We start from the raw sequence: 70640 nt of genomic DNA on the forward strand, positions 1-70640 counted from the left end.
GATACGGGACTTGATCCCGGGACTCCAGGATCATGACCTGAGCCGAAGGCAGTCGCTTAACCAACTGAGCCACCCAGGCGCCCAGGTCTTTTCCAATTTGTAGAGCTCTTACCCTACAAGCCAAGGAGTTAATTTGACTTGCCAACTACGAGTACATTTACTCCAATTACATCTTCAATGCTTCGAGAAACTATTGCTGGATGGGACAGTGAATCTTGTGGACCTGCTATGAGGCAGTCCTCCATTTATTACCTGGCTCCCATATTCCTCCATTCTAACACAGAGCTCATCATGATGCTCCAGGTCCCTAAATCTAGCCTTGAAACTTGTGGGAACTCCCCTTTTCCCAGTGCACCTGAGTAAATAACCATAGGTCCCTTTGGGAGGAGGGCTGGAAAAATCATGACCAAGCCTCTTGGTCATCCATCCTTTATTTCATTTGATCGTGTCGACTGAGCACCAGCCCCTCTTGTCTGCCCATAAGTCTCACGCCTGTAGAGAAACCACATCCTGTCGTCTCCATAGCCTCTCGGAAGATAAAGCACGCCCTCCACTCCCCACCCTTCCTCCATCCACTTTGCTCTTACTGCTTATTAAGTTCATTGAGCTCACCGTGTTTCCGAAGGTCAAGTGCTACCCTCAGGAAGCCCAGTTCTATAACAGATCCCCTACTGTCAGCCTCAGCCTGCACGGACAGCCACCACTGAGCCTCTCAATGATACTGCTGCTCCCCTCCCCCAGCACATTCTTTATCTCAACAGAGGGTCTTCCAGGCCTTTCAATGAAGCAGTCAGCTGGTACATTTTCCAGCCTTTCATAAACCCTTCTTTCACCTTTTGCCAAAGCGATTCCAGCATTTCTGCTCAGTGTGGAGCCGTCTACTTCTCCTGCCCTCCAAAAGTCCTTCCAACATGTGAGCACCATCTCCTTGCATCTGTGCCAGCATATTTAAACCCTGTACCACAGGAGTGTGCTCCTTTTCTTTTTCTTTTTTTTAAATAACAAAGCATTTTACTTTTATTTTTTTAAGATTTATTTATTTATTTATTCATGAGAGACAGAGAGAGAGAGGCAGAGGCAGAGGGAGAAGCAGGCTCCCCGCAGAGCAGGGAGCCCGATGTGGGGCTCCATCCCAGGACCCTGGGATCATGACCTGAGCCGAAGGCAGATGCTTAACCGACTGAGCTACCCAGGCGTCCCGGGCATTTTATTATTTTTTTTAACTGAGATAAATCTGCTTGAGATTCTCTCTCCCTCTGCCCCTCCCAGCCCCTGGGTGTGTTTGCTGTCTCTCTAAAAATAAATCTTTAAAAAAAAAAAGTTGCTAAGAGAGTAGATCTTAAAATTTCTCATCACAAGAGAAAAGGTTGTAATTATGTGGTGGTGGATATTAACTAAGTTATTGTGAAATGATTTCACAATGTATACAAATATCAAATCACTGTGTTTACCCCTGAAACTAATATATCATTTTTAAAATTTATTTTAGAGAGAGAGAGCATTCGCAGGGGCTGGAAGGGGCAGAGGGAGAGAGAATCTCAAGCAGACTCCCCGCTGAGCTGGGAGCCTGACGTGGGGCTTGATCCCAGGACCTTGAGATCATGACCTGAAATCAAGAGTCGGATGCTTAACCGACTGAGCCACTCAGGCGCCCCTCTCTTAGCAACTTTCAAATATACAACACAGTATTGTTAACCCCAGCCACCATGCTGTACTCACATCCCCAGGACTTATTTTATAACTGGAAGTTTGTGCCTTTTGACCACCTTCACCCATTTTGCCCATCCCCACCCCCACCCCCTGCCCCTGGCCACCACCAGTCTGTTCTCTACCTATGAGTTCAGATTTTTGTTTTTGTTTTTTCGGAGTCCAAATATAAGTGAAATTGTTCAGTATTTGTCTTTCCCTGTCTGACTTAGCATAATGCCCTCAAGGTCCATTCATCTTGTTGCAAATGGCAAGATTTCACTCTTTGGGTTTTTTTTTTTTTTCACTCTTTTTAATGGCTGAAAAATACTCCATTGTTTTCTGTGTATAGAATAGATATACACACATATATGGATACACCACAAATTCTCAATCCATTCATCCACTGATGGACACTTCGGGTGCTCCCATGTCTTGGCTATTGTAATGAATGCTGCAGTGAACATGGGTGTGTATATATCTTTTTGAGTTAGTGTTTTCATTTCTGTTGGGTAAATACCCAGAAGTGAAATTGCTGGATCATGTGGTAGTTCTGTTTTTAACTTTTTGAGGAATGGTTTTCCATAGTGACTACATGAGTTCATATTCCCGCCAACAGGGCACAAGGGTTCTCTTCATATCCCCTGCCAATGCTTATTTCTTGTCTTTTTGATAATAGCCCTTCTAACAGGTATGATGTGATATCTCACTGTGGGTTTGATTTGCATTTCCCTAATGATGAGTGATGGTGAGCATCTGTTTGTATACCTGTTGGCCATCTGGATGTCTTCTTGGGGAAAATGTCTGTTCAGGTCCTCTGCCCATTAATTTTAACTGGATTGTTTGTTTCTTTGCCATTGCGTTGTATGAATTCCTCATATATTTTGGCTATCAATCCCTTATCGGATATATGATTTGCCAGTGTTTTCTCCCATTCACTACATTGACTTTTCATTTTGCTGATGGTTTCCTTTGCTGGTGCAGAAGCTTCTTAGATTGACGTCATTCTACTTGTTCATTTTTGTTTTTGTTGCCTTTATTTTGGTATCAAATCCAAAAAAAATCTCTGCCAAGACCGATGTCAAAGGACTTAACTGTCTATGTTTTCTCCTAGGAGTTTTGTGGTTTCAGGTCTTATGTTCAAGTCTTTAATCCATTTTGAGTTAATTTTTGTGTATGGTGTAGAATAGTGGTCCACTTTTATTCTTTTGATTGTGGCTGTCCATTTGTCCCAACACCATTTATTAAAGAGACTGTTCTGTCCCCGCTGTACATTCTTGGCTCCTTTGTTGAAAATTAATTGACCATACATGCCTGTGCTTCTTTTCAAGAAGTTCTCCAGTACTTGCTATATGTCCTGTCTTCCTGGATCCAGCATCCTCAGGATCCAGACCCATACACTCCTGTTCCCCCGCAGATACAGGTGGGCGAGGGCCTGCAGCAAATGCAGGGAATATTCCTTATTCTACCCTATCAGGACCAGCATTTCTCCTGTTGGGTTTTGTGGTGACTTGACCCTATTAATTGATCTAATGATCAGGAGGGAAGGAAAGAATAGCTCCTCAGAGGGGCACAGGTCTTATTGCAAAGAAGAAGCTTCTATGTGCATCATCTTCAAGCAAGACTGGAAGGAGTGGGCCACTTTTGCAGGCTCGGAGAACTCAGAGGGATTAGTGTTTCAAGGTTTTTGCCTGTGTCAATCCAAATGTCCCGTCCTGAGTGTTGGAGTTCTAAAGGGGTATTGTTAGGTAGTATTCTCTAGAAAAATACCTGTAAAGGAGTGACGTAAGGAGGATTGGGCCCCAGGAAAAAGCTGAAATGCTGCACGATTGCAACAGAGGCCTCATCTGATCCTACAGGGAACTCAAGCCAGGACAGCCCTTTAGAGATGCTGCAAGCTGAAGCAAGAGGTCCAAGGTCTTTGAATCCCTGCAGTGACACCATTGAATGTGGACTGCCCTGGGGAGGAGAAGATATCTGTGAGAGGCAGCTCCCTTCAGCCAGGACAATTCCCAGGGACATAATCACGAGCTGTCAGCTGTGAAACACACTAGCCCCCAAGGGAACAGGTGCCCCAGCCCTGAAAGGGGATCCTGGCAGCCCAGCACAGTGTGTTGTAGAGGGCGTGTTCAAGTTTCCAGCTTCAGTTATTAATTTATGTTTTACTCCCTGCAGTAATCAGTTATTGCTTAATATCTCCGGAGGCCTTATTGTTAGGGACATAGAGTGATGGTGGATATATAGTCTTTGTCAATTTTTCTTTTTATAAGTGGATACCATACTTATTTATTCCCTTGTGATTGTTTAAAGTTCCATTTTGTCAGTTATTAGGATTATTACCTGTATGAGTCAGGGTGCAGCCAGAGAAGCAGAACATACGTACTAGATTTTTACAAGGAATTGGCTTAATTGTGGGGGCTGGGCAAGATCAAAATCCATAGGGCAATCTGTCAGGAAGGGCAGGCTAGAAGCTTTGTTCACAGAGTTTCTTCTTCATCAGAGAAGCCTCAATTCTGCTTTTAATGACTTTCAACTGATCGAATCAGGACCACCCAAGTTATCTAGGATAATCTTCCTAACTTAATTCAACTGAGTTTGTGGACTTTAACGATATCTACAAAATACCTTCACAGCAACACCTAAATTTGTGTTTCACTGAATGGCAGGAGACTGTAGCTTAGCCAAGTGGACACATCAAAGACCATCACACTGCCCAGTTTCTTTTTGTTCAAATTTGCCTATTGTAGTAGTATTAAGACCCTCTGACACTCCCATCAAGAGATGGAGTCTACTTTTGCCTCTACTTGATTCTGCACAACTTGTGACTGCTTTGATCAGGTGGGTGATGGTGTGATGCTATGTGACTTCCAAAGCTATGTTGTCATCAGCCACGAAGCTTCTTTCTTTCTCAGTAGAATATCTGCTCTTGAAGCCCAGAGATGCCATGTAAGAAGTCCAGCCAGCCTGAGTCCTTCACGTAGAAGAGGCTCTCTGATCAAATCCAAGCCGAGCTCACCCTTAAGCCATCTCAGCTCACCCATTAAGACATGGGAGTGAGGAGGCCATCTTGGAAATGGACCCTCCCTGCCATTAAGTCATCTCGGCGGGGCCCCCAGACACGGTGGAGCAGGGAAGCGCCATGCCCGCTGTTCCCCCTTCCACATTCCTGACCCACAAAATCCGTGAGCATAGTACAGTGGTTGTTCTTCAAGACCATTGAGTCTTGGGTGGTTTGCCAACACAGCAGTAAATAACAGGAGCGCCTGGAATGGTTTTCTATCCTTTTATTTTCAAGCATTTTATGTCGGTTTGTTGTGTCTCTGTAAACAACATGCTGTTGGGTGTTATCCCTTTTCCCAGTCAGAATCAGATCCCGGAGGAGGGACTTAGAAAATTTAATCGTAGATGTGTATGCGTAGTGAAGCCCGAAAGCGCACTTTGGGCTGTTCTGCCTTTGGACCCACATCTTCCCTGCCCCTCCTTCCTCTAGAACTCTGGCACCGGGTTTTGTCTGGTTAATTGGGGCGGAGCTTTAACCGCCGCCCATCCGCATCCCCCTCCCCGAGATGCTAGTAGCTCCCCCACCTCCCAGGCGTCTACCAGACCTGCTTCTGGCCGGGGAAACTTTAAAGTTCCCTTAGAACCTTGCAGGCTAACGAGCAAGTCGCAGTGATGGGTGGAGGAGGTTACCATGGAGACGGGTCCAAGGAATGAGGCTCGGGCGGGAGGGAGGGCCGGGACGCGCCTTCCGATTGGCTCGGCGGGCGCGCAGCGTTCCTCTCGCGCACATGCGCAGTGGCGCTGAGGCGAGGTCGCGGTGGAGCCGAAGCGCGGTGTGATCCGGCCCAGGCTTCTCGGGACCGGGCTGGAAGGGGCGGCTTCTGGCCGAGACGCGTCGCGCTCTCCGCGTTAGGGACGTGGCGGAGCCGGAGGCCCCTCTGCAGCGCGGGGCCGAGCTCGCCACGCAGGCGCCCGCGCCCCCGCCGCCATTGTTGCCCCGGGCCTCTCCGGCCGCTCCGGCTGCGCGTCCGCCGGCTCCCGGCGACAGGTAATGATGTCGAGGGCGCCGGGGGCGAGTGTCCGCGCGGTCAGGCCGGGGCCCCAGCGCGTCCCCGGGCGGCGTCCGCGCTCGCGGCCTGCGGAGAAGGCGAGCACGGGGTGGGGGCTGCTGCGGCGGGCCGGGTCCCCGCTACCCGCGACCCTCCGGCCGAAGGGGAGTTAGGGAGACGCGCCCGGGAAGGGGAGGCGGCGGGCGAGGCTGGCGCATATCCTCTGCAGGGCGTGTAAACAGTTGGCTTTGGTTACACGACTGAGCCCGAGGAGGGCTCAGAGCTGGAGCCCGCGGTCAGGCGGTGTCAGGTCGCGGGGTCGGGCCTGTTCTGAGGTTTTCTTCGGGAATCCTGGTTTCAAGTTTACTCGTGAGGGATTGTCTCCTGTAGAAGCATTTAAAAGGGCTTCAGCTCACACCAGCCTCTTGTACTTTTTTCCAGGCCAACAGACTTGTCTCTCCAGCCCTTAGGTAGTGAAAAGCTAGAATAGGCTGGCATTAATATGCAAAGCAGGTAAATGTCCGCCCTTTTTTCCTTGACAGTTTCCTTGGGAACCTTGAGCACTTTATTAGGAAGGATTCTCCTCCCGGTTTGTTCTAAGTACCTATGGATAAGCTCTGTTATTGAGAGCCTCTTCAGTCCTTTTTAGCTTCTGTAACATCCGAAAAACACGGAAGCTTTTCCCCCCGCTCTGTAAAAGTTTAATTTCTGTTTCAACAAGTTAGAAGTTTGATCTGTTGTTTTGCTCATGGGTCTTTGCTTCTATTACCACCTTTTGAGAGCAGTCCCAACCCCTGTCCCCAACAGATTGCATTTATCTCACAAGTCTGAGGATGTAGGGGAGGAAGACCAAGGTCGAGTCGGTGGGTGTTTATCTATGCACACCGAATAGACTGTTTCTGTTTGTGAGTGTGTATGGCAGAGAGCACCAGAATTCTTGACTTTATGGTCTGTTGTTTTGTTTCAGGGTCTCTTAACCATCCCTGCAAGTTCTGGGCTCAGAATTTGTAACTAAGGCTGCTAACTCTACCTTGACCCTGTTCTGCCCTTGGCTGCAAGCAGCCCTTGATATAATGTCTTTGTGGCTCTAGCATGAGACTTCAAGCAGCTGGCTCACTGCTGGAGATATAAAGGATATTGCCAGATTCTCTCTCCTGTCTGTAGCAATGTTAGCCTCGTGCAAGAGGATGACCAGTTCTTCACGCTCCCAAGTCCTTCTCATGTGGAAGCCGGACAAGGCTCAGAGTGGACCCCACAGTGTTGAGAAGGAAACCTTTGCTTCAAGAATCTTGCGTGACACTGAGACCTGTCGACAGAATTTTAGGAATTTTCCATATCCAGACCTAGCTGGTCCTCGAAAGGCATTGAATCAACTCCGAGAACTCTGCCTTAAATGGCTGAGACCTGAGATTCACTCAAAGGAACAAATCCTGGAGCTGCTGGTGCTGGAGCAATTCCTGACCATCCTGCCTGGGGAGCTTAGGACTTGGGTGAAGTCCCAGTACCCAGAGAGCAGTGAGGAAGTGGTGACTCTGGTGGAGGATTTGACTCAGATTCTAGAAGAAGAAGGTGAGAATTGTAGGGCAGAAAGGGGAGGAATCCTGGGTGGTTAGAGAAGTCAGCCAGCATATCACAGAGGAGCCCCTTAAAGAAATTGGGGAGAGCAAAGGGCCCCACAGTGAGTGAGAACAGGCTTTAACATGAACCCCGTCCTGCAGGGCGTGCCCCTTCCAGACTGGGACCAAACACACATTACCTAGTGTCCTAAAACAATGACCAGACAACCCAGTTACCCCGTGCGAGCCCTCAGGAATTTTACCTGCAGAGGTTTGAGCCATTCTGTCAATAAGTCATTGGCTTTGTCAATTGGATTTTACAATAACATGCTTCCTAAAAGGTAGAAAAGGGTCCAGAGCACATTTCCTTATTAAGAGACAGCATACGCAATTTACATCACACGAAGATCTAGTAGAAAATTGGGAATTTGATGCATATCCTTAGCAGTCCCAGAACAGACTTGTTTTTGAAACCTGCATTGATATCTTAGGACAAGTCATTGGTCCTTCCCTCTGATTCTTTAAAGTAGGGGTGCTGTTTTTCTCACTTTAGGAAAGTATAGGCATCTGTTTGGTGAGGTTTCCTAGGCTGTTCAAACAGGACTAATCTCCATCATGGTCTCCCTTCCCTAGCTGCTCCTCAGAACTCTGTCCTTGCCCAAGAGACCCCAGAGGAAGACCCCAAAGGAAGACCTGCTTTCCAGGCAGGGTGGTTAAATGACTTGGTGACCAAAGTAAGTGTTAGTTTTTTCTGTGATTTTAAAATGGCCTCTTGGAGGTGTTTGTGTGAGGACGTTTTATGTCCTGGCCCTGTAACTTCTGTCCCCCCAAAAGCCCAATCTAGGACTTAAGCATCAGTTTTTGTCTTTAAGTCCATCTTGGCCTGTTAAGATAAGTGACTGCCCTTTTAAGAAATAGGCTCCTTTTACCTTCCCCTGATGGGGAAGCCTTTCTTCACTGTTTGATTTTAAGGTAGCAACATTGCATAGAGGTTAAGGGATTGACCGCCACAGCCAGATGAATCAGGTTTGGTGCCTGATTCTGAACCTATGATTTGGGGGCAAGATACTTGACCACATTTAGCCTGAGTGATTAAACTCTAATAAAAATAGAATTTACCTCTTAGATTGTGAGGATTAAACATTATGAGACTTGTGGTTAGCCTGGATTACAGTAAACCATCAATAAACAATAGTTGCTAAAATTATTTTTCTCATTAACAAGTAATTAAAGGCCATGTGTTTTGTGGTGTTAACTGTTGATCGTGAGTCTATGTTCTGTCAGGCCACCTTAAGAGAAAATTTTACTATAAAATATGTATCTGAAATTGGTAGAGTAAAATTATTATTCATAGATAGTATGATTGTTTACCTGAAAACCCTAAAAAAATCAGGGGCAGGGGAAAAACTGGGAAACGTAGTAGAAAATTTGAGTAAGGTGATTACTACAGAAAATGGCATATGAAAATTTATCACTTTCAGGGGTAGCTGGCTCAGTTGGTAGAGCATGCAACTCTTGATCTCAGGGTCATGAGTTCAAGCCTCATGTTGGACATAGAGCTTACTTTAAAAAAGAGAAGAAAATTAATAACTTTCTTACATATTCGTTAAAATCAGGCAGATGATGAAATGAGATAAAAGATTCCATGTGTAGTTTTCCCCACCCCCAAAATTTAAAATATCTAGGACTAAACATAGTATAAATTTTATAGTACATCCATGTCCTGTATCATACTAGAAGACGTGCAAGAAGCTTTGAATGTTGTAAAATTGTCTGTTCTCCCTAAATTATAAGCAATGTAATTGTCAAAACCCAATACAATTTTTATAAGGAACTTAGAAAGTTTATTTGAAAAGCATGTAAAAAGAATCCTTTTTTTTTTTTTTAAGATTTTATTTATTTATTTGACAGAGAGACACAGCAAGAGAGGGAACACAAGCAGGGGGAGTGGGAGAGGGAGAAGCAGGCTTCCCGCGGAGCAGGGAGCCCAATGCGGGGCTCGATCCCGGGACCCTGGGATCATGACCCGAGCCGAAGGCAGACGCTTAACGACTGAGCCACCCAGGTGCCCCCCCCTTTTTTTTTAAACAAAAAGAAGGAAAAGAGCAAAGAGGGATACTAACCTTAACCAGATTATGAAATGTATTAAAAGTGTAACAGTTCAACAGTGTGGGTTTCAGTCCCAATTTTATTTTAAAAAGGAAGGAAGGGCTCTGCATTTCATCTTAGAGCACACAGATATATCTTAAAATTTCAAATTATAACACATAGAATTCTTAAGGCAGAGCTTGAAAAGCACAACCATTCAACTGTTTTCTGTGTATAACCTTCCTTTAAGATAGAGCCACCAGGGGCGCCTGGGTGGCTCAGTCGTTAAGCGTCTGCCTTCGGCTCGGGTCATGGTCCCCGGGTCCTGGGATCGAGCCCCGCATCGGGCTCCCTGCTCGGTGGGAAGCCTGCTTCTCCCTCTCCCACTCCCCCTGCTTGTGTTCCCTCTCTCACTGTATCTCTCTCTGTCAAATAAATAAATAAAATCTTTAAAAAAAAAAAAAAAGAGCCACCAGTGGGGCGCCTGGGTGGCTCAGTCGTTGAGCAACTGCCTTTGGCTCGGGTCATGATCCCAGGGTCCTGGGATCAAGCCCCACATCGGGCTCCCTGCTCGGCGGGAAGCCTGCTTCTCCCTCTCCCACTCCCCCTGCTTGTGTTCCATCTCTCGCTGTCTCTCTCTCTGTCAAGTAAATAAATAAAATCTTTAAAAAAAAAGATTGAGCCACCAATACATACACTTGTACCAGCTGAAAACGTAATTATAAATTCTATGTTTTCAGACTTCCCTGTAGGACCATTTGAGTATGCTCATCCATAACTTGGGTGAGGGTTTTAACTAGATAACCTTTAGGGTCCTACTAAAGGTCAAGATTCTGTGATTCCCCCCACCACACATGTCCCTGGTGTTACCACTCTGCTACCAATTCTTGAACCAAGTTATATTTGATTTTTCAGGAATCAATGACATTCAAAGATGTGGCTGTGGATATCACCCAGGAGGACTGGGAGATAATGCGTCCCGTACAGAAGGAATTGTACAAGACTGTGACATTACAGAACTACTGGAACATGGTTTCCCTGGGTAAGCATCCTCTGCACCCACTCCTGCCAGCATATCCACCATCTTTCTTTCCTCTGTTAAAAATGGGTTGGCCTCTGAAGCACTTTGCTAAGAATGGGACTTAGAGGTGAGTGTGCTCATCCCATTTGGGCTATGTTCTCCCTTTTCCCAAATAAAAGGTTTCTAAGTGAAGGATCATTGAAAACTATGACACACAGCTTCCCAGGACTTCCACACCACGCTGCACCTTGCCCACTCCCTGCTTTCCCCGTGATCTCCTCCTGCCATGAGCTCTATGCACATACCCTCCTGAGTAGCAGGACATTTTTATCCTAGCACTGAAAAGCACAGTGACCTATTTCTCCCACTAGATCACATCCATGAAACCATTGTTTTCCTGTAGAAGTCTGTCCTCACAGATAAATCGAAGTCAGGCAATAAAATTCTAACAGCTGTTTATCTCCAGGATAAAACTCCTTATATTCCTCCCAAACAGGACTTACAGTGTACCGACCAACTGTGATTCCCATACTGGAAGAACCATGGATGGTGATAAAAGAAATCTTGGAAGGCCCTAGTCCAGGTGAGAGAATTAAGTGTCATGAGATTGTTTGCATTTAAGAGCATAAGTGCAGTGAGATACCTTTTTTTAAAACATGGCCAGGTCACTCTCCACCAAGACATTCCGGCCTGTTGGGGACACTGAACTGTTTGGCATGGTCTCCTTGCAGAACCACCTTCAGGAAGAGAGTTCCAGACACCACTGTTCCACATTTCCCCGGTGTTTCTCATTTCATCCTTCCCTGTGGCCCCTGGGTACCCCCCCCAGCTTCGTCTGGTGCTTTGACTGTGCTGTGTCCCCCTCCCTCTTTTATAAGCTTGCGTGAATGTCCTGAAAATTTTAAGTTTCAGACCTTCTTCCATGTAAATTTTTTTTATTCTGTTTACCAACAAACCCCTGTAGCCTCCAACCTCCACTTCCCTAACTCATTCTTTTCTTTATTTTCTAATTTTGAAAGTGTTTTTTCAAATGTTCTCTTACTGTAGTGCATTCACCCAGTTCCTGCATCTCTCAGTCCAATCACTGGTGCCTGTTTCTAGTTGTTTCTGTTCAGGTATTTTGTTTTGTTCTGTTTGCATATAAAATCAATATAAAAATGTTTTGGGGGCGCCTGAGTGGCTCAGTCGGTTGTGTCTGCCTTCAGCTCAGGTCATGATCCCAGGGTCCTGAGCCCCGCATCAGGGCAGGGAGTCTGCTTCTCCCTCTCCCTCTGACCCTCCCCCTACTTGTGCTCTCTTACTCTCTCTCAAATAAACTCTTTAATGTGTGTGTTTGTGTGTGTGTGTGTGTGTGTGTTCTTAAAAAAATCCTGTTTTTGGGAGGCTTTCCTTATATCATTTGGGGAAAAAAATGTTTTTTCTCCTTTTTAGATTTTATTTTTTAAGTAATCTCTACCCCCAGTGTGGGGCTCAAACTCCTAACCCTGAGATCAAGAGTCACATGCCCTACTGACTGAGCTGGCCAGGTGCCCCTTTTCCTCCATTTTCTAACGGAAATGGTAGCAAACTGTACACACAGTTTTGTACTTTGCTTTTGTTTACTTAAAAGTGTATCTTGAGAAGTGTTCCAAATGAGGATATAAAGAACTTCCTTATTCTTTTTTTTTTTTTTACTATCTGCATCACATTTTGTTGTGTGTCTCATAATTTATTAAACCTGTTCCTTATTGATGGGCTTTTTAGTTGTTCCCATTCCTTCCTTCCTCCACAAGAACTTCAAACCTACAAAAAGTTGCAGAATCAGTACATTGAACACCTATGTAATTTTCACCTGGAACCACCAGCTACCATCATTTAGCCACTTCTGCTTTATCTCTTTTTGGGAGGGGGAGGGGCAGAGGCAGAGGGAGAGAATCTCAAGCAGACTCCCCACTGAGTGCGGAGCCCGACACGGGGCTCGACCCTGAGATCAGGACCTGAGCTGAAATCAAGAGTCAGGTGCTTAACCAACTGAGCCCCCCAGGCGCCCCTTTGCTTTATCTTTTTACACACACACACACTTTGCTTCTGTTCTTTCCCCTTACCTTCCCTTCTGCTTCCCTTCTGACATTTTCTGAAGGATCCAGGCCAGGTTTTTTTAGAATGACCCACAGTCTAGATTTCCCTGATTGTTTCCTTCTGTTTAGACTCAGATGAAATATGTTTACCAAAAAGACATCCTAGGTGTGTACTGTCCGTTGCCACTTGTCTTATCATTGGTGATACTCATTTTAAAAGTTAAGGTGCTGGTGACCAGATCTCTCTGTTTTAAAGGTGCATTTTTTTCTTTATAATCAGTAAGTAATCTGTGGAGTGATACTTAGAGGCCACATGACTATTCCATTCCCTGGTACTATTTTATTTAAGGATTTGTAGCATCCATTCTTTTTTTTATTATTATTTTATTGTTATGTTAATCCCCATACATTACATCATTAGTTTTAGATGTAGTGTTCCATGATTCATTGTTTGTGCATAACACCCAGTGCTCCATGCAGAATGTGCCCTCTTTAATACCCATCACCAGGCTAACCCATCCTCCCACCCTCCTCCCCTCCAGAACCCTCAGTTTGTTTTTCAGAGTCCATCGTCTCTCATGGTTCGTCTCCCCCTCCTATTTCCCCCCCTTCATTCTTCGCCTCCTGCTATCTTCTTCTTCTTCTTTTTTTTTAAACATATATTGCATTATTTGTTTCAGAGGTACAGATCTGAGATTCAACAGTCTTGCACAATTCACAGCGCTTACCAGAGCACATACCCTCCCCAGTGTCTATCACCCAGTCACCCCATCCCTCCCACCCCACCCCCCACTCCAGCAACCCTCAGTTTGTTTCCTGCGATTAAGAATTCCTTATATCAGTGAGGTCATATGATACATGTCTTTCTCTGTTTGACTTATTTCACTCAGCATAATACCCTCCAGTTCCATCCACGTCGTTGCAAATGGCAAGATCTCATTCCTTTTGATGGCTGCATAATATTCCGTTGTATATATACACACCACATCTTCTTTATCCATTCATCTGTCGATGGACATCTTGGCTCTTTCCACAGTTTGGCTATTGTGGACATTGCTGCTATAAACATCAGGTTGCACCTACCCCTTCGGATCCCTACATTTGTATTTTTGGGGTAAATACCCAGTAGTGCAATTGCTGGATCATACGGTAGCTCTGTTGTCACCTTTTTGAGGAACCTCCATACTGTTTTCCAGAGTGGCTGCACCAGCTTGCATTCCCACCAACAGTGTAGGAGGGTTCCCCTTTCTCCGCATCCCCTCCAACATCTGTCATTTCCTGACTTGTTAATTTTAGCCATTCTGACTGGTGTGAGGTGGTATCTCATTGAGGTTTTGATTTGGATTTCCCTGATGTAGCATCCATTCTTGATTCTTGCTTTATTATACTGCTGATTGCAAGCTAGTGATTTTCTAATTCAGTCATCTCTTCTAAAGGATTAACAGCAGTCTCCCGTAAAGAATAGTTCTCCCGTAAAGAATAGTTCTTCTTCCTCCCACCTCATTTTTTTATGTGAACATGTCACTATGGACTAAGGGGATTTTTCAAAATTCAGTGTATTAGTCCACTAATTTCAGGTTTGTTTTGTTTTGTTTGTTGTTTTTCATGCTCAGTTGTCCCAAACTTGGGTAATACTACTTGAAAAGCTAATTCTTTTTTTTTTTTTTTTTTTTAAAGATTTTATTTATTTGACAGAGAGAAACACAGTGAGAGAGGGAACACAAGCAAGGGGAGTGGGAGAGGGAGAAGTAGGCTTCCCGTGGAGCAGGGAGCCCGATGCGGGGCTCAATCCCAGGACCCTGGGATCATGACCTGAGCCGAAGGCAGAGGCTTAACGACTGAGCCACCCAGGCACCCCTTGAAAAGCTAATTCTTAATTCTTCTCATAATTTATAGCAGAATGACCTGTATGTACCTGTAGCGCAGGCTGTACCCATAGCACAGTAAATTCTTTGTGGAATGATTTTGGCACACTCTAGACACTGAAGAAACATGCGTGACATAATGGAAATGAGCCTGGACTAGAGTCAGGATAGTCTTCTGGAAGAACCGTAGATGGTGATAAAAGAAATCTTAGTCTGGGACCCCTTTAATTTGAGCCTGAGGAGCTTTTTAGATCATTCAGGCAGCGTGCATTGGGGCTGTAATCCACAAGAGGGGGCATTTTATGGTTATTTATTTTAGGGGGAGAATTTTCTCCCTCCAAAGAGCACCAAGACTGAGAAAGGCAAGTTTCTTTTTGCCTTCTGTAGAAGAGAGATTTTTTTTTTTTTTTAGGTTTTGTTTTATTTTTCTAGCCAGTCCTTAAGCAGGGTCTAATCCTCTATGCTCAGGATTCCTGTCAGCCTCCCTTCCTTGTTAGGGCCCCAAGCTTTGTTTTCTGGCCCCTGGACCCCTTGCACCCTCAAAATGGAAGTATAAGGTCATTAACCAGATTGACAAGCTATCTCAGTCAGCTCCTGCTGACTTCCTGTCTTCCTGCTTTTGCTTGATTTTTGGCCTCTGAGGGTTTTCCTTTCTTACCAGCTTAGAGGTACATAATGAGTTGAACCTTTGGTTAGGATATCTTTTTTTTTTTTTTAGATTTTATTTATTCATTTGAGACACAGAGAGAGAAAGAGCATGAGCAGTGGGAGAGGCAGAGGGAGAGGGAGAAGCAGACTCCCCGCTGAGCCAGGAGCCCGATGTGGGGCTCGATCCCAGGACCCTGGGATCATGACCTGAGCCGAAGGCAGACGCTTAACCATCTGAGCCACCCAGGCGCCCCTGGTTAGGATATCTAACCATATCCTGAAGTCATACTTCAGGAAATGGAAACTTTGATAATTCACAAATAGTAGCATTGGTCTTCAGTGGCCATTTGTTTCTCGGAACTTTTATGGTTCTTTATTTAACCTAGCCATTCTCTCAGGTTCAATTCAAATCATACCTCCCCCCCGAAGCTTTTTTTGATTATCTGAGTCAATACCGATTTCATCTACAAGAAGTATTGTGCCACTCTTTGGCCCTGTTCACCAGTAGACACTTAAACATTTCCAACCAGTCCTTTCTGGTTAAATACGTATATTTAAGCACTGCTTAATACTACTAATTTTTGAATTACCAATAAACTGATTGGTTTAAAATGTGTATTTATTGTAGCAATTTCTTCATCATCATGGTTCACACTTGTTATTTTAAGCTTGTCATACCTTTAGTACTTTTCCTTTTCAGGTATATAGTACACTCTGCCGTAGACTGATTCTGATTCCATAGAATCGGAATTAATGGGGCACCTGGGTGGCTCAGTCAGTTGAGCATCCAACTCTTGATTTCAGCTCAGGTCATGATCTCAGGGTCATGAGATTGAGCCCTGCATTGGGCTCCACAGCATGGAGCCTAATTAAGATTCTCTCTCTCTGGGCGCCTGGGTGGCTCAGTTGTTCAGCGTCTGCCTTCGGCTCAGGTCATGGTCCCAGGGTCCTGGGATTGAGCCCTGCGTCGGGCTCCCCGCTCAGCGGGAAGCCTGCTTCTCCCTCTCCCGCTCCCCCTGCTTGTGTTCCCTCTCTCGCTGTCTCTCTCTGTCAAATAAATAAATAAAATCTTAAAAAAAAAAAAATCTCTCTCCATCTCCCTCTGCCCCTCCCCCTCTCATACACTCGCTCTCATGCACTCTCTCTCAATAATTAAATCTTTAAAAAAGAGAGAATTAAACTCAGCTTCTGATACTCTCTCATCTTGTATATGTGACACAAACACCCCTAACTATACAATCCACTAACAGTCTCATTTTGTTCTTCTGGAGGGGAGAGTAACAAGTTCTGGTTTGAGAGAGTTGTTTTTAAATATTTTCCTTATGGGGCGCCTGGGTGGCTCAGTCGGTTGGGTGTCTGCCTTTGGCTCAGGTCATGGTCTTGGGGTCCTGGGATCAAGCCCCGAGTCGGGCTCCCTGCTCAGCAGGGAGTTTGCTTCTCCCTCTCACTCTGCCCCTCCACCTGCTTGTGCTCTCTCTGTTGAATAAATAAATAAAATAAAAAATAATTATTTTTGGGGGGCGCCTGGGTAGCTCAGTCGTTAAGCGTCTGCCTTCGGCTCAGGTCATGATCCCAGGGTCCTGGGATCGAGCCCCGCATCGGGCTCCCTGCTCCGTGGGAAGCCTGCTTCTCCCTCTCCCGCTCCCCCTGCTTGTGTTCCCTCTCTCGCTGTGTCTCTCTCTGTCAAATAAATAAATAAAAATCTTTAAAAAAAAAATAATAATAATAATTATTATTTTTCTTATATAGAAATAGCATAACAAAAAATTACAACTACATTTCTAGTACTAAATAGCAATAAGTTATATAGCCAATATATTGAAGATTAGAAAATAATTTTTTAAAAACCTACAATCAGGGCGCCTGGGTGGCTCAGTTGATTAAGCGTCTGCCTTCGGCTCAGGTCATGATCCCAGGGTCCTGGGATCCAGCCCCGCATTGGGCTCCCTGCTCGGCAGGAAGCCTGCTTCTCCCTCTGCCTGCAGCTCTCCCTGCTTGTGTTCTGTCAAATGAATTAATCTTATAAAAAAACAAAAACCTATAATCTTCTTAGGTCTTTGATAGTATTTGTCTAGTTCCGTGCATTTTCATACTAGCTGTGGGACTACTTTTTTTCATTTTGCATTACTCCCAAGCATTTTCTAATGTCAACTCTGATTTTTGTATCTGAATCAAAGTAATAAAAGTCAGTATACATAAACATACCTAGTTATTTTTATCAGTTATCAATATTCCATTATCCCTTACTCTAGTCCTTTATTGATGAATGGTAGAGTCACTTTTAATGACTGCATATGATTCTGTGGAATGGATAAATTTGTAAGGTTTTTATATTTTGATCTGCATCTTAGAAAATTTCTGAACCATCCAGTACCATTTTTCCTATATTATAAACTCCATATTTGATTATATTTCATTACATAATTCGTAATATTTGGAAGCCCTGTGTCTTTGACCTGATTTCAAGGGAGAAAGATAATTTAAATTTGTTTTAAACCATCATACTGGAAACATAATAGGCATGAATAAATACATATTTGATTGCTTTGCAGCGGGATTTGAGGTCAGGGATTTTTTTATTTGCTTCGCTTTTATGTGTATGTTTGTGCTTTCATTTGGTTCACCTTTTCACAACAAATTATTGTCATTTATTTTACCAATTCAGTTGTGTGGCCACCATATCCAGAGTCTCGGGCCATTTTCTGAAGGAAGTGTATAAGAAGCACAGGCTGTTCTCAGAGTTTGCATCTAAGTTGGAAATAAAAGAAACACACACAGGGGCGCCTGGGTGGCTCAGTCAGTTAAGCGGCTGCCTTCGGCTCAGGTCACGATCCCAGAGTCCTGGATCGAGCCCCTCATCGGTCTCCCTGCTCAGCGGAGAGCCTGCTTCTCCCTCTCCCTCTGCCTGCCACTCCCCCTGCTTGTGCTCTCTCTCTCTCTCTCTGTGTCAAATAAATAAAATTTAAAAAAAAAAAGAAAGAAAGAAACACACAGAGTTGTGAAGTAATAATACAAGGCCAAGTGTGGTCGTGGCCCCAACATCACATTAGGTTGAATCACATGAGACTGCCAATATTTGAGCCATATTGACCTACAAAAAGGCAAGTTCATATGATTCAACCTAATCTGTACTTTAGGATTCTAAGAAAGAGAAAAATGAGCTGGGCCATACTTTTTTTTTTTAATAGAGAAGTTTTCTTGAGAGAATGCCTAAGTCTGGGGGTGCCTGGGTGGCTCAGTCAGTTGAGCATTCAACTCTTGGTTTTGGTTCAGATAATGATCTCAGAGTCCTGGGATAGAGCCGCATGTCTCTCTCCGTGCTCAGCAGGGAATCTGCTTCTCCCTCTCTCTCTGCCCCGCCCCTGCTCATGCTCTCTCTCTGTCAAATAAATAAATGAAATCTTAAAAAAAGAGAATGCCTAAGTCTGGAATTTGCATGGCACCTATAGAAGGCTATGAGGAGTTAGCTTTAAGTTATATGGATAACTTTAGATTTTAAGCTAAATAAGAAGTTTGGCAGAAGAGATAGTAGAGGGGCGCCTGGGTGGCTCAGTTGGTTAAGCGACTGCCTTCGGCTCAGGTCATGATCCTGGAGTCCCGGGATCGAGTCCCACATTGGGCTCCCTGCTCGGCGGGGGGTCTGCTTCTCCCTCTGACCCTCTTCCCTCTTGTGCTCTCTGTCTCTCATTCTTTCTCTCAAATAAATAAATAAAATCTTAAAAAAAAAAAAAAGAAGAAGAAGAGATAGTAGAATAGGAAAGGCTGGATTATTTGGGGACTGAATATGTCAAGTGGAGGTATTTTGAACTTCTTTAACTTTTCTCCTTTAAGCCATTGGTACTCAAACTTTAGTGAACATCAAAAACCACCTGAAGGGCTTTGTAAAACAAATTGCTCAGCCCTATCTCCAAAGTTTCCTTTCATATATATATATATACATATATATATATATGTATATATATATATATATTTTATTTGAGAGAGCACAAGCATGAGCAGGGGTTGGAGGGGGGCAGAGGGAGAGGGAGAAGCAGACTCCCCGCTGAGCAGGGAACCGGACGTAGGGCTTAATCGCAGCACCCTGGGATCATGACCTGAGACAAAGTCAGACACTTGGGAGCACCTGGGTGGCTCAGTTGTTAAGCGTCTGTCTTCGGCTCAGGTCATGATCCCAGGGTCCTGGGATCGAGCCCCGCATCAGGCTCCCTGCTCAGTGGGAAGCCTGCTTCTCCCTCCCCGACTCCCCTTGCTTGTGTTCCCTCTCTCGCTGTCTCTATGTCGAATAAGTAAAATCTTTAAAAAAAACAAAAACAAAACAAAGTCGACACTTGACTGACTGAGCCACCCAGGAGCCCCCAAAGTTTCTTCTTTATTTTGTTTTGTTTTATTTTACTTTGTTTTGTTTTATTTAAATTCAATTAATTAACATATCTATAGTGTATTATAAGTTTCAGAGGTAGAGTTCAGTGATCCATCAGTTGCATATAACCCCCAGTGTTCATTACATCATGTGCCCTCCTTAATGGCCATCACCCAGCTACCCCGTCCGCCCACCAACCTCCCCTCCAGCAACCCTCAGTTTGTTTCCTATAGCTGAGAGTCTCTTATGGTTTGTCTCCCTGATTTCGTCTTATTTTATTTTTCCCTCCCTTCCCCTGTGATCCTGTTTTGTTTCTTAAATTCCACATATGAGTGAAATCATGTAATTGTCTTTCCCTGATTGACTTATTTTGCTTAGCATAATACCCTCTAGTTCCATGCACGTCATTGCAAGTGGTAAGATTTTTTTTTTTAAATGACTGAGTAATACTCCATTGTATATATAGACCACATCTTCTTCATCCATTCATCTGTCGATGGACATCTGGGCTCTTTCCATCATAGTTTGGCTGTTGTGGACATTGCTGCTATAAACATTGGGATGCAGGTGCCCTTTTGGATCACTACATCTGTATCCTTTGGGTAAATACCCAGTAGTGTAATTACTGAGTCATTTGAGGTCCCTCCATACTGTTTTCCAGAGTGGCTGCACCAGCTTGCATTCCCACCAACAGTGTAGGAGGGTTTCCCTTTCTCCGCATCCTCGCCAACATTTGTTGTTTCCTGACTTGATAATTTTAGCCATTCTGACTGGTGTGAGGTGGTATCTCTTTGTGATTTTGATTTGTATTTCCCTGATGCCGACTGATGTTGAGCATTTTTTCATGTGTCTGTCGGGCATTAAATGTCTTCTTTGCAGAAATGTCTGTTCATGTCTTCTACCCATTTCTTGACTGGATTATTTGGTTTTTTGGGTGTTGAGTTTGATACGTTCTTTAATAATCTTAAAGACTAGCCTTTTATCTGATATGTCATTTGCTAATATCTTCTCCCATTCTGTAGGTTGTCTTTTTTTTTTTTTAAGATTTTTATTTTATTTATTTGAGAGCGAGAATGAGAGAGGGAGAGAGAGCACATGAGAGGGGGGAGGGTCAGAGGGAGAAGCAAACACCCTGCTGAGCAGGGAGCCCGATGTGGGACTCGATCCCTGGACTCCAGGATCATGACCTGAGCCGAAGGCAGTTGCTTAACCAACTGAGCCACCCAGGCGCCCTGTAGGTTGTCTTTTGATTTTGTCGACTGTTTCCTTTGCTGTGCAAAAGCTTTTTATCTTGATGAAGTCCCAATAGTTCATTTTTGCTTTTGTTTCCCTTGCCTTTGGAGACATGTCTAGCAAGAAGTTGCTGCAGCCAAGGTCACAGAGATTGCTGTCTGTGTTCTCCTCTAGGATTTTGAGGGATTCTTGTCTCATATTTAGGTCTTTCATCCATTTTGACTTTGTGTATGGTATAAGAAAATGGTCCAGTTTCGTTCTTCTACATGTGGCTGTCCAGTTTTCCCAATACCACTTGTTGAAGAGACTGTCTTTTTCCCTTTGGATATTTTTTTCTGCTTTGTTAAAGATTAGTTGGCCATAGAGTTGAAGGTCCATTTCTGGGTTCTCTGTTCTGTTCCATTGACCTATGTGTCTGTTTTTTTGTGCCAGAACCATACTGTCTTGGTGACTACAGCTTTGTAATAGAGCTTGAAGTCCGGAATTGTGATGCCGCCAGCTTTGGTTTTCTTTTTCAACATTCCTTTGGGCTATTTGGGGTCTTTTCTGGTTCAGTAGCCCCCAGAGTTCCTGATTCAGCTTGTCTGTATGGGGACCAATAACTTAACACATTCCCAGGTCACCTGTCTGGGGACTGTACTTTGAGAACTCTTACTATGAGAGATTTACTAGAGTATTTAAGCATGGAGAGCACTCCTTGAAATTGCTTTTGGAATATTATGTGGGTTGTACAGAGTAGGTTGGAAGGAGTCAATGAGAGTGTCTGCTTTATACAAATTATCCTATGAAGTCATCCCACATGATCCCAGGGTCTTATCTGGTGTTTTCACATCTCTTAGTCTAGTCACCTGACCTATTTTATTAATCAACGCCCATGTTGAGTAGTGAGGAGCCTCTCCTTTTTCAGCAGTTTGGTCTTCTGGTTTTCTGCCCCTATATTTTCTTTTCCCAAGCTTTAAGTACCACGTTATGAGGTTGTCAGAGCCATAGTCTTTTTAGGCATTTTATTCATGTTCAGTATTTTCCTTCTGTTTTGGCAGTTTCCTTTCTCCAAATAGAGGAAAACTTTTTATATTCTATATTCTTTTTATCCCAGAATGGAAAACAGAAGCCCAAGAGTGTACTCCAGTTACAAATACTTCTAAACTCATAAAGACTGGAACTCAGACCGTCAAATTGGAAGAACCATATGACTACGATGAGAGATTAGAGAGGCAAGCAACAGATACCTACAGGAAGATTCCCACGAATGGAAGAAATTTCACTTTGAAGTCAGTCCTCTCAAAAGAAGAAGACCCTATGGAAGAGTGTCTTAGTAAATATGATATATATAGAAATAATTTTGAAAAGCATTCAAACCTAATTATTCAGTTTGGTACCCAATCAGATAATAAAACTATGTACGATGAAGGCAGGGCCACCTTCAATCATGTCTCATATGGTATTGTACATAGAAAGATATATCCTGGAGAGAAGCCTTATAAATGTAACGTGTGTGGGAAAAAGTTTAGGAAAAACCCATCCTTCGTGAAACACCAAAGTACCCATGCCAAAGAAAAATCTCATGAATGTGAAGAATGTGGGAAAGAGTTCAGGCATATCTCATCCCTTATTGCACATCAGAGAATGCACACTGGAGAAAAACCGTATGAATGTCACCAGTGTGGTAAAGCCTTCAGCCAGCGTGCGCACCTTACTATACATCAGAGAATTCATACTGGAGAGAAGCCCTATAAGTGTGATGACTGTGGAAAAGACTTCAGTCAGCGTGCACACCTTACTATACATCAACGGACACATACTGGAGAAAAACCGTATAAATGCTTGGAATGTGGTAAAACCTTCAGCCACAGTTCATCGCTGATTAATCATCAGAGAGTTCATACTGGTGAAAAACCTTACATATGCAACGAATGTGGGAAGACTTTCAGTCAGAGTACACACCTTCTTCAACATCAAAAAATACATACTGGAAAGAAACCATATAAATGCAATGAGTGTTGGAAAGTGTTTAGTCAGAGTACTTACCTTATTCGCCATCAGAGAATTCATTCTGGAGAGAAGTGTTATAAATGTAACGAATGTGGAAAAGCCTTTGCTCATTCCTCGACTCTTATTCAACATCAGACTACTCACACTGGAGAGAAATCCTATATATGTAAAATATGTGGAAAAGCCTTCAGCCAGAGCGCAAACCTTACTCAACATCATAGAACTCATACGGGGGAGAAACCATACAAATGCAGTGTGTGTGGGAAAGCATTCAGCCAGAGTGTACACCTTACTCAGCATCAGAGGATTCATAATGGAGAAAAACCCTTCAAATGCAATATATGTGGGAAAGCATATAGACAGGGTGCCAATCTTACTCAACATCAAAGGATTCATACCGGAGAGAAGCCGTATAAATGTAATGAATGTGGGAAAGCTTTTATTTATTCCTCATCACTTAACCAACATCAGAGAACTCATACTGGAGAAAGACCCTATAAATGTAATGAATGTGATAAAGATTTTAGCCAGAGAACATGCCTTATTCAACACCAGAGAATTCACACAGGAGAGAAGCCCTATGCATGCCGTATATGTGGTAAAACCTTCACCCAGAGTACAAACCTCATTCAGCATCAGCGTGTTCATACAGGTGCCAAACATCATAATTAATGGATACAGGAGACTTCAGTTAGGTTTTACAATTCATTCAGATTTTATTTTGTACTCTGTTAAAAGAAACCCAAAAGAAGTGCAATATATGTTAGGTATCACTCAGCAGAAATATCAGAATTAGTAATGCGGATATAAGCTATTTAAATTTAATGTGAAATTTAAAAAGAAAACTTTATTCACTTCTTAACCTTTATTTGATATCAGTTTAATTCATTCCAGAAAGAAACCCTGTAAAAGTAAGAGTACTCAAAAATCTGTAACTCCTCAATCTTAGTGTATTTCAAGTACTTCTTAATGAGACCTTATGAATGTAACTTGGAAAGCTTCCATCAAGTAGGGATTTCACGCTAGTGAGTAATCTTGGGATAATTGAAAAAAGCTGCTTTCAGGCCTTTATTTCTTCCCAGCTTTGAAGCCTTAAATATGTGAAGGGTTCCCTTCCCTTTTCCCGTTATGCCATAACTGCCGTGTGGAGCCAGTAGGTTTGCAAAATATGTATGTAGTGGAAAGTATCCTAATTTTTATGGGACAGCTGTTGGTAATTACATTTTCCTTTAAATATTGAAATATTCAAGGAAGAGAGCTTAAGGAAAGATGACCTGTTAGGATAAACTAATGTATATATAGCCCTTAGACATTTGTACTAATTGAGTTGAAAAGGCAAAAACTAAACACCTTAAATTCATCTTTAAAACATATTAGCCTTAGTTTAACTAGGTTTTGACATCTGTCCTCCTGAAGGAAAAAATAAGAATAAAATACCCATTTTTTCACCTGACTCCTAAATTCGTAACTTAAAGTTCCCCTGTGGCTGTTTTACCATAGGAAGCCCATTTCTGTTGAGACACGTTTCTTGAGTGCCTGCTGTGCTCAGGGCCCAGACTTCCTAATTGGATCCTTTCAAGGCTTCTTACCGTGCTGAAAACCACAGCTAACTTAAGCGACGAAAAGCTTTCTAAAGTAGCGAAAGATGACAAAGGACATGTCACGGAATGAGCGTTAAGAAGCCTACTAAACTGGGTTGCCAAATGTGACCCCATATCCCAAGACAAAGAAGTGGTGAAAGCAGCTATTTACAAAGTGTGAGGAAAAGATCAGTAATGGAAAATAAAGTTCACTACAGAAAGTGGGTCAGGGAAAAAAATCAAGGGTGAAGACTTAGCAGTGAAGAAAGAATACACAGGTAACTTACAACATGAACTGTTGTTAGACTTGGTTTACCTAAGAAAGTAAGAGTGGCTAATTAAATAAGACCAAATTCAGCCTGTTGTTAAGAAGGAACTAAAAATGAAGGGACTGATTTTAAAGGAATAATTGGAATTGGTACTTTCTCATACATAGAAGTAAAAATGGGGATTCTTCTTAAAATGTCGGGAAACATTGGAAAAAGCATTGATGCAGAAACTATCATTGATGCAATAATCATTAAACGATGATAACTAAGTTTGTGGGGTCCTAAACATAAAAGGAAAACTGGCAGAAATGCAAATAGAAATAGGTAAAAATACTGTTTAATATCCACAGCATTCCGCTATCAGAATATAAGACCGTATTTGAGAGCTGAGATTTCATCCTGCTCTTGATTCGTTTCTTCAGTGCCTTGCATATGGAAAGTGGTCAATATATGTTTGTTGAATTAATGAATAAGTAGGTAAGTTAGAGTTGAGTAATAAGGTAGAATTAACAGGAGTGAAGTTGGTTGAATTTAAAATCCTTTTTTGTGCATGTGTGCAAAGAAATACTAAGCAAAATAGCGGTTATTTATTGGGTAATAGGAACTTCTTAAAATTAAAGAATCCGAATTCCGAATCCCACATCTTAACAGTGGGTAATATTCCTAAAGAAATTACAGGACACCTTTGCACAGGACGTTTCCCTGAACTGGATAAAGAAAAATCGATACAAATTCTGGTGCCATAAATATCAAGTTAAGCATATATTGACCATGCACTTTCATTTGGATGTTACTGTTGATACAAACAGGTGCCGAAGGAAAGACCAGGGGTGCTAGCATCTTCAAGGCTTTCTTGAGTGTTTTCTTCAAGAAGTTACTGCTTTTCCCTTGTCCTCACATCAGTTAACCCTGATGGCACGGAATCCTCCTCCACAGAGTGTAGATTGTCTTCAGGTTGCATAATCAAGTTAACGCTTACGCCATAGTTACCATGTTAGAAAATAACCGTTGTATTTAAGATGCAATTTTTATTTATAATTCTACTTCATACCTTACACAACACTTTGATTTTCCCCTCCTGGCATGAATGTGTGGAGTATCACAGTCCATGGCGCCTTGCTTTGCTTTAGTTTGTATTTCCTGCCTGTGTGAGTTTTATGTAAATAATGCATTTATGAAGTCTTCCGTTGATACACTGAGGCAACTGATGCCCTTATAAAATAACGGAATAGTAGAGAATCATAAGTCTTTGTGTATTTTTCCCACTTTTACGGTTGTCTGATCCACATGTAATCCAAGTTTTTTTAGCAGTCTTATTTTCCACAACTTTTTTATTACAAAGGTGTTGAAATATACAGAAAGGTTAATAAAACGAACTGTATATCTACCACTTAGCTTTAAAAATTTAACCTCTTTTACTGAACAATTGGAAAGTTAGACATGACATTTCACCCCTAAGTATTTCAGCATGACTCTCATAAAAATAAGGACAGATTTTCACATAACCGCATACCATTACATACCTCAAAAAAGAAGAGTAATTTTCAAATACCGAATGCTTCGTCCGTGTTTAAATTTTCCCTGTTGATGCTGTGAAGTTGCACACGTTGTGTTTACTTGTTACATCTTTCATCTATCAAAACGTCTCTCACCTCTTGACTTTTCCAGGACCTTTTTTTTTTTTTTTTAAATATAGCAGGTCAGCTGTAGAATGTCTCACATTCAGGATTTAACTGATGGTTTATATATGGTTTATCTTGTTCCTGTGTCCCCTGTGGTTTCTGTAAACTAGCATTTAGGGCCAAAGCCTTGTTCGGCTTCAGGTTCAACATGTTTCACAGATGTATTTCGTCTTGCATCACATCAAAAGTCTTACTAACATTTGGTTGACTATCAGTGATGTAAAACCTGATCACTCAGTTGACATGGCAGCCATATCTTAAGATATGGATAGCCTGTTTCCACCTGATAGTTTTAGTATCCAGTGATGATCACTCCCTGAATCAGTTGTTTCATTAAGATTTGCAAAATGGCAATTTTCTACATTTACTGATGCATACTTCTGTAAAGCAGAGCCTTCTGTCATCAGCTGGGAATGCACTAGAGTCAAGGTCATACTTAAATTCTTTTCCTTAAGAGTTTTCAGAGTAAGGGGTTGGCAGTGATGACAAGTGATTCCATGTATTGAAAATCAGTTAGGGCCATTGTTTCTGTAGCTCAAATTGTCCCAAACTTGGCCAGTTGGAACCCTTCGAGTAGCTCATGTGTCTTTGACATCCCTTCTTCTCTGGTCTTTCAGGACCTTGTTTCCTTCTGACCTATCTCAGGTCCAGTGTCCCAGGTATGGAATGAGCCATTTCTCCAGGAATCTTTGGCTAAATAGGCAACTATTTAGAAACTAAGATCTGGGCACAAAGCATGCTTGTTGCTGCTGGGATGGTACTGGTGAGTAGCCTTTGAGTCTTTCCAACCAACTAAGTTCCCATAAAGGCAACTCTTTGCACTCATTTCATCAGTTACACAATTCTGTAGGAGATGTAATTAGAAACTGGGGAGCAAACAACGAAGCCTTGTGGAGAGGGCGGAAGTGTTAGGTATACTAGAAAGCAAGTGTAACCACATGAGGTCTTGTGCCAAGGCCAGCAGATTTAAGGGAGCTTGTCAGGTAATTTGGCAGGTGGGTTAATTCAGGAGCAGTTAAGACAGCAACTTAATATAGGATACCTAGAATGTTTTAACTATTACATGTCTGGGTAATTTACATATTTATAAGCTCCCATCTTTCCTATCACATTCTTTAAAGCAGGTTTCTGATAAGACCTAAATTTGAATCCTGAGGATCTGTTTCATGCAAATCTAAGTGCTAGCTTTTCTTGCTAAACTTTTATTTAGCCTTCAGAACTTGAAGAGTGTTAGGTTTCGTTCTTCAACTATAGCTTCTGGTATCAATTCACTTGCATGTGCCTGTAAATGTACTTAGTCCTCTATTTCTGTTATTCTGTTCATGGCTCTCTATTTCACTACGATTATTAGGCCCTTAGAACACTATAGCCATTAAAAATGCAAGCATGTGCACTCTAGTGATACGTATAAATATGTGTGTGAGCTTACAAGCAACACTGAGTCCCCAACCCTCTGTATGGATGGGGAAGGTGATGCCCATGAGGCTGATGTGTCTTGCCTGCGGTCCTATAGTCCTACAGCGACAGAATAAGGGTTTGGAACCCATGCTTCCAACACTTAGTGGAATTCTTTCTGTAAAATTAACGCTAATGGAAATTCAGAGCACAAACAGTATGTACCTACGACTTTATAAAATTACATATTTTGATGAGATTAGAGCATTGAAAGTTTGTTTTGTCTCCCTTCCTATATAGCTTCTTAAATTCAAATCTTGAAATGAGAATAGCCCAACAAAGAATGCGCTCCTCTCTACCCCCACTTCAGTTGTGGTCTCCCGCCCAGATCTTTCCCAGGTTTCAGAACCATATACTCAGTGTTATCACCTATCTCAAAAGTACCTTCAGGGGTTTAATCTAAAACAGAAATCTGACCCCCCAAAATCTTTTTTCAATTCATGGGAACTGTGGCAGGGAGGCTGGAAGCCACTCTGTTCTTCATCTGTAGCTATAGTCCTATTGGTTTTACTTTCTATGTATTCTAGAAATGTTCCATCTCGTCTAGATCCCCACTGCCACAGCCTTATTTCATAGACTATTCCATAACCAGCTAAGTGTTCACCCTGCCCCTGATTTCGCCCCTTTCCACACTTGAAGTCACATGAACATTCAAGGCCACCACATACGGCGCTACCCATGAAGTAGAACGTTTGAGTGTGTCGCCATTTGCTTGAGACCCTACAATATCTTCTCATTGTCAACAGCAGCTCTCACTTTAGCTGCCAACTGGAATGACCTGGGAGCTTTTCCAATGCCGGGGCCCCACCTCAAGGGATATGGATTTCTTTCATTTGGGCTGGAGACGGTATCTCTTCAATTCCCCAGGTAACTCTAACGTCCTAAAGTGCAACAAGGGCAGAAGCAGGAAACTATTGCAGAGTCGGAGAAATACTGTTTGTGGCAGCCGAGCCGGTGAGAAGTGACCCAACGCGATGTATTTTGAAGGTAGAGTCTCGAGGACTCGCTAATGATTTGGACAGGGATGGAGAGAGGCATCCAGAAGGACCATGGATAGGGGCATGTGGGTGGCTCGGTAGAGCGTGCAGCTCTTGATCTGAGTTGTGAGTTTGAACCCCACGTTGGGGGAAGAGGTTACTTTAAAAAATAAAAGTTAAAAAAAAAAAAAGACCTTCAGAAGAATGGCCATGTTTCCTACTAAAGAATATGCTCCTAACAAGGGAGAGACTATATGATACTCAATTCTGGATCTCCTCTACCAAGCACAGCACTTGGCACATAGTAAATAAATGTTTGATTAGTGCAACTCTGCAGGAAGTTTTACACAATAATCCAGATTCTGTTCTCAGAAAAAAAATGTTTTTACATGTCCAGAACTGTAAAGGGTCTGGGATTTCACCTTACAAGATAATAAGCTAGCCTGTAGTTCTCCTATAGGAGAAGACATGAGACTCCTGGGTCGTAGACAAAGAACTTTATTACTCACGGCAAAAGCAGCCAGACTTCACATCTGAGCCAATTACTCTGGACTCGCACCCCCACCCCAAGTTGCACGAGGGTGACCCCAGGCGGGCCTAGATGAATTCCGGCACCCACAGTGGGCTGCCCTAGAGGAAAGCAACACTGAGCCTGGGGGAATGGCTACTTTTATGGTGAATTGTAAGCAACCATGCGCGGTCTCACTGCCGCCACCACCTGCACGTTCGCTTGCTGTCAGCACGAGGCTGAGAAATGGCCCAGGTGAACAGCGAGGCCTTGCATTCCCCGCACGGCCAGCAGGAATATGCGGGGATGCTCGGAGTCCTTGGCCGAGCGCCTCCCAGGACTGTCCTTTCCGGTGTAGAAGACTGGCACTCGCCCACCACGAATTTGGGGACCTTTACGGCTTCTCTGTAGAGAAGACAGGAACCCAAATGAGTTTGCCTCTTCCAAGCTTACAGAGTAGGTCTTTCCCCGAAGAAAAAAGTTCAGGTCATTCCAGATCCGATCTGTACCCAGAGGTTGAAAAGTAATCCTCACACTCCGCTGTCCACGGATTAAAAACTTCACCTGGGACACTATATTCATTCATATTTTACACTGGAGAAGAAGACATTTAAATGGTTGGGGGACATGAGAATATTTCCTGACACATGAAATTCAAATTTCAGTGTCAATAAAGTTTTATTGGAACGCAACCATATTCACTGAAGTATCCTCCTTGGCGGCTCGCCTGCTACAGCCGCAAAGCTGTGAAACAGAGAGACTTCGAAGCCTGACATCTTTACCGACTCCTTCTAGAACAAGCTAGCCAACTACGCGTCTACACTCCTATGGGGTGGGGGTTTAGGACTACTGGCTGAGCCGAACACCAGGCAAGACAGCCGAAGGAGCAACGCTCACTGCGTGTGTGGGCGGCGTGAGCGTGTCCGGAAGTAAAGGTCAGTTAGGGAGCGCTCCGAAGGGGAAACGGAGGCACAACGCCAGGGGCCCGGGTTAAGAAGGGCAGGACCCCAGTTCTGAGGAAGCAAGAGGCCGGTGCTGCGGGGAACGCCGCGCGGGCACTGCCGCCCTCTGCCGACCACGCCGCGCCTGGGCGCCTGTCCCGCCGCCCGAAATCCGTGGACACCCCGCCGGTGGGCCACGTGGGCTGACAGGTTTACCTAAGCGGGTCCAGGGGGAGCTCTTCCCTTTCCGGAGTCGCCAGCGTCCGCGTGCCCGTTTCCCAGCCTTGTTTAAGGGAACGTGGGTTCAAGCTAGCGCTTTGTTCCTACGGGCATCCTTTCCCTAACTTCGCTCGCTCACTCAAACAAGACCGCAGGGAGGGTGGCTTCTCGGACACGAGTCCTCTTTGAAACTCCGTACTCCTCATGGGCGTCCAACGTCCTCCCGCCTCAAGGGGCTGCAAGTCCACGCGTGTGGCGGGGTGGCCCCCCTCGCCCGCCCCCGGGACGGCCCCCCGTCTGGCTGAGTGGCAAGTGATGGCCAAAGGACCGAGCTCCCCTCCTGCGGGAGGGGCTCGGACCTAAAGCTCGTTCAAAACGGCCTTCGGTGCGAGAGCTGCCCCGCCCTGAGCTAAGATTCGGGAGCCCGCAGCCCAAACAGCGCGGCGGCCCCGAGAAGGCCCAAGCACGAACCCGCGGCCCCGCTGGGAAGGGGCTCGGGGGCACTGGGCGGGGCCAGGCACGCCAGCGCTCCTGGGAATTGTGGTCCGCTGCCTCCGCGGCGCACGCGCACCTCCGCGTCATAGTGGCTCCGCTCGTGCGTGTCTGAGCGTCCCTGAGCGCCCTCCCCTGGAGAGGAGGAGAAGCGGCGGCGGGAGCGGAGGTCGGGAGCTGAGTGTTGGGAAGGGGTCCGCAAGCCGCTCTAGGTGCACGCCAGGCCGCCTCCAAGTGCGCCGCTTTAGGAAGCTCAGCTTTCAGGCACTGAGGGACTTGTTGACGCGGTTTCTTCAAGCATCTGCGTTGGCTGCCATTATAGCAGCTACCATCATCTCCGTCCAAGAATTCTTCTGCCTTCTCATGGGTCTCCACCTGTACCCTCGTGCTTGTCCACCAGCTTCCACTGCCATCCTGTCTCTTTTCCCACCTATAGCCCGCCACACTCCCCCTCCCCGACACACGCCGCCCCCGTTATGTGCAAGCACATCTCAGCATCATATTATTTTATCTATGAACACTTCAGTTTACATTTCTAAAGATGACTCTTTCTAAACACAGTGACGTTATCTGTATTGCCTTTTAAAAAAAGTAAGTCCTGGGACGCCTGGCTGACTCAGTGGCAGGGAATACGACTCTTGATCTCCTGGCCCTGAGTCCAAGCTCCACCTTGGTCCTAGAGCCTACTACAAATAAGTAAGTCCAAATATTATCAAAAATCAATTGAATTGTTGAGATTTTCCCGCCTGATGTAAATTTCTTTGTATTTTTCACAGTTTGAGTCTGGATCCAAACAAGTTCTACACTTTGAAGTTAATTGGTATGTCACTTAAGTCTCTTTTTCAAAATCTCTACATCCCCCTGACATTTCTCTTTTATTTCTTTCAATATATTTTTTGGAGAAACTGGGTCTTTTGTCCTGTGAAGTTTCCTACAATCCCGATTTTGCTCGTTAACTGGGGAGATATTTTAATATTCTTCTGCTTTCATGTATTTCCTATAAAATGATAACACAAGAGGCTTGATCCCATTCAAGTTCAATTTTTTGGCAAAAATACTTCATAGGGGGTTTGTGTTCTTCTGTCAGAAGGCACATAATGTCTGGATTTTTCTTTTTGTGATGTAAGCAACCTATTGATCATCATTACCTAGATCTATTAATTCAATAGGAGTTGCAAAATAGTATTATTCTATAATCTGTAATTCCTCCATTTATAAATTGGATTATTCCTATAAAAAGAAACTGACCAACAACTATTGGGCTACCCTGGGGAATGGTTCATTCCCTAGGATACTCCAAAGGTGACCAGTGAGGGCGCCTGGGTGGCTCATTTGGTTGAGCGACTGCCTTCGGCTCAGGTCACGATCCTGGAGTCCCGGGATCGAGTCCCGCGTCGGGCTCCCTGCTCGGCAGGGGGTCTGCTTCTCCCTCTGACCCTCCTCCCTCTCGTGCTCTCTGTCTCTCACTCTCTCTCTCTCAAATAAATAAATAAAATCTTTAAAAAAAAAAAAAGGTGACCAGTGAGGTTTTTGATGATTTAGTTGTTTGTTTGCTAAGTATCACTGAGTTCATGCATTTAAACTGTTTAACGTGTTTCAAATTTATTACAGTGAGTATGGTTATTGATGTTCAAATTGTCCCACCTTTGACCTTTATAGGTTGTTCCTATAAAGTCTTTATAGGTTGGTTCCTGAGCCCTTTAACATAACTGGTTATCTTTTTTTTTTTTTTTTTTTTTTTTTTCATGAGAGACAGAGCGAGAGAGAAAGGCAGAGGGAGAAGCAGGCTCCCAAGGAGCAGGGAGCCCGATGCGGGACTCGATCCCAGGACCCTGAGATCGTGACCTGAGCCGAAGGCAGACGCTTAACCGTCTGAGCCACCCAGGCACCCATAACTGGTTATCTTTGATACTTCTTTGTTTCCTTAAATGGTAAGGTGTACCAGGTTCATCTTGCACACTTCCTGTCCCAGACCTGGATTTAACCGTTTGTTCAAGGATCCCTGGTTCCTTTTAGTGGGAGCTGGCATTTAGAGACCACAATCTGAGTACTAGGGAGTGTGAACTCCACCCAAAAGCCTAACCATTTAAAAAGTTTTAATTTACTTTTCCATTTTTTTAATATAAGGAAATGTGTGCATATATATTCATATTCCCCCCACCCTTTTTCCAACAAACTGTAGCATACTGTATATACATGTCTCACCACCTCTCCCATATAAAAATATATCCTGGGGCACCTGGGTGGCTCATTCGGTTAAGTGTCCAACTGAGATAGCTAGATAGGTAGGTAGGTAGGTAGACAGATGATAGATGATAGATAGATGATAGGTAGATAGATAGATAGATAGATAGATAGATAGATAGATAGATAGATAGACAGATAGATAGATAGATAGATAATAGATATCTCCTGGAGATCACAAAGATAGTTCTCTTTCTTCTTTGTACAGTTGCATATACTCCATTGTTTGGAGTTACTATGATGCATTCAACTAGTCCTTTAATGATAGACATTTGGTTTGTTTCTAAAAGAGGGCAAGAAAGGAGAGAAAAAGAAACGAATTTGGTGAGACAAGTAGAAAACAAATAGCAAGAAGGTAGATTTAAACCCAAACACATCTATAATTACATCAATATATAAATGGAATAAATACTTCAAGTCAAAGTCAAAGATTGTCAGGCTGGAATTTTTTTTATGTTTATTTTTTAATTTTTTTTTAAAGATTCTTTATTTATTCATTTGACAGAGAGGGAGAAGCGGCTTCCCACGGAGCAGGGAGCCCGATGCAGGGCTCGATCCCAGGACACTGGGACCATGACCTGAGCTGAAGGCAGACACTTTTTTTTTTTTTTTTAAGATTTTATTTATTTATTTGAGAGAGAGAGTGAGAGAGCACAAGAGGGGGGAGCGGGAGAGCGAGAAGCAGACTCCCTGCCGAGCAGGTAGCCCGATGCGGGACTCGATCCCGGGACTCCAGGATCATGACCTGAGCCGAAGGTAGTCGCTTAACCAACTGAGCCACCCAGGCGTGAAGGCAGACACTTAAAGACTGAGCCACCCAGGTGCCCCTGGAATTTTTTTTAATTATTCTGTTTGTTTGTTTTTTTAAGATTTTATTTATTTATTTAGCAGAGAGAGACAACAAGAGAGGGAACACAAGCAGGGGGAGTGGGAGAGGGAGAAGCAGGCTTCCCGCGGAGCAGGGAGCCCGATGCGGGGCTCAATTCCAGGACTATGGGATCATGACCTGAGCCAAAGGCAGACGCTTAATGACTGAGTCACCCAAGCACCCCTAAATTATTCTGTTTTCAAGAGATACACTTTAAAATAAGGACATAGGGGTGCCTGGCTGGCTCAGTTGGTAGACCATGCGACTCTTGATCTCAGGGATCTTTAGTTCAAGTCCCATGCTGGGCGTAGAGCTTACTTCATAAAAAATAAACCAAATAAAATAAAAAATACGGACACAAGAAGTAGAAAATAAAAGTATAGAAAAAGATATACCATGCAAACACTAATAAAAGGAAAGTTGATGTTACTGTATTAATATCAGACGAAAGAGATTTTAGGGCAGGAAGTATTACTAGAAATGAAGAGCAATATTTCATAATGATATAAGGGTTAGTTTACCAGAAAGATAGAAGAATTTTGAATTTGAAATGAGGTTAACATAACTCCAGATATATAAAGCAAAAACTCAAAACTGAAAAGAGAAACAAATTCTCAATCATAATGTGTCAAAACATATGTCTCTAAGGAGCTAGTAAAATAAGGGGATAAAAAATCACTAATAATATAGACAATTTAAAGAATATGATTATACTATTCCTACAATTGCATAATTTGCAATTTCATTTAAACCCTTGTATACTGTTTGAATTTTTATTCCATAGATATGTATTTCTTTTATAAAAACAAAAGCTTTGAAGAAACACATATAAATTACTCTATTATCAAAAGTACAAAATTATTAACTTTTAACGCTCCTTTCAGTGAAATAAGGAATTCAGTATTTCCCCTCACCTCACAACTTCTCACCCCTGTTCAGCTCCCCCAGCCTTCACTGTTCTAATCTGAGAGAGAAAACCTACCCTTTTCTTCCCCCAACATTTAAAAAAAAATCTTTAAGTAATCTCTACACCCAACGTGGGGCTTGAACTCACGACCCTAAGAGTCACATGCTCTACCAACTGAGCCAGCCAGATGCCTCATCCCCCAACATTTTTTTTTTTTTTTAGATTTTATTTATTTATTCGACAGATAGAGAGCACAAGTAGGCAGAGTGGCAGGCAGAGGGAGAGGGAGAAGCAGGCCTCCCGCCGAGCAGGGAGCCGTACGTGGGGCTCGATCCCAGGACCCCAGGATCATGACCTGAGCCGAAGGCAGCCGCTTAACCGACTGAGCCACCCAGGCGCCCCTCCCCAACATTTTTTTTAAGATTTTATTTATTAATTTATTTGAGAGAGAGCGCGCGTGAGCAGGGGTAGGGGCAGAGGGGAAGGGAGAGGGAGAGGGAGAGGGAAAGAATCTCAAGCAGACTCTGCCCACTAAGTACAGAGCCCCATGCAAGGCTCAAACTCAGGACCCTGAGATCATGACCTGAGCCGTAACCAAGAGTCTGACCCTTAACCAACTAATCCACCCAGGCGCTCCTCCCCCAACATTTTTTAAAGTTATGTTCTCTCTTGCATTTTTTAGGAGTTCGGAGCCCTATGTGGGGCTCCATCTCACGACCCTGAGATCATGACCTGAGCCAAAACCAAGAGTCCGATGCTCAACCTACTGAGCCACCCAAGCGCCCCAGGGTGGAAACATTTTTAACCAATCATTCCTCACCTAAGAGAAAAAGCATAGCTTTAAGTTTGTAAAAAAAAAAATTTTTTTTTTTTTTTACCAAGTATAGGACCTTCTGGGAAAACGTCTCTAACTTTAAAAAGTCAAAGCAAATAAAAATCAGCAGCCTCCCCACTCTCATGCTCTCTCTATCTCATTCTCTCTCTCAAATAAATAAATAAAATCTTAAAAAAAAAAAAAATCAGCAGCACTCAGAAGGAGTGGCTGTGTTCAGGTCTCTGACACTGAGTGGGTGAAGAGCTGACAGTTCTGATGATGTCTGCCGCCACATTGTAAAAGAGAATAAGGAATACAGTTAATTTGATTATTGATTTGGAAATTCAATTCAGCCTCATTTCCAAGGTTTGTGAATAGCACTTCCCCTGGAACGGCCCAGCCCCAGAATGGAGCACCTTCACACTTCTTATGGTGGCCATTCATCTCCTGCCCTCGGTGCCCTGGTGTCCACAGTGGCCTGCTGTCAGCCGAAATATCATTGCTCAGGCTGGCCTCTTGGCTGGAGGCAACACTACGAAGTTAAGTACAAATGGTGTCTGTGGTATTGGGAGAAAATTAGAAATACTTGGGCTTCATAGAGCTCCCCAAACCCTTGTAATTTCCTAAGGGTTAAGAGCCATGGGCGCATCCTTTGTTATAGTATTTGCATTTTCTGAGCTGTAAAGGGGAAAAGAGGGTCTTTTGTTATTCATAATAACCCCAGGGTTTTTGTTAATGACGTGACTTTTGGAAAGCCCCTAAGGAAGGGGGACGCTGGTTTCCAGAAGAACCAATCATGTGATTAGAGGGTTGGCATTTTCAGCTTCACCCCCAGACCTCTGGGGAGGAGAGAGGCACTGGAAGTTGACTTAATCACCAATGGCCGATGATTGAGTCAATCCTGTGAAGCCTCCATAAAAACCCTAAACAACAGGGGTTCAGAGATCCCCAACACTGACGTGCTGGGAGGGTGCATGCCCAGAGAGGGCATGGAAGCTCTGTGCCCCATCTCTATACCTTGCCCCCTGCATCTATGTCTTCCATTTGGTTGTTCCTGAGTTGTATTCTTCATAATAAACCAGAAAACATAAGTAAACATTTCCCTGAGTTTCTGTGAGCTGTTCTAGCAAATTATCAAATCCTATGATTGTAAGGGATGTGGAAAATACTTGTATTCATATTTTATTCAACATAAGAAAATCTACTCTGCAGAAAAATCTCGTCAGTGCAAAATATGCAGAAATCTTTCAAGCAAAAGACACACCTTATTCTGCATCACAGGATTCCAACAAGCAAGGATCCTTTGAATATAAGGGATGAGGGAATGCTTTTAGCCAAAGCTCATCTCTCATGCATTATCAGAGAATTCATAGTGGGATGTATGATCCTAAAACAAGCGTAAGAATTGTGGGAATGGGGGCTCCCGGGTGGCTCAATTAGTTAAGTGTCTAGCTCTTGATTTTGACTCGGGTTGTGATCTCAGGGTCGGGCTCTGTGCTCAGCGGGGAGTCTGCTTGAGATTCTCTCTCTCCTTCTCCCTCTGCCCCACCCCCTGCTCTCTCTCAAATAAATAAAATCTTAAAAAAAAAAAAGAATTGAGGGAATGCGTCAAGCCCTAGATCACCCCTTACACTGACAGAGAATTTATATGGAGAGAGGCTGTGTACTAAATACAGGGGATTGTCTAAAAGATCATCTCATTTCCACCAGAGAAACCAAACTAGGGGAAAACTCTGAATACCATGAATGTAGGATGTCTCTCCATGTTTACAAAATCCTATTTGAACACTAGGAAATTTACAATGGGGAAAACCTTATGAATGCATTACATGTGAGACAACCTTCCCTTAGAGCATTGAATTTATTCTATGTTTGAGTGCTCACACCAGAGAGAGCCCTTATAAATGTAATAACTGTGAAAAGCCTTAATCATAGCTCTTCCCTTATTGCCATCAGAGGAGTCCTATTATGGGAGGACAACCCTGTAGATGTCCTGAATGTGGGACAGTTGTCAAGGTAGACATCTTATTAAAGATCAGATCAGAGAGGGTGCAGCCACTGTAGAAACAGTATGGAGTTTCTCAAAAAATTAAAAATGGAAATACCATATGACCCAGTAATTGCATTACTGGGGATTTACTGAAAGAAAATGAAAACACTAATCTAAAAAGATATATGCACCCCTATGTTTATTGTAGCATTATTTACAATAACCAAGATATGGAAGCAACCCAGGTGTCCATCCATAGAGGAAGGGTAGAGGCACCTGGGTGGCTCAGTTGGTTAAGTGTCTGATTCTTGATTTCAGCTCAGGTCATGATCTCAGGGATCGAGCCCCAAATTGGGCTCCTCGCTTAGCAGGGAGTCTGCTTGAGATTCTCTCTCTCCCTCTGCCCCTTCCCCACCCTGCTCCCACTTGAACACACACACTCTCTCAAATAAATAAAGGATAAAATCTTTTTAAAAAGTAGAGGAATGGGGGCGCCTGGGTGGCTCAGTCTGCCTTCGGCTCAGGTCATGATCCCGGGGTCCTGGGACTGAGCCCCACGGCAGGCTCCCTGCTCCGCTGGGAGCCTTCTTCTCCCTCCCTCTCTCCCTACTTGTGCTCGCTCATGGTCTCTCTGTCAAATAAATGAAGAAAATCTTAAAAAAAAAAAAATTAGAGGAATGGACGAAGATGTGATATGTGCGTGTGTGTACACAGGTGCACGTGTTGGAATATTACCCAACCATGAAAAAGCACGAAATCTTGCCATTTGCGACAACTTAGATGGACCTAGAAGGTATTATGCTAAGTGAAATAAGACTGACAGAGAAAGACGAATACCGTAGGATTTCACTTATATGTGGAATCAACAAATGAACAAACAAAAAAAAGCAGAAACAGATGCAGAGAACAAACTGATGGTTGCCAGAGGCGGGTGGGCAAAATGGGTGAAAGGGAGTGGGAGGTCCAGGCTTCCAGTTATGCACTGAATAAGTCACGGGGATGAAAGGGACAGGGTAGGGAATGTAGTCGACGGTACTGCAATAGCATCAGGCGGTGACTGACGTTCGCTACACTTGTGAGCAGAGCATAGGGTAGAGTTGACCAATCACTATGTTGTACACCTGAAACTAATGTAACATTCCGTCAAAGAATCACACTAGAAAAAGATCTTACCAACGTCAAAACTGTGAGGGAATCTTTTGACCAAAGTACACACCGTCCTAAACAGTCGGAAATTCATAGTAAGAAAAATCTTGGGTGTTTTTTTTTTCCCCCTCACTCCCAGCTGCCACCTTCTTCAACACCTCCAGCAAAACGACAGCGAAACCCACAACTAGGACCGCACCAGCCGTGAGGTTCACCCACACACCCCACTCTCTGTTTATAGCTGCCTCCCTCTTGCTTCTCAGCTGCCCGGCTCTTATCATAGATTTTTGTCTCCAGAAATAATATTTGGAGAGCAGTGCCAAAAGGATATGCCTTCCATCTACTTCTCCGATTTTTGCTAATATTTGACATGCTTTGACCCCTTGTGGGGTCGCTTTCACTGAACTGCATTTGGCATCATGCCCTCAGTAAGCATCCAGGCGGGCAAGGAGCAGTGGACGTAGGAAATGACTGTCGTTTTTATCGAAACGATGTTTTTCTGTGTGTTGTTTATCAGTGTCTTCTTTAGGACTCCCCAAAGAGACATTTCTGGTAAGCTCAAGCCAGGAAAAGCTGTCCTTCCTGAGCAACTGGGCTGTTTCTAACTTACAGACACCAGGCATCTTGTAACTGCCAACTCAACAAATATTCAAATAAAAACGATCTTTTGAAGAAAAGACCCAGCATATATGATTTTCATGTTATTGCCAATTATTTCACCAAGTGAATGAGCTACAATTAATCTTGGAATAAAATTGTTCTATTGCTGATCATGAAACCCTCCAGAGACTTTAAATGCTGGGGAGAAAACTGGTTTAAGCATTTCCATTCACAAGAGATATTTATGCTTCCAAGCCAATCAGGAGGAGGATTTATTTTTAGGAATTTTTCCCCCTACTTTTCCTTTTCTAACCTACTCATATGATTTCAAGGATTTTGCTTTTAGTTAATTGATAGGAAACTGAAGGTGATGAGAGGTAAAATAATACTCCAGAAATTCTGCTTGTGGTAAGGCAGAGGAATTTCTCAGGTAAAGAAAGAAAATGAATCACAGCGGCGCCTGGGTGGCTCAGTCGTTAAGTGTCTGCCTTTGGCTCAGGTCATGATCCCAGGGTCCTGGGATCAAGCCCCACATTGGGCTCCCTGCTCAGCGGGGAGCCTGCTTCTCTCTCTGACCCTCCCCCCTCTCATGTGCTCTCTCTCTCTCTCATTCTGTCTCAAATAAATTAAAAAAAAAAAAAAATCTCAGGGTCTATGAGGCTCCAGAGATTTTACTCTAAGTATTGAAATGTTAGTTGGCTGATCTACTTTATATCAATAACAATTAATTAATGTGCAAACACTGGTATGATCATTTATGCCCACTTTGACCTCAGAAATTTTGTACTGGAGAGAAATCCCATGAAGTATGTGCAAAAGCCTTCAGCCACTGGGGCGCCTGGGTGGCTCAGTTGGTTATGTGTCTGCCTTTGACTCAGGTCGTGATCCCGGGATCCTGGGATCAAGCCCCACACCAGGCTCTCTGCTCAGTGAGGAGCCTGCTCCTCCCTCACCCTCTGCTGCCACTCCCCCCACTTGTGCTCTCTCTCCATCAAATAAATAAATAAAAATCTTTAGGGGCACCTGGGTGGCTCAGTCGGTTAAGTGTCTGCCTTCAGCTCATGATCTCAGGGTCCTGGGATCAAGCCCCACATCAGGCTCTGGAGCCTGCTTCTCCCTCTGCTCCCCACTTGTGCTCTATCTCTCCCTCAAGTAAATAAATTAAATCTTTAAAAAAAAAATCTTTTAGAAAAAAGCCTTCAGCCAAGATTCATATCTCACCACATATCTGAAGATTAATTCATATCCATTGCTATCATCATATAATATATGGTGGAAGGAACTTTTAAAATGGTATTGAGGGGACCTGGCTGGCTTAGTCAGTAGAGCATGCAACTCTTGATCTCAGGGTTGTGATTTTGAGCCCCACGTTAGGTGTAGAGATTACTTTTTTAAAATTTTATTTCTTTAAAAATTTTATTTATTTGACAGAGAGAGAGCACAAGCCCCTACATGGGGCTCGATCCCAGGACCCTGAGATCATGACCTGAGCCAAAGGCAGATGCTTAACCAACTGAGCCACCCAGGTGCCCCGGGTGTAGAGATTACTTAAATCTTTAGGGGTGCCTAGGGACTCAGTCAGTTAAGCGGTTAAGCGTCCAACTCTTGATTTCTTCTCAGGTCATGATCTCAGGGTTGTGGGATCGAGCCCTGAGTAGGGCTCCACACTCAGTGGGGAGACTGCTTGAGATTCTTTCTCTCTGCCCCTTCTCCAGCTCACGCTCTCTCAAATAAATAAATAAATGTAAAAAAAATAAAATAAATTAAATATTTAAATAAAATAAAATAAAATGGTATCAAATGTGAGAAATCCTCAAAGATTTTCCTCCTCTGTAGTTATGCTCCCAGGTAAAGGTAAATAAATCAGAGGGAAAGGGACTATTTTGTAATACACCATCGTGAATATCCAAACTTCCTATAAAATCAGAAATGTAGGGCGCCTGGGTGGCTCAGTCATTAAGCGTCTGCCTTCGGCTCAAGTCAGGATCCCAGGATCCTGGGATCAAGTCCCACATCCGGCTCCCTGCTCGGCGGGAAGCCTGCTTCTCCCTCCCCCACTCCCCTGCTTGTGTTCCCTCTCTCGCTGTGTCTCTGTCAAATAAGTAAATAAAATCTTTAAAAAAAAAAAATGGGAAATGTATTTGCTAAAACTAAAATTATAATATTGTTTAATGACCTTAAACTTAAAAATAACTTTTAGTGCAAAAAAGTATACACACACATTAACCTATAACCATGTTTCTAACATTATATCATCTTCCAGATCTAATTACTAAAACTTTTTATTTCATTGAAGAAATAAACAGCCTTGGGGCATCTGGGTGGCTCAGCCCATTAAGCATCTGCCTTCGGCTCGGGTCATGCATGATCCCAGGGTTCTAGGAATTAGCCCTGCATCAGGCTCCTTGCTCCTCAGGGAGCCTACTTCTCCCTCTCCCTCTGCCTTCTACTTGCTCCCCTTGCTTGCGCTCTCTCTGTCAAATAAATAAATAAAATCTTTAAAAAAAAAAAAGAAAGAAAAGAAAAAGAAATAGCTTTTAATTTCATGGTAAGTTTTGAAGTTGTGTTTGGCCCAAAATATGGTAGTCTAAATTCTTATCTGTTTCCTCTTTGTTCTCCAACATCAAGCTAGTCATGATTTTTTTTAATCTCTATGCCCAATATGGGGCAAGTTTATAAAGAATTCCTGGATCACCATTCAGAACTTTTTTTTTTTGTTATCCATTAAAATTCTATAATCACTTTTTTTATTATTCAGTGTCTGAAACTCCTAGGTTATATTATATACATTGTTCATGAAATCATCCTTTTGGGTGCATTCAATGAAAACGTTAAATAAGACACTAATTTACAATTAATCGATCACAAGCCAGTTACAGATTTCTTAGTTTCTTGTTCACTCTTGCTGCTTCACTTGACTAGCCTTGAAAAAAGAAAGAAAAAAAAAATTGGGCGCCTGGGTGGCTCAGACGGTTAAGCATCTGCCTTCGGCTCAGGTCATGATCCCAAGGTCCTGGGATCGAGCCCCGCATCAGGCTCCTTTCTCTCTCTGCCTCTCCCCCTGCTTGTGTGCTCTCTCTCAGTCAAATATGAAATAAAATATTAAAAAAAAAAATTTAAAAGAAGAAGACGAAGACTAAGAAGAAGAAGGGGAAGAAGGGATTAGTGGGAAATTCTGGATTTGCATAACATTTCAGTATTTTTTAAATACAGTCAGTTCTTCTATAATGCTTGTTTTGAAAGCACAGATTTGTTCCATTGCAGTTGCTATATGAGGAAACAATTTGGACATAGGACAAACTGAGTTTGATTGTATGTGATTTCATCCATTAAAAAAATGAATGAATGCAGAAAACCACACCCAACATACACAAAGGCACGTGCACACATCTCGAACATTGCCTGCCCATCATTCTTGATGTGACAAATGTCCATCCAAGTTCAGATAACCCTCTTTCCACCACTTCACAAAAGATCAAAAGTTGCATGCACCCTTTGGATACCCACTTCCACAAGCAAACTTTTGCAAGGTAAAGAGAACCATTTATTGTAGTGTTTACATGTTCCCTAACCACTGAACACATGTAAAATGGTGCTACCATTTTTGTTATTGGATTCCTATCCATCTTTTTTTTTTTTTTAAGATTTTATTTATTTATTTGAGAGAGAGAATGAGATAGAGAGCATGAGAGGGGGGAAGGTCAGAGAGAGAAGCAGACACCCTGCTGAGCAGGGAGCCCGACGTGGGACTCGATCCCAGGACTCCAGGATCATGACCTGAGCTGAAGGCAGTCGCTTAACCAACTGAACCACCCAGGCGCCCCTATCCATCTTTGTATATGTCACCAACAAAGTTTCGGAGTGCAGTCTCCCAACCCATCTTACCACGCACGATGTTTTAGGAACACGTGTCAACGTTACAGCAAAACTGTGTTGTAACAGGTCGCACTAATAAGGCTCATGGGCTTTTTTTTTTTTTTAAAGATTTTATTTATTTGAGAGAGAGAGAGAGAGCACATGAGAGGGGGGAGGGTCAGAGGGAGAAGCAGACTCCCCGCTGAGCAGGGAGCCTGATGCGGGACTCAATCCCGGGACTCCAGGATCATGACCTGAGCCGAAGGCAGTCGCTTAACCAACTGAGCCACCCAGGCGCCCCGGCTCATGGGCTTTTAAAGAACCTAGTCATCTGGATTCAACCTTTTGCGAGGTTGAAATGCAGGCAAAAACGTGAATAGAATTAAACTTCTATGACGTCATAAAACTAAAGGCGTCATTCTATCTTAGAGACGTATTTTCACAATAGGATTTGCACATGCCCATCACAGGGGAACAAACAGCCTGAAGGGGTAGCTCATGACTGTCCTACAGCTCCCTGCAGCTTCCACTTTCTCCCGGAAACAGATTTCACTGTCTGCATTGCATGTTGCACTGGAGGAAGAGAAACCAAAGAAGACCAGGATAAGAGGGCATCTTCCAACCGAATGCAATGATTCATACACAACCAGCAAATGCATAGCCACCACATTAGTCCAATGTTTAGAGAAGTGGTCTTATGACTTTTTTGAGCAGACATTTCTATTAGTAAAAATAATTTCTGAGCACTCACCTTCAATATGTATCATATATAGGTTCTATTACATGATACATTCATGCATTCATCTGCTTCCAGCCTCTGACTCTCAGGAGGAATCTAGAATATGCACAATGCTCCTCCTTCCACGTGTCCTGGTACAAGGGGGAGAGCCCAAGAGCAGGAAGGAACTGGAAGTTACCTTATTTTTGCACACATATACTTGAAGGGTTTTCTCTCACTGAGATGAGTTTCGGAAATTTCGTAGGCTACTCTAGATATATTGTTGAAGCAACAAGTTTCAGGAAAAACCAACAAAGCTTGATAATGTGTAGATGTAAAAAAAAAAAAAAAAAATAGCAGGGTAAGCAGTGCGCTCAGACCCACACAGATGAATCTGATTGGGGTGCCTGGGTGGCTCAGTCAGTTAAGCGGCTGACGCTTGGTTTCAGCTCAGGTCATGATCTCAGGGTTGTGAGATAGAGCCCCACGTCAGGCTCCAAGCTGGGCATGGAGTCTGCTTGAGATTCTCTTTCTCCCTCTCCTTTTACCCCTCCCCCTCTCATGAACTTTCTCTAAAATAAATAAATCTTAAAATTAAAAAAAGATGAATCTGATCAAAGATGTCAGAGATCTCCCAAGTGCATTCATCATTGCATATTTGCAATTCTTGAGGTCTCCTGTAAGCCTTGGCTTCTCCAGGAAATTGGCATGAATCTGAGGGAGACTGTTCTGTAGAAAGGCTGTGGTCTTAAACCCTGAGAAGGTCCTAAGCCCTGAGAAGCTCCCACTAAGAAATGAACAGGACTGCTGACCCTGAACATGAGATGGCCCAACCAAGGGATAAACAGGGATCTGAAGAGGGAGTCATCTACAGGGATTGTGAAAATCCAGACAATGTGAGCATGTTGATTTTTCCCAAAAGATACAAGCAATCTCCTTGTCCATTTTTTTTCTCTTTTTCAACTCACCACTCTTCTCTCTTTGCCTGCCAGGTGTCAAGTTTACCCCATATTAGAGTAATTTCTGAAATTTCAATGACTATTTTTCTCTCTAAGATTTAAAGATTTCAGTTTCTTTTTACCATCACCTGTTCCAGCTTTCTTTCTGATTCCTTTTTTTAAAAGACTTTTTTTAAAGATTTTATTTTTAAGTAATCTCTATACCCAACGTGGGGCTTGAACTCACAACCCCAAGATCAAGAGTCACATGTTCCACTGACTGAGCCAGCCAGGCGCCCCTCTGATTGCTTTTTAAATAATTTCTTGCTCTTGGGCACCTGGCTGGTCAGTCAGTGGAACATGTGACTCAGTTGGTTAAGCGACTGCCTTCCGCTCAGGTCATGATCCTGGAGTCCTGGGATAGAGTCCTGCATCAGGCTCCCTGCTCGTCGGGGCGTCTGCTTCTCCCTCTGACCCTCCCCCCTCTCATGTGCTCTCTCTCTCATTCTTGCTCTCTCAAATAAATAAAATCTTTTAAAAATAAATAAATAAATAATTTCTTGCTCTTTTTAAAAACAGAAGTTATTCTTTTTTGTATCTCTCTGAGCATGCCACATACACTTATTTCAAAGTCTGTATCAGTCTGTTCCAGAGTGTGAATTTGGAGTGGATACACATTCCAATTTTTTATTTTCTTGGAAAGTTTTTGTTTCTATTTTTTTTCTCTCTTACTCTGTGCTCACGTCTCCACCCGTCTAGTGGTGTTGCAGTTGCTTCCATCTGACCAAGCCATAGTCTTACAATGACATCGTGGTCTTAAGAGTTATGCAGGGCGCCTGGGTGGCTCAGTTGGTTAAGCGACTGCCTTCGGCTCAGGTCATGATCCTGGAGTCCCGGGATCGAGTCCCGCATCAGGCTCCCTGCTCGGCAGGGAGTCTGCTTCTCCCTCTGACCCTCCCCCTTCTCATGCTCTCTCTTAAATAAATAAAATCTTAAAAAAAAAAAAAAAGAGTTATGCAAAATTAGGGCGCCTGGGTGGCTCAGTTGGTTAAGCGACGGCCGTTGGCTCAGGTCATGATCCTAGAGTCCCTGGATCGAGTCCCGCATCGGGCTCCCTGCTCAGCAGGGAGTCTGCTTCTCCCTCTGGCCCTCCCCCCTCTCATGTGCTCTCTCACATTCTCTCTCTCTCAAAAAAAAAAAAAAGAGTTGTGCAAAATTAGGTCATATGCCAACCGGTGACTTGGTTGTGAAGCTTGTCTCCAAATTCCTACATCCCGTCTTATAGCCTATGAAATGCCATCTCCCCAGGTGGCCATCAGCCATAGTTGTTTATTTTTTCCCAGCTTCCTTTCATGACCTTTTCTGCCCCTCACTTCCAGCAGTGAGCCTTGTGTGGAACATTTTTAGTTCTCTTCATCCCACAGGATTCAAAATCCCAGTCACTCCCACTGACTTCTGACCAGAACACAACAAACCCAGGGCTGCATTTCACTCTCTGATTTATATTTCCGCTCTTGGAATGTTTCATCTCTTTCCTTTTTGATCCTTTCCATCTTCAAGTATTCATCTTATCTTTGAGTTTATCCAGGTATTTGGGGTTTTCTGTTTCAATATTTTATGTGTCACTGCTCTATGTTTGGAGCAGAGAAGGTACCTCAAAGCATGAACTCTCTGTCTTCTCTCTTGCTGTTCTTCTCTGACCTGGGTTTTCATGTCTGGTGGCTACTGAGCAGGGAAGGGCAGTTTCGCCTCTATGGATGCAGTGGTATATCTAGGTGTGAGTTGATAACCCACCATTTACCAGATGGTTTAGTGAGCTGCCAGATCTTTAACGAGATAGATGGGTAAGGCTCTCACAGGTAGATTATTTCTGAATGACTTATTAGATTATGAACCGACTCTCTCTTTCATGCCTGGAACCACCAAGAGATCTTGGATGAGAAAATCAGAGCAGTCTCAACCAGATTTAAAAAGATCTCCCATATTAAGTCATTACTTCAGAGGAATGCACAGCAACCAAGTTGTTTTTGAGTGATTTTGTAATCACCAAACTCGATTAGGAGTTTATTAGGTCATCTTGTCCTAGGATACAGAACACTGAGAAGAATGTTACAGCCTTACTCAAGAATATCCAAGCCTGTGAGGGCCTGGGGTAAAGCTTGTCACAAACAGCTAACCTTGGTGACCACCTACAAGTAGGATGTCTCTTCTTCAGGAAGTTCCTTTTCCCCAACCCAAGGCAGGGCCTTCACCCACCAGAGCAAGAGACCCCACCACCCTTCTGGAGAAAAGCAAATATAGCACAGGACTCAAAAGCATGGATTTGGGGATCTAAGTGTCTGAGTCGCAATCCCAACTCTGCCACTGGTTGGCTTTAGGAAACTCGGCAATTGCTTTCATTTTTCTCATCTCTTGAGAAAGGAATAGTAGTCGTTCTCCCTCCTAGAATTACCATGAGCATTCAGTGCAATCACGTGTGCAAACTGCTGGCCTGGAACAGTATGTCTGTTCCTTTAATAAATTAATAAACACAGATTTACCATATGATCCAGCAATTCCACGTCTAGGGATATCCCCAATAAAACCAAAAGCAGAGACTCGAACAGGTATTTGTACACTTATGTTCATAATAGCCAAAAGGTGGAAGGAACCCAGGTGTCTCTCGATATATGAATGGATAAACAAAATGTGGTATATACACACAATGCACTATTATTCAGCCTTCAAAAGGGAGGAAATGCTGGGGCGCCTGGGTGGCTCAGTCATTAAGCGTCTGCCTTCGGCTCAGGTCATGATCCCAGGGTCCTGGGATCGAGTCCCGCATCGGGCTCACTGCTCCACGGGAAGCCTGCTTCTCCCTCTCCCACTCCCCCTGCTTGTGTTCCCTCTCTCGCTGTGTCTCTCTCTGTCAAATAAATAAATAGAATCTTTAAAAAAAAAAGGGGGGGGGAGGAAATGCTGACACATGATACAACACAGATGAGCCTTGGGGACATTATGCTCAGTGAAAGAAGCCCCTCACAAAAGACAATAGTATATGATTCCACTTAGATGAGGTACCTAGAATATGGATCTGTCCGATTCATAGAGACAAACAGTAGAAAGGTCGTTGCCAGAAGCTGAGAGAGGGGAGGAATGGGGAGTTAGTGTGCAAGGGGAGGAGAGTTTTGGTTTTACAAGATGAAAAGAGTTCTGGAGGTGGATGATGACTAAGATGGTGAATTTTATGTTATGTGTATTTTGCCACAATTAAAAAAAAAAAAGAAAAACCACATGACAGAAACTTCTGTTCATTTCTCTGTTCAATAAACTTGTATTGAACATTCCCCAGATCCTCTGATAGGCACTACTGCTCCCCAGAAGAGCTAGTTAGACACTGGCCCTGCCCTCAGAGGAGGGGCGAGTCAGACATCTACACAATGTGTAACATAAAGTGCAAACAAATAGAGTTCTGGGTGATAAAGACCTATTGGGTGGCCTGAAAAAGTAGCCATCAAGCCTTGGAAGTTTGGGAGGGAGACATCTGAGCAACACTGGGGGCCTGACATTTGGTGCTTTCATGGCCTTGCACTTGGCTCTGCTGATCTAGGTGGCAGAGGAGGTCTGCACCAGCAGCCAGATAGGGTCAGAAAAGAGCCGCAGAGAGCTTCTGGGCCCGGTGAGGTGTTTGGACACTCACTTGTAGGCCATGGGGAGTGACTGAGAGGTGCTGAGCCGGGGACTGACTCCATCACACTGGAATGAGAAAAATCACGCGGCAACAAAAGATTAGTGATCCTATTTGTTCATTGTTTCCAGACTACCTAGCAACTGGTAAATAGCCAAAAGTCGAGTGTTTTCAGGCCTGCTCAGAAACAATGATACACATGGGCCTGTGAATCTTCAAAAGCTTATTCAGACCCAAATTGCTCATAATCCGAAGGAGTACTTAGCTATTTGCACACAAATCTCAGTCTGACATAAACCTGTTACTTTGGGGGGCGCCTGGGTGGCTCAGTTGGTTAAGCAACTGCCTTCGGCTCAGGTCATGATCCCAGGGTCCCGGGATCGAGCCCCGCATCAGGCTCCCTGCTCAGCAGAGAGTCTGCTTCTCCCTCTGACCCTCCTCCCTCTCATGCTCTCTGTCTCTCATTCTCTCTCTCGCAAATAAATAAAATCTTAAAAAACAAAACAAAACAAAAAAAAAACCCGTTACTTTGGGCCACTCCAGCACCAAAGAACATTTCTCTGTTCCTTTTTCTCACAATGTTTCAAATTGAGCTTTATTGATTATGACCTTGCATCTCATCTTAGTTAAGTAGCTTTGAAATTAAAAAGACATAACCATCTTCGCTCAGTGTTCAAGCACCTTGCATACTGCCAGTGAATCAGGAAATGAATACTTCATATAGCCAGCTACACATAAACCTGGAGTTAATTGTCAGGAACCACAGCCCAAACCTTGAAGCTCTTCCCAAAGATCCCCAAGGAATACCCCAAAGCAACCTCAATGCTTTGCTGTACTTCCTGTTTTTACCAGGCTGCAAGGAATTCTCACCAGTTTTTCCAGGACGACCCATTTCCTAAAAACAAATATCCTTCTTAGGCATCTCCCTCTTGTTTGCCATGTCCATACAGAACAAGAATTTGCCAGATGCTTATATGTCTCATATTAGGCAAGATATGAAAAACCAACAACAAAGACCCCAATCCTTATTTCTCACAGAAATTTCAGAGAATCTGCACCAAATAACCCAGAAAGTGTCTTCTTGCAAACAAGCTGGTATGGTTTTGAGATCTGTATTGAATGAAGTGAGCAAAAACTAGCAGCTACTCCATGAGCTTTCCAAGTGACAAAGTGTGGGCAGGTTATTTTGCTGCATTTTGTCCCTGGTTGACAGAAGATTCTGACCCTTGCTCTCGTTGTCTAGAACAATGATTCTCAGTTGGGTGATTTTGTGCCCCAGAGATATTTGGCAATGTCTGGAGACATTTTTGATATCATGACTGGGGCTGGGAGAAGTGGGGAAGGGGTGCTACGGGCATCAGGTGGGGAGAGGCCAGGGATGCTGCTAAGCATCCTACAATGCACAGGGCTGCCCCCCTCCCACCCCCAAAGAATTATCCAGTCTAAAATGTCAAAAGTGTCAAAATTAAGAAATTTTGGTCTAGAATTAGAATCCAAACACTGGAGTGCCTAGCATTTAGTCCTCTCAGAAAGTCAAATTTTCTGCCCACCAAAATCATTCTCTTCTTGTAGTCATGGGGGGGGGTATACCAAAGTGCAAGGTTAGACTACACTTCCCAGCCTCCTTCACAGTTCAGTATGACCATGTGACTAGTTCTCACCAATAGAATGTGACCTGCAGAGATTGCAAGCTGAGGCTTCCAGGAATTGTCTTTCCCCTTCTGCTGGCAAGATATAGATGACCACTAGGCTATGTTAGAACCACATATTTGATCCTGGGTCCCTAAATCACCAAATGGGAAGAGCCACCCATCAACTAAGAGCACATGCTGCAGTCAGTTATGTGAATGAGAAATAAACTTTTCTTATGTTTGAGCCACTATGTATCTTTGGGTCTTTTTGTCATGGTTGCTTAGCTCAGCCTATCTAATAAACAGCCATTTCCCAAAAGCCCATTTTGGCCCTAGGTGCCTTGGGGAGCTGAGACCCCTGAATGGGGCAAACATGGTGGGGATCTTTGTCCCTAAAGTTAGCTTGGGTTCCTCCTCCTCTAACAGGTAGGGCTGCATGTGTCAAAGCCCACTGTTGAGCGGCCCTTGCTTTGCTCGGTGCAGCATTGACTCTGGGAATAAACTGTGGTTATGATCCCAGCTCTGTATGTTATGATCCCAGCTCTGTGTGACTTTGGTTACGTTTGAAAAACCCCTGGGAGGGATTTGGGTGGAGCATTCCTGCCGTGGCTGGCGCAAAATGTTATCAGAAGTGAGGAATGGGTGTTGCTCTGACAGAATGCATAGCCATATGCGCATTCTCTTAAATTGAAATCTTCCCAGTGGCCCATCTTGCCTCTGATCCCTACTGCTCTGAGCCAGGGAATCAGGGTGTAGCCTCGGGGTGTGAGCATTTCCAGAATTCTGTTCCCCCAACCCCTCTCCCACCACTCCTAGCATTGGCAGCGAGGGTTGTCCAAAACGTGACGGGGGGAAATTCTCTGTGCAAGATGTGATAAATCATAAAACATGATGGCTCCTGAAATCTGCTGTGTGCTAAAGTTGGGAAATTTTCAGCAAGATAAACCAACTACCATGTATCTCAATTAATTCCTCTCCAGTTTCTATGGTCTCATCTTAGTTTATTTCGTTCATGGCATTTATCACACTTGTTTCTTGTCTATCTCTCCCACTAGAATGTAAGCTCCCTGAGGGCTGGGATCTTGTCTGTCTTGGTCCCCATCTTGTCCTTCACGTTCAGCGCAGTGTCTGGTGTGACCCCTGCTTGTGATGTGTGCGTGAAAGAGTGCCTTTTGCCAAAGTTTGGAGCATGCTGCGTTTTGCTGAGGGTCCATTCCACTTTTTCTACACATGCGGTGACTTAAGTGTCTGTGGACACTTCTTTGAATCTGCTCTTGCTTCCATCAACCTTGCAGAAGCCCCTTGAAGTCTCTGAGACCAAAGGCAGCTTTCTCCAAATTTCAGTGTGATCTCCCACTGCTTTTTGTTGTTTCAGTGATAAGTGGGAAGAAGGGGATTCCTGGTACAGAGGACTCAAAAGTAGACATAAACTGATAAGACAGTGGCCACTCTTCAGAGATGGTGTTCATAGTCTCCCAAATTTTTCCCATTCATCCCATAAATATTTATTTATGGGCAGGGGCTCTAGTCACTCTGAAACCCAAAGTTCCAAGTCCTGATGTTGACCTGTGGGTAGCATTTGCCAACAGTGACTACTCTTTCCTACCTGGAACTCTCTCCATCGTTGGCTTCCACAGAGCAATTATCCTAATCCCTGCTTCTTCCTAATTTTGTTGCAGGGTAGACTGGGGAGACTCCAGGGCCCTGGGGCCTCGACCCAGCCCATCCCAAAGGTGTCACCCAAGGTTCCTGGTCTAGTCATGAGAAAGAACTCAAGGACAGATGTACAACACAGCAGACAAGTGACACAAGTGGGAAAGTTTATAAAAGCAAAAAGTACATTTTGAGATGTGAGGACAAATGAGGGAGAGAGTGAGGAAGGAGAGAGAGAAGAAGGAGAGAGATAGGAGAAAGAGTGTGTGAGCTATACACCCTGGGGACTGGGTTTCTATCTTTTATTGACGGTAGTTAACTAGGGGGCAGAATATTCATTACTTAGAGGGGAGATTCAGGGTTTCATGCTTTTTCTTCTTTATTTGGTCAGGGGGTTCCTGTCAGGGCAGCCGCCATCTTGGGCCTGTCTGGTTTGATCTGGCTTCTTGTGGAGTGCTGCCCCTACGGGCCTCTGAACTTCCCGAAAGCTGGCCATGGTTTCCTCGTTGTTGACTTCCAGGTATCCTGTTAGAACCTAACTGCCTACTCTAACAGTTTTGCCATTTTCCTCTTTGACGTGGCCTTTAGATTCTCTTCAAAGCTCCCCCTTTCTCCTCCAGCACATGAAATGACACAGTGCCCCCACTGACCTGCCCTTGTCCATTTTCTCATCCCAGGTCACCTCATCTACTCACCTGTGTGTTCAGTTACTGCTAAATGTGGTTGTTCTCGACTGCACGTATGTATCCAGTTAGATCAGGGTCCCCTGCCAATTCTGCATCCTCCGCACCTCTCTGATACTACCACTCCATCCTGACTACCCTCGCTTTGGTTCCAGCCTGCATCTCCGTCTCCTTACCTCTAGTTCTGCAGTCTTATTAGCTACCTTCTCATCTCCTCTACAATTATCTTCCCACAACACAGCACTGTCATTTCACTCTCTGACTTGAACTTTTCAACACTTCAATACCTTGACTGCAGGATTAAGCGCTAAATCCTTGTCACCTAAAGCCTTTCATGGCCAGGCCCTTGCCCACCTCTCCAACCTCTCCAACCTCCCCTCCATCCCTTGCACCCATATTCCAACTCTATGGGACCACTGCAGGTGCCTAAAGTGCCAAGCTACAGCATGCGGCTTCCTCATTGCAGAATGCCTCCTCTTAGCCAACCTGGAAAATTCCATCTTTAAAGTTTTACTTTTTAAGTAATCTCTAACCCTGACATGGGACCCTGAGATGAAGCATTGCATGCTGCACCAACGGAGCCTGTCAGGCACCCGTCACCCATCTTTAAAAAGCATTTCACTTGGGGGCACCTGGGTGGCTCAGTCGGTTAAGCGTCTGCCTTCAGCTCAGGTCATGATCTTGGGGTCCTGGGATCGAGCCCCATGTCAGGCTCCCTGCTCAGTGGGAAATCTGCTTCTCCCTCTGCCTCTCTTCCCGCTCACGTTTTCTCTCTCAAATAAAATTAAATCTTTTAAAAAATAAATTAAATAAATTCCATGACACATAGTAGGCTTTCAATATATGTCCCATGAATATTATACACACATGAACTCCATGAAAGGGGCACCTTGCTGTTTGGTACATTGCTGTATCCTCAGAGCGTAAAACAATGCCTGCTGCATAACAGTCATTCAACAGATATTTGTGGAATCTCTGAGTGAATACAAATAAAAATGTACACACCAAATGTACATCATAGACACAAATTCTAGAGATCGACTTTCCAGAAGGCTCTGAACCCATGGAATTTTTCTGCAAAGCAAGCCCAAGGAGACATCACTTCTCCTTCCCCTCAATGGCCAGATACCAGCCGAGCAACGTCAACTGCCTCCTGGGCCTCCCGGATGACTCACTGGAGAGCTTTCTTGGGGAGGAGTGGGAGGAGATGATGGCTGACAAAAATAACCACAAACACTTGAAGCATCATCAAGCCTCTGTCTGTGGGGTGAACAACAGGGGCGGATCTCAAGGTTTCTTCCAGGCAGGGCAAGGCAGTACCCATCCTTCCAGCCCAAGTGGCTGTTAAACACTCCCAAGGTCAGAGAGTCAGACAAACCTAGGGTCCATGAAATGAAACAGCCCCTGCTCCTAAGCAGTTAGCCACTGGTGTTTTATGTGCACGTTCTTTGTAAACTGTGAAGGAAACACATGTGAGCAGCGACTATGAAACATCATTAAGTTGATCATTCCCTCTGTGTCTTTCTACATTTTTACAAAGGGCTTTCCCATACGTTATCTCATTTGAGATCACACCAACCAGGAGAGAAGGGCAATTTTACAGATGAAGAGAAAGACTCAGAGAGAATCCATGACTTACAGAGAGCATAATTCTCAAAGTGGTCCAAAGACCAGCAGCATCAGCATCACCTGGGAACTTGTTAGACAGGCAGGTACCAAAGCCCAGAGAAGTTAAACCACCTACTGGAGATCACACAGCTGGTAAGTGGTTGAGCAGGAAGCTACAACCAGGCCAGCTCAAGCCCTGGAGCTCTCACCACCCATACCACTATGGCAGGTTAAGAAGGAAGGCTGGGACAGGCCCCTGTGACAAGTCACATGGGTCTCTCTCCTAAGGCCCAGGCTGCTGGGAAGAATCCCAGGTTGGGGGTTAAGAGCCTAGGATCCGGGGCACCTGGGTGGCTCAGATGGTTGAGCATCTGCCTTTGGCTCAGGTCATGATCTCTAGGTCCTGGGATCGAGCCCAGCGCCGGGCTCCCGGCTCGGCGGGGAGTCTGCTTCTCCCTCTCCCTCTGTCTCTACCCCCTGCTCATGCTCTTCCTCTCTCTGTATCTCTGTCTCAAATAAGATATTTAAAAAAAAAAAAAAAAAAAAAAAAAAGAGCCTCGGATCTGCTAGTCTCCAACTGGCTGGGGAGCTTCCAGCACAGTCATCCCATTGCACTTGGCCTCTGACAGCTCTAAGAGTCAAGACAGATTATGGATGGGGAAGTGCTTTGGAAAATCATAACATACATCAGAAAGAAGTGAAGTGCTGTTTGGATTTTCAAGACTGGTGCATAGATCATGCCTGTTGTCTCCCGGCACCTCAGAACTTGGGAATGGCTCCAGGCTGGTGGCTCACAGAGGGCCTGGGCTGGTGGAGGTCTTGCTTTCTGCTGTGTCTCTTCAAACACCCACAGGTGCCCCACAGAGAGGGCAGGGAGTTGCAGCCCAGTGCTGGCCCCTTGTGGGGACTGTCCTCTATTGCCTGGCGGTGTTACGTGGGTTATGTGGGTTATCCATGAGAAAGAGAAGAGCACAATGAAAGAGCACAGGCAGAACAGTGGTCTCCCAAAGACGTCCACATCCTGTTCTCCAGAACTATTGAATATGTTATCTGACAGGACAAAGAGACACTGCAGATGGGATTAAGTTAAGGATCTTGAGATGGGAAGATTATCCTGGAATATGTGGGTGGGCCCGATGTAATCACAAGGGTCCTTATAAGAGGGAAGCAGGAAGGTCAGAGAGAGGAGATGTGACAACAGAAAGACAGATCCAAGTGATGTAGTTGTCGGAAGAGGGGCGTGAGCCAAGGAATGTGGGCAGCCTCTAGAAGCTGAGAAAGGACACAGATGAGTCTCCCGAAGGAACGCAACTCTGCCAACACCTTGATTTTGCCCAGTAAGACCCATGTCAGACGTCTGACCTCCAGAACTGGAACTTAAAAAAATTATGTTCTTTTAGGCCACCAAGTTTGTGGTGATTTGTTATAGCAGCAAGAGGAAATGAATACGACAACCCCATAGAAAATGGACAAAACACATGAACAGGCATTTAAGAGAAAAGGAAATGCATGGGCTGGCAAACCAATGAAGAGATAGTCAACATGTCTTAGCTCGGGCTGCCATAACAAATTGCCATGGGTTGGGTGGCTCAGAATAGACATCCCCATCCCAAAAGGGGGAAATAGGAAAAAGGGATGGGGTGACAGGTCCTAAGCAAGTCCAAAACCTAGCCTATGGTACTTTGTCATGGCAGCCTAAGCTGATTAGGACACCAGTTATTGAGGAGATGCAAATTAAGGCCCCAGCAAGATTCTATTTTAATTGGCGAAGTAATTGGGGAAAAAATGAATACGCCTGGGGCGCCTGGGTGGCTCAGTTGGTTAAGCGACTGCCTTCGGCTCAGGTCATGATCCTGGAGTCCCGGGATCGAGTCCCGCATCCGGCTCCCTGCTCGGCGAGGAGTCTGCTTCTCCCTCTGACCCTCCTCCCTCTCATGCTCTCTGTCTCTCACTCTCTCTCTCTCAAATAAATAAATAAAATCTTTAAAAAAAAAAAAATGAATACGCCTATCAATAACCAGCGTGGGAAAGAAGAAGATACAGATCAGGGGAGGGATCTCTCATATGATGCTGGGGACGGGGCAACACTTTGGTGGGAAACAATCCAGCTTTAATCCTAAAGCTAAACAGTTCCACTCACAGAGCTATACCAGGTGTATGACAAGAACACACAAGACCGTTCATAAAAGCACTCTCCACCATATCAAAAGGCTGGAAACAACTTGAAGAGCCATCAATGGGAGAGTGGAGAAACAAACCGAGGGATGTTCATAAATGGACTACAGTACACCATCAAAACGAACGCAGTATAGCGATGGGCTGCAACAGGGAAGACGCTTAGTAATGTAATATTAAGTGAAAATAGTAGCTCTGAAAAAAATTATAGGGCAACGTACCGTTTGATAAAATTAAAGACAATGCAAATGAAAAATAAATAGCCCTTTAGGAACACATATAAATGCAGTACAACTCCCTACAGGATGTGGAAATAGAAGGAATGGGCAAAACAAGGTTGGGCATGATTTGAAAAGTTAGAATCTGGACAACAGAGACATTTGAGTTCACTATACTCGTCTCCCTCGTTTTGTGTATGTCTGACATGGCCCATTATACAAAGAAAGTTTAAAATAATACAAAGAGGAAAGCAGGGAATGATGAACACGGGAATCAGGAGTTGGGACAAAGGGCTGGAAGAGAACCCTACGATGAAATGGTTGGCGTGGCTTTGTTCTGTTTTGGGTTCCCGGACACTGATTACACAACGAAACAGCTAGATTAAAGGGAACCGTGCACGGAGCAATGGAGAAATAATTAAAGAAGTAGCGGGGGAAAAGCATGAAGTCAGCCTTGTACACAGTTCCTAGCGGCACCTGGTGGATGCGTCCCTCTGGTGTCCTGTTTGCACGGAGGTACTCGGAACTCACGGAGACCTGGCCCCTTGCCCCGCCACGGGCTCCCCTCCTGATCAGGGGCCATTTCTCTCGTCTGCATTCCTGACAGGCCGAGACTATCCTTTCTGGAAAAGGCCTGGGCAAGGTGTCCCAGGGCTTCGAGGCTCCTGGGAAGAGCCAGTGGAATGTTTGGGATCTCACAGAGGTGGTCGGCTTGCACCAGCAGACTTTCAGACTAACATGTAAGGGTTCACGTTCGTCCCCGGCCAGTGTCATCATCAGGGACCCTGACGCATTTACCTGGTCGCCGAAAGAAGGCATCAGGTGTCGGGGGAGCTGCTGAGAGAGAAGCAGGCTAGCAAGGACGGGGGTCTTCCTCCGAAAGAAAACGAACGCAGACGCAGGGCCCCCTTCGGCGCATGCGTGTCCCCGCGTGCGCGTGCGTGCGTGGGTGCGTGCGTGGGTGCGTGCGTGGGTGCGTGCGTGGGTGCGTGCGTGCTTCCAGGGTTCCCGCAGGGCCAGTTCTTTTAGCGACGCCCTGAATTCCTCAGTCAAGAAGTGGTTCCGTCTGTTTTTGCAGCCTTAATGAGACCTCGGGAGAGAAAAATTTGCTTCCTTCCTGCCCGTGCCCCAGCTCTTCTCAAAGTGCGGTCCCCAGACACACACACCTGACTGGCAGCGTCCGTATCCCTGGGAACTCATTTAAAATGCCACTGGCCCCGATTTACTGAATCGGAAACTGGGGGGGTGGCGCTCGGGGATCTGTGTTTTAACAAGCCCCCCAGGGCACTCGGATGGCTCCTCAAGGTTGAGGATCACTGGTTAATTTATCCCATCCTTGGCCTCCCAGCGTCATCTCCTTCCCCAACAATATTCCACAGGTCATCGCTTTCAGGACCTACTGTCACCTAATTTGCCCTAAGAAACCCCAACACCGGTCACTCTAATCCCTCCCTTCTTGGCTCTGGCGTTGAGCTGCCAGGAGATGCTGGAGCAAACCTCATGCAAACAGGATGGTATTCCAGCTCCCGGCTCCCAGGCTGCCGACCCGTCCATCCAGCCCCATGACCCTGCTTCCATCTGTCCCAGACAGCCCCCAGACCCATTCCTGTCAGCTGCGGTCCCACCGCTGGTGCCCTGCCTTCTCCACTGGCATTTTAGCAGGAAGTTTCTACCTCATTGAAAAAGAAAAAAAGAAGACCCATTCTGGGTCGCCTCCCACCCATCTTACCAGAGGCCTCAGCCCCCTCCCCTCCTGTCCCTGCTCCTACCTGAGTCCTTTCCGCAAATTCAAAGACAAACAGCAACTACATGGCAACATTTTCAAGCAGAAGTGTTTAAAATATACATCAAGCGTCTATATTCTCTAAAGCAGTATAGACTTGGTTTTGAATTCCAGATCTTTAGTTACCGTCAGGGAGGCACCGGCCAAATTCTTATTTTTTCTAAACTTCAGCTTCTCTTTAAAAAGGGTTATCATAACACTTTCACATGTTTTTTTTAAAAATTGATAAATGTAATCAATGTAAAACCTATCATGGCAATAAGAGATTGATGTATTGAATAAAAGTATTTACTGTTCGCGGCGCCTGGGTGGCACAGTCATCGCTAAGCGTCTGCCTTCGGCTCAGGTCATGATCCCAGATTCCTGGGATCCAGCCCCACATCGGGTTCCCTGCTTGGCAGGAAGCCTGCTTCTCCCACTCCCGCTCCCCCTGCTTGTGTTCTCTCTCTCGCTGTGTCTCTCTGTCAAATAAATAAATAAAATAAAGTATTTACTATTCCATCCATGTATTAGATATTTTGATTTCAACATTTATATAATATGAATGATTTTCAAGTTCCATGGGCATCTTATACTTCAAGTTCTTACAACATGAGCAGAAACTGAGATGAATGTTCAAAGGGAAATCATGATGTGAATTCCTTAGTTCCAGGTTTGAAGATGAGAAAAGGACAGTGCTTCCCTTGTTACAAAAATTACTTATTTATGGGGCACCTGGGTGGCTCAGTCACTTGTGTCCAACTCTTGATTTCCGCTCAGGTCATGATCTCAGGGTCATCAGATCCAGCCCCAAGTTAGGCTCCAGGCTGGGCATGGAGCCTGCTTGAGACTCTCTCTCTCTGCCCCTCCCCAACTTCACCCCCCCCCCACACACACACCTGCCCCCATGCGCATGCGCGCACTCTCTCCCTCTCTAAAAATACATACATACATAAAAATAAAAAAACAAAAAGTACTTGCTTTATTTTTTTAAGATTTTATTTATTTGTCAGAGAGAGAGAGCACAATCAGGGGGAGTAGCCAGCAGAGGGAGAAGGAGGCTCCCCGCCGAGTAAGGAGCCTGACTCAGGACTCGATCCCAAGACCCTGGGATCATGATCCAAGCCGAAAGCAGATGCCTAACAGACTGAGCCACCCAGGCGTCCCCAAAAAGTAGTTGCATAGGAGAGAATGACCGAAAAGATAAATTCTATGATCTTCTCTTAATAAGGTGATCCATCTCCCTTTAAAAAAAACAACAAAACCAGCAGTCCCATTCACAAGTTTCTTGAAAGAACAAGCTCCTCAATTCCCTGCAAACTGATTTCCTGAGGCTCATCAGTAGCTTCCGTGTCAACAAATCCCACATGCATTTTAGTGCTCTTTGTGGTTCATTCAATCATTTTATTGAGCGCCTGCCATGTACAGACTTCCTGACGCTAGGCTAACACATTGGAGGTGGCCATGTGTACCTTTTTTTCATTCAACAAGTATTTTCTGAGCTCCTCAATATGCCAGGCACTGTGTTCAGTAGGCACTGGTGGACAACCTGCCCTTCGGGGGCTTACAGGTCATTACAGCGATGTCTGGTACAGGCAGTGGGACTTGAAGAAGATGGACACCTAACTTTAGCTGGTGGGAGGCAAGAGAAACTCAGAAGCCATCCCTGAGGAAGTGACATCCAAATTTAGTCTAAAGGATAAGACTAATGAGGGGATGAAGAAGGATGCTTCAGGCAGAACGGCACAGGCCAATTAACAGTAGAAACATAGTACAAGATAGGCTATGGTATTCGCAGGGAATCAGAGTCACACAAAGGAGGGTGCGGGAGGCATTCAAACTGGATCTTCAGGGATGACTAGGCATCTGTTAAGGAGGTGAAGACATCCCAGGAAGACAGTGCTGTATGTGCAAAAGTGCAAAGTATATGCCATCTTGGGAGAGGTGTAAGTAATACATGGGATGATGGCTGAAGCACAGAGCATGAGGACAATGTAGCACCTGGGGGACATGAACGCCATGTGTAGTAGTTTGGACTGAAAGTGACAGGAATTCCTGAGGGGGGGGCGGGAGGGTATGAGAGAGAGACAGAGTTAGTTTCCTTTTATAGTGATGGTTCCAACTACCACATGGAAGACACATTAGAAAGAGCAACACTGGCGGTGGGGAGACAAGTTAGAAAGAAGACTATAGTAATCCACCGATTGGGGTGAAAAATGACAGATCCTCAACAAGGCAGTGGTTGTAGGATGTCATAGCTAAACAGCTGGATCAGTGATATAAAGTAATATTAATAACACAGGCTTCCGAGTCAGGCAGACCTAGGTGTGAATCCCGGTCCTGCCCCTCACTATCTGCGAGCAACCTTAACCTGAGATTCCACTGCCTCACCTGTGAAATCAGGACAATAATAAAATGGACCTCACGGTTGTCGAAAGGATAACATAGCATGATATACATAAGGAACACAACCTGAGACCAAGCACACCATGAATGTGCAGAATGAGAGCCACCGTCCTTGGCATCATTAACTGGACATGGTTGACCAGATGCACATCTTGAGAGAGACCAGAGACCACAGTGACTGCAGAGTCTCTGGCTGGCCACAACTAGCCGAAAGCAGAGAGAGGACAAGGCAGGTGGGGAAGGAGGCCTGGAAGAGGATGCGCTCATTTGTTGGGTATGAAGTGCCCACGGTTGGATAAGCTAATCCTCCCGTGGTCTTTTGCACTCTGCATCTTGCTGTGTGTGTCAAGGGGGCAAGACCCTGACCACTTTTGACCTGGGCCACTTCTCAGTATTGTCTTTGTGGCGAGCAACCTTGAGAGATGAGGTGGTGTCTCCCTCTAGGCTTGCTTATTGCTCCCTATATGAGCAGTGGATTCCCAAGCTTGGTGTTCCTCGGTGATGCAAACCCACTGCTGTAGAGCATCCATCTGGGCCCATCATGCTGCCCCCGCGGGACTCAGAGGCAAGGGAGATTGAGGCAAATATGCAGCTGCTCATGCCATGTGCTGTGTGTGCCTGAGTAATAAAGTCTGGTGTTTCTGATCCCAGAGTCTCATGTCTTCTGCCGGCATCAAGGAATCAGTGACAGGTTAATTTATTAGCTTCGAGTTAGAAAGAGAAACTTGGAGTCATCCATGTGTGCGAGGCAGGTAAAGCCATGAGTATAAACAACATCACCTGGGAAGAGGTCAGGGGTGCACTCTGGGTAACACCAACAAGGAAAGGATGAGGGTAAGAAAAGGAGCTCCCAGATGACCTCAAGAAAGAAACTTAGAGGGGAGTAATGCCTTACAAGCCAAGGGAGTAGAGTTTCAAAGTAGGCAACAGGAAGCGATATTGCTTAAAAGTCAAAGTGATGAAGACTGGGGGCTCCGGGGTGGCTCAGTCAGTTAAGCGGGTGACTCTTGATATTGGCTCAGGTCATGATCTTGGGGTCATGGGATCAAGCCCAGCATTGGGCTCTGCACTGGGTAAGGAGCCGGCTTAAGATTCTCTCTCTCGGGGGCACCTGGGTGGCTCAGTTGGTTAAGCGACTGCCTTCGGCTCAGGTCATGATCCTGGAGTCCCGGGATCGAGTCCTGCATCGGGCTCCCTGCTCAGCAGGGAGTCTGCTTTGCCCTCTGACCCTATCCCCTCTCATGTGTTCTCTCTCATTCTCTCTCTCTCAAATAAATAAATAAAATCTTAAAAAAAAAAAAAAAGATTCTCTCTCTCTGGGCGCCTGGGGGGCTCAGTCATTAAGCGTCTGCCTTCGGCTCAGGTCATGGTATCAAGCCCAGCATTGGGCTCTGCACTGGGTAAGGAGCCGGCTTAAGATTCTCTCTCTCTCGGGGCGCCTGGGGGGCTCAGTCGTTAAGCGTCTGCCTTCGGCTCAGGTCATGGTCCCAGGGTCCTGGGATCGAGCCCCACATCGGGCTCCCTGCTTGGCGGGAAGCCTGCCTCTCCCCCCTCCACTCCCCCTGCCTGTGCTCCTCTCTCACTGTCTCTCTCTGTCAAATAAATAAATAATAAAATCTTTAAAAAAAAAAAAAAAAGATTCTCTCTCTCCAGGCGCCTGGCGGCTCAGTTGGTTGGGCATCTGCCTTCAGCTCGGGTCATGATCCCGGAGTCCTGGGATCGAGCACCGAGTGGGGCTCCCTGCTCAGTGGGGAGTCCGCTTCTAGCTCTTCCTCTGCCCCTCCCCGCCACTTGTTCTCATTCTCTCTCTCAAATAAAGAAATGGAATCTTAAAAAAAAAAAATCTCTCTCTCCCTCTGCCCCTCCCCCCACTGCGCACGCTCTCTCTAAAAAAAAAAAAAAGTGGCCACTGAACTTAGCAACTAGGTCACTAGCAGAGACATTTCAATGACATAGTGTGGCCAGAGTGGACGAGGAGTAAATGGAGGTAAACATCTTAAATAAATAGTTTCTGAAAAGCTTAGCTGAAAAGGAAAGAGAGAGGTGGGGCACTGGTGACCGGAGGGGACAGAGGCAAATGAAAATTTTCTTTGTAAACAGACGGGAGAGATTTGAGCAGATTATACACTAAAGAGAACAAGCCACGAAGGAGGGAAAAGTTGAGTAAAAAATTAAGAGCAAGGGGCGCCTGGGTGGCTCAGTTGGTTAAGCATCTGCCTTCGGCTCAGGTCATGATCCTGGGGTCCTGGGATGGAGCCCCGCGTCACATCAGCTCCCTGCTCAGCAAGGAGTCTGCTTCTCCCTCCCCCTGCTCATGCTGTCTCTCTCGCTCTCTCTCTCAAATAAATAAAGTCTTAAAAAAAAATTTTTTTTTAAATTAAGAGCAAGGAGAAGAAAGATGGAGCCAGGTGTTGGAAGAAGAGGAAGAGGATGACTTTCAGACCCGAGGCGAGGGACTGGCCAGGACCCTCCTCCACTGACATGGCATTTGCCCCAACCACACACACAAGCAGGCCAGCCTGCCAGCTCAGATTGTGATCTGCCTCCAGGTGAGTGGACCCTCCAGGGTCCCTAAGGAGGGGCCTGGGCAGCAAGTGTCCCTGGTGCCCCCCTTACCTGGCAGTCCTGCAGGTATCCATGTGTTTCCCAGCCTGGGCTCTTTGGAGATGCCCACAGCTGTATTCTACACACAAAGGGTCCAGGCAAGTTGAGAAGGTGTTGCTCCCAGGCCTGTGAAGCCAGCTTCCAGGAAGAATGAGTGCTCTCTGCCGGGAGGATGGGATTTTGGGAGCCGGACGTCCACAGGAAAGAGAAGCCTGCTGTTGGAGATACAAGGCCTCATCCTCCAGGTCCTCGGGGTTGGCGGCACAAACACCTATGGGAAGACCCAGGGATGCTCACAGAGGGAAAGGAACCGTCCTCTGCAGCATACCTGCACTCTGTTTGGAGTTTCTGCACCCCCTCAACTTATTCTCCCAATTCTTGACATAGCGTTCTCACCTCAACCGGACAGAGGAAGGAGCTGAGGGCTTGCCTGATGCCCGGGGCGCAGTGTGTGCTGGGCTCCAGCTCTCTATGACTTCTGTCCCTGTGGCTCACCCTGCCCTCTCCACGAAAGCAGCAGCAAGTGCCTGGGTCAGGGGCAAGCACACACCACTGCTAGTCCTCCTGCAGCCCGACAGATGACACCAGGACAGCCACCACCGCCGCCAGCATGCTCTGTGCCCTGTGCCAGGGAAGGTCCCCCGAATGCCTTAGCCTTCTCTCTTGCAGGGCCCTGGTTGGTGCAAGCAGCATCAGACTTCAGGGGGTCTGATCCCTTATGTGTCAGGCCTGGCAGAGGGAGGGGGCCAGCAGGACTGTGCAGTGGGACCTCCCTGCAGGCACGCCTCTGCTTTTTTTTGCACGGGATGACCACGAAGAACCTTCTGCGGAGGTGTGAGAGTAAGAACAAGAGAAGACAGCAATTCTTGACACCCTGATGGTCCAGACCCTTTAAAAGACTGCTGGAAGCACCAGACGGACTCTCTCCATAAAGGGCACGCACACAACACACAACCTTGCACGTAGTTTCTGGCTTTGAACACCACCAACCACCGCCCTCCCCCTGACCCCCGGGGCAGGCGAGGTGTCAAAGGAGCGTATATCAGAATCAGCCCAGAGGCTGGCTAAAAATGCAGATCCCCGGGCCCCACCGCGGAGCTTCTCATTCAGTGGGTCTGGGGCCAGGCCCAGGAGCCTGCGCTTTTAACCGGCACCTCAGATGACTCGGGCGCCGGGCGCCGATGCGCAGCGGAGCCCACTTTGAGAAACCCGACTCTGGGGCTGAGACCCACCCCCCCAAGCTCCGAAGTTTCCCCATCTCGTCGGGCGCACGGGCCGCCTCCCCTCACCTCCCGCGGGCCTCACCCTCGCGCGCGGGAGCATCTGGGGAACCTGCCAGGGACCCAGAGCGAGGGTCCCCGAGGCCTGCTCGCCCCCGTCGCCAGCGCACCACGGCCCCGGGAGGCGCAGCGCGGCGGCCGGCAGGGGGCGCGGTGCCGGGGACGACGCCGGAGGGGTGCCCGGAGGCCCCAGCCCGGAGCCGAGCGGCGGGAGGGAGAGGGGAGGGGAGCGCAGGGGAGGAGGGGAGGGAGGCGAGAGGCGCGCGGCGGCGCGGAGCCGGGCGCGGGCGCGGGCGCGGGGGCGGGGGCGGGAGCCGGGGGGCGGGGCGGGCCGGGGCGGGGCCGGCGGCCGGCGAGCGCCCGGGGAGCGCGCCCGGGGAGCGCGGAAGGAGGAGCGAGGGGAGCGCGGGCAGCCGCTCGCCCCCGCCCCCGCGCCGCCCGCGCGCAACAGTTCCCCCAAAGTTGCCTCGCGGGAGGCGGGCGCGCCGGGGCGGCCGAGGGGCGGGCAGCGGGCCGGGGGCGCGGCGTCGCGGCCGGGCGCGGGCAGTGCCGGCGGGCGGCGGCGGCGGCATGGGCACCCGGCAGACCAAGGGCAGCCTGGCCGAGAGAGCCAGCCCCGGCGCGGCGCCCGGCCCCCGCCGCGAACGGCCGGACTTCTGGGCGTCGCTGCTGCTGCGCGCCGGGGACAAGGCGGGGCGCGCGGGCGCCGGCGCGGGGCTGCCCCCCTACCACCGGCGCGTCGGCATGGTCCAGGAGCTGCTGCGGATGGTGCGCCAGGGCCGGCGGGAGGAGGCGGGGACGCTGCTGCAGCACCTGCGCCAGGTGAGCGCGGGGAGGGCGCGCGGGGGGGGCGCGCCGGCCCCGGGAGCGCCCCGCCCCTTGCCGAGCAGGCCCGGAGCGCCGAGGGCACCGCCCAGGGCCCCCTCTCGCGGGGATGGAGCTGGTCTGGCAGCAGGTGCCTCGGCGCTCCCGCTGAATTTGAGGCCTCGGGGCGGGGCGGAGGAAGGCTGGCCCAGTGAGGCCCGGCTGCAGGGGACCTGTTGGAATAATGTCCCCGCTTCTCTCTCCTCCACACGCGGAGAGGGAGGCAGGTCCCAGGGATGGGCGGTGGGAGCGGATGCGGGGAGGGATGCCTAGGCTGGGCCAGGGCGCTTTTCTTCCTCTCCATCCACTGGCAGTCACCAAGGGTCTTCAAGGAATGCGCAGTCGTCAGTTTCCCCAGGGGGGAGTCCAAGGGCACAGCCCTGGGACTGGTGAGGTGCCGGTCGCGAGGTCATTTGCCCACCCGGGAGGCATCCTGGATTGCGGTTGAGGCAGGAGGCAGCGTTTATCTCCCCTGGTTTACTTGGACAGGTGCTCAGCCAGGAGTCCCTGCTGAACAGTGAAGAGAAGGGAAGGGGGGAGCTGACTTGGTTTCCTATGTGAGTACCTGGCTGCAGGAACTTCAGAAGGCGGCCAGCACTCTGCCTTCAGCCTGTTCCTGTCCCTGTCCCGTTGGTTAGGGACTGACGTTGCAGATCTGGCCAGTCCCCTTTGCTTTGGGGCTGCCCTGGGCGGATGCTGTCATCCACGTCTCTGGCTTGTTTTCCTCCTTCACTTTCTTTTGAGGGAAGTGAGCCCCCCCTGTTCCATGGATTTTGTTGAGAGAGAGGCAGGAAGGTGCGTCTCCTGCATCACCAAACAAGTTGTCTTGGCCCAGCTTTGGGGGGTGACCATGTCCAGGTCCCATAGTCCTCCTCTGTGTGGAGTCCACCACAGACCCAGGAGGGGGGACCTCAGGTGGCCTTTCTAAAGTTTCTCTGTCTCTAATGAAAGACACTGCAGGAGCGCCTTCCTTGTAGGCGCTTCCAAAATCTAATCAGACGCACATCCCTGCAGGATTTTGTAGCACCCTCCTCACACCTTTTGTATCTGGTGAGCTGTTACCGTGGAGTGTGTTCCCAAGGTGTGCACTGCGCAGGGAGAAGGAAGGGAGAAGGAAGCAGGGGCTTGGGGACTTGGAAGACGTGGGGCTACTGCTCTTGCCTTCTTTTCCATACAGCATCCAGAACAGTGCCTGAGATGCTGCTGGATCCCTAGGTTTCTTCTCTGAATTGAATCATTAAAGAAAGATGACATTATGCATGGTATAACTTCAGCAATGTGTATTTCTCTGTCTTTTGAAAATGGGAAACCAGCGGATGGCCTCTATGGAAACTCTGTTGCTTTCAAACAGAATGATGGATTTTCCAGACCATCCCATTGCGCACACCAGATAGTAAGAAGGTTCTACTGCTCCTCCAGTCCCTCTGAAACTGAGTGTGATTGCACATCCTGAGGCTGAACTTCTCCCTGGTTTTTGGAGAGTAGATAAGTTCCTGTGGCCTCTCGGGGTTCTTGAGACAGGGAGCATTTCCTGGGAAATGTTGGTCTTGTCTGCGGCCTGACACCTTTTGTAGTGACAGGACTAGAAGGGCTGATGGGGGGCAGGATGGGGTTAATCAGACTTGCCCCTTTTCTGTGAAAGCAGCAGGATAACTTGCCTTCCAGGGCCTGTGTCAGGCTCCCTTGACCTCTGGTTTGTGGGTGAGGTCCACGGGTCTCTCCCGAGTCTCCCGAGTCAGCGATGGGCCTGCCCGAGGGGCCTGGAGACCTGTCCTGTTGCCTGGAACATACGAATCAAGGCTTCTCCCAGAAATGGTCATGGACCCTGGGCGGTGTGAGAGGGGAGCCCAGGTGTCCAAATGTCCATGAGACACAGAGGCTGTTTTCTAGGACCCTGAGGCTCTTTAGAGGAATGTTGAGCTGGATCTGTGCAAAGAAGTGGCTCTTTCTCCCAAATTGTGTTTCCTTTCCAGTTGGCTCCTCCAGTGTGGAGGTGGTGATGTTCAGAAAGGGAATGAGCAGCCACTGAGAGGCAGCCCCCCCGCCTCCCAGGTGGGTTCGGGTAGGCCTTGAGCTCTAGAGTTGGAGGAGACTTGGGATCTTCGACCCCTGTGGTTCTCAGCCTCAAGTCCCCGAGCATTTTGAGCCCTGAAGGAGCTAGGGACACTCTTCCCAGACCAATGCACCAACACGTACAATCTTGCAAGAATTCCAGAGTGTTCGCAGACCCCAAGTTCAATATGTGCCCCAGTCTGGTACCACGCCTCCCCCACTGTGTGACTTGCTACGGGCTTGGGATTGGAAACAGGGACCTCAGGACCTTGTGTGGCAGTTTGTGGCGGCTGCTGGTGTCACTGCTTCTGAATGCCCCCCTTTCGCCTGTAAGATCTGGAGGGTAGTTTCCCTGATCGGAGACTCTTGGGTCAGTCCGTGCTCGGCACTTGCTGGAGAGGTATCAGGAGGCTTTAGTTAATGTTAACGATCCTGAGCTGGGGTTCAGGGGTTCAGGCAGAATGCCAGGAAGCTGCCCTGAAGGAGTAGAGCGATCTCTCTTTCTGCAGGAGCAGTGTACTCGTGAGAAGAGCCTGGGGCCAAGGATCAGCTCAGGCAGCTTGCCTTCCAGTCCTTAGTCCGCTTTGACCTTGAACCCCAGCAGATAACCTCCCTGAGTTCTGTTTCCTCATTTCCCAAAGAGTAACTGGAGGACTGAGCAGAGCAAATGCTACAAAGTATGTGAGGTTGAGTTGGCTCGCAAATCAAGATACATTCTCATGGCAATGGAACGAAACAAGAGACTCTGCCCTACTTCGGGGCTGGCCAGGCTACGGGTAGGGTCTGTGGTATCCTCTCTCAGGCCAGGCCCAAAGAATTTTTGGATCTTGTCGACCTGGCCAGGGCTCCGTGTGGGTCAAAAGCTCAGGGCACGTTCAGAAGCAGTCTGGTGTGGGGAACACGTGGGGACAAAAGAAGCCAGCTGTGGATAGAGGAGGCCATTCCTCTCCCCATCCCTGGGCTCCATTCCTGCAGGCCTGACCCTTCCCCAGACCCTTCTTCCTAAGCCTTGGGCTCAGGCCTGCCATCTTTAAGGAGCCCTGGGGAAGAAGTGCCTTCAGGCATGGAGAGAAGGCAAATGCCAGGCTATGGGGGAGATGGGCTGTCCCCTCTTCAGCCCAGCGGCCTCTCTGAGGCCCACAGATTGTAGTAGACTGGGTTGTTGGCCAGCCTCATGAGACACTAGAATAAGGGGTCCGTTTCCCCAGGATACACCAAGCTGAACTGGCCCACTTCCTCATGTTCGCCATGCGTCCCTGCTTTCCCTGAAAGACAATCTGATTAGATCAGTTTATTGCCATTCAGTATGGTGCAGCCCTGCTGGGCAGAGCTGTTCCAGGGTTGGCCTGTCCAGTCCCATCCAATGGTGTGGCTTGGGCCTGGACACCTGGTTCAGTCTACTGGCTTTACTCTATACCTGGGACAATGAGCCACGTCAGCTAATACCAAAAAAAAAAAAAAAAGAACCCCCCCTCCCCCCGCACCGGGGCCTAGGGTGACTTGCTTCCCAGAAGGGCTGAATAGTGGACAAGCACTTAGAGGCTCCCTAGGGACCTGGACACTGGACAGGTGTTTCCCACCTGGAGTCAGAAAGATGAACAGAATGGCCTTGAAGATCTCCTTTTTCCTCTGACACCCCACCTAAGAAAATCTCTTTCAGTGAGCTGCTTGGAAGGCCACCAGGCACCAAACAGGGAGGCCCCCCCCACCCTTGCCCTGATCTGATCCTTCCCTGACCTGGAATGCCTTTCCTTGTTTCCAGTGAATGCTCCTTGCCTTTCTGAGGCCAGCTTCCACGTCAGCCCTTGGCTCTGAGATTCACTCGTCTTTTAGGTCCCACAGCACTGGGGAGCAATTAATCATCTGCATATGGTTTTTCACCTGACATCGATTTTGTTGGTCAGACTAAGTCACGTGCTTCCTGAGCGTGGAGACCCCCGCCACCACCGTTGTCCCTGGCATGGTATTGAACACCCGTAGGCCTGTGACATTCTTTAATTAGTCTGTGCACCATGAAGCTATGCATCAGCCCCCACTGTCACTGTGTGTCCTCAGAAACTCTCAAATCCCCAGCCACAGCTCTACATCTGGGGGCTTATCCACTAGGGGCGTTAGTATGGTCGTGAGATCTGACACGTTTGCCTCCTATGTGGGTGGATGTCTGGGAGCAGTGTCCTCGGGGCCTGGCTGTCCCTGGCAGCCTGCCAGGGGGTGGTGTTCTTGGAGACAGGAGTGGCCCAGTGCCCGGGCCTCCGTGGGCACCTCGGGGATCCCATCCTACAGGTGCAGTCCAGCGCCTCTGCGGAGGTGGTGGGAGGGGAGCCTGGCCTCCCCGTTCCTGATCTGCTGCTTGTGCTGAATCATGTTCCTTTCGTCCGCAAAAGAGAAACCTTCCTTTTTCAAATCCACTGCTCTCTGACTGGGCTGGGCGCAGACATTTCCAGTTTATGAAGATGCAGAAGGAATCCCGTGCCAGGGCCTGCTTTGCTGGTTTACAAGACCGGAGACGCGGCAGCCTCTGTATGGCCCTCCACCACAGCAGGGCTGGGAGCTGGGCAGGAAAGCTCCTGCTTTCTGGAACAAATGTCCACCTCCTCAGAGATAACTAGCCTCTGCTTTGCTCCTTGTCTTCAGGGCTCCCAAAATACCCTGGGGGCCATCCATGGACACCCCACCTTGGTGCACCCCTCTTTGGTGCACGGTGTACCACCCCCCTTCCCCGACGTCAGTTCATTTCCCTTCGGGCTTTCCTGGGGCAGATGCCATAGATCACGTTACTGGGCACAGTGGGGTTTCTAGAAATCCTCATCGAATGGGTTTTAGACTTCTTCTCGGGCACACTCCCCCCAGACTGCTGCTCCTGGAACTCTCTCTCAGGAGCCAGCATGGTCTGGCTCAGACTTCTGGAGTGTTTCCACTCCAAGCATGGGGCCAGGTTATCCTTCCAGCAACCCGCAGAGTTGACACGGCCGCTGCCCCCGCCCCTTTGAAGGCTGTCAGAGGCTTCTCTGCCCCGCCCCCACTCCTGCAGGTGAGAGCCACCTTGCAGAAGAGTCACCCGGGTGATGAGGATCTTTCTCTGGCTTCCGCACCGGGATACTCAAGGGGTGGGGTCAGCGGCTGAGGAGACCCCCTCCTTCAAGTGGGGATCCCCGCCAGCCATCTGCCCCCCCCTTTCCCTCCAAGAGCAGCGCTGTGGGGGGACCCATGAGAAAAAGGACACTCGAAGCGGCTTGCTCCATCCCCCCCACCCCTCCCTCGCCCGGCTCTACGGCAGCC

The 70640-nt window shown here is 46.2% G+C and overlaps 2 protein-coding genes and 1 long non-coding RNA gene across 7 annotated transcripts in view; 2 read left to right on the forward strand and 1 right to left on the reverse strand.

Moving 5' to 3' along the window:
* Positions 1 to 5469: 5469 nt before the first annotated feature.
* On the forward strand, positions 5470 to 29015 carry ZNF287 (zinc finger protein 287). 3 transcript variants are annotated; one of them, XM_064583567.1, is made up of 7 exons: positions 5470 to 5734; positions 6177 to 6248; positions 6703 to 7304; positions 7925 to 8025; positions 10295 to 10421; positions 10897 to 10983; positions 21660 to 29015. In XM_064583567.1, the coding sequence occupies exons 3-7, from the start codon at positions 6902 to 6904 to the stop codon at positions 23225 to 23227; spliced, it is 2286 nt and encodes a 761-aa protein (XP_064439637.1). In that variant the 5' UTR covers positions 5470 to 5734; positions 6177 to 6248; positions 6703 to 6901; the 3' UTR covers positions 23228 to 29015. The 3 variants fall into 3 exon arrangements, with proteins under 3 accessions (XP_064439637.1, XP_045745759.1, XP_064439638.1); XM_045889803.3 differs by lacking the exon at positions 6177 to 6248; XM_064583568.1 differs by lacking the exon at positions 6177 to 6248 and having other exon boundaries at positions 6900 to 7304.
* Positions 29016 to 58153: 29138 nt separating this feature from the next.
* Positions 58154 to 64713, reverse strand: LOC123853584 (uncharacterized). 2 transcript variants are annotated; one of them, XR_010408417.1, is made up of 4 exons: positions 64471 to 64713; positions 63562 to 63989; positions 63178 to 63436; positions 58154 to 58637 (listed from the first exon to the last, which is right to left on the reverse strand). It is a non-coding gene; the product is annotated as an uncharacterized LOC123853584 (long non-coding RNA). The 2 variants fall into 2 exon arrangements; XR_006793167.3 differs by having other exon boundaries at positions 63562 to 64713.
* Positions 64714 to 64821: 108 nt separating this feature from the next.
* The window catches only part of LRRC75A (leucine rich repeat containing 75A), a 44618-nt gene continuing 38799 nt past the window's right edge, over positions 64822 to 70640 (forward strand). The window contains exon 1 of one of the 2 annotated variants that reach the window (XM_064583025.1): positions 64822 to 65267. In XM_064583025.1, the coding sequence (XP_064439095.1) occupies positions 65016 to 65267 (252 nt within the window). In that variant the 5' untranslated portion in view covers positions 64822 to 65015. The remainder of the gene's footprint in view (positions 65268 to 70640) is intronic. The other variant, XM_045889802.3, reaches the window with a different exon arrangement.

The sequence above is a fragment of the Mirounga angustirostris genome, unplaced genomic scaffold, assembly GCF_029215605.1.
Source record: "Mirounga angustirostris isolate CCGP_5_RB_7025 unplaced genomic scaffold, mMirAng1.0.hap1 SCAF_17, whole genome shotgun sequence".
In the NCBI taxonomy this organism is placed as follows: Eukaryota; Metazoa; Chordata; class Mammalia; order Carnivora; family Phocidae; genus Mirounga; species Mirounga angustirostris.

What these genes read in the sequence shown, in the direction of transcription:
- ZNF287 (XM_064583567.1), top strand. Translation starts at nt 6,902, where the DNA reads ATGTTAGCCTCGTGCAAGAGGATGACCAGTTCTTCACGCTCCCAAGTC. An exon ending in TCAGATTCTAGAAGAAGAAG is followed by an intron (nt 7,305 to 7,924) that starts GTGAGAATTGTA and finishes TCCCTTCCCTAG; the next exon opens with CTGCTCCTCAGAACTCTGTC. An exon ending in CTTGGAAGGCCCTAGTCCAG is followed by an intron (nt 10,984 to 21,659) that starts GTGAGAGAATTA and finishes TTTTTATCCCAG; the next exon opens with AATGGAAAACAGAAGCCCAA.